The 72,089-nt window shown below is 33.5% G+C and overlaps 6 protein-coding genes across 7 annotated transcripts in view; 3 read left to right on the forward strand and 3 right to left on the reverse strand.

Annotated features, from left to right (window-relative positions):
- Positions 1-3,969, reverse strand: part of LOC122603281 (disease resistance protein Roq1-like) — a 4,335-nt gene extending 366 nt beyond the window's left edge. The window contains exons 1-5 of one of the 2 annotated variants that reach the window (XM_043775951.1): positions 3,854-3,969; positions 2,664-3,172; positions 1,929-1,988; positions 1,079-1,473; positions 656-952 (exon numbers count right to left, since the gene is read on the reverse strand). In XM_043775951.1, the coding sequence (XP_043631886.1) occupies positions 656-952; positions 1,079-1,189 (408 nt within the window). In that variant the 5' untranslated portion in view covers positions 1,190-1,473; positions 1,929-1,988; positions 2,664-3,172; positions 3,854-3,969. Of the gene's footprint in view, positions 1-655; positions 953-1,078; positions 2,644-2,663; positions 3,173-3,853 lie in introns of those variants that run through there. The other variant, XM_043775950.1, reaches the window with a different exon arrangement.
- A 655-nt stretch (positions 3,970-4,624) lies between these two features.
- Positions 4,625-14,548, reverse strand: LOC122603280 (disease resistance protein Roq1-like). The gene is made up of 6 exons (XM_043775949.1): positions 14,401-14,548; positions 13,302-13,848; positions 7,669-8,773; positions 7,251-7,541; positions 5,497-6,354; positions 4,625-5,376 (listed from the first exon to the last, which is right to left on the reverse strand). The coding sequence occupies exons 1-6, from the start codon at positions 14,453-14,455 to the stop codon at positions 4,837-4,839; spliced, it is 3,396 nt and encodes a 1,131-aa protein (XP_043631884.1). The 5' UTR covers positions 14,456-14,548; the 3' UTR covers positions 4,625-4,836.
- A 4,601-nt stretch (positions 14,549-19,149) lies between these two features.
- LOC122605584 (disease resistance protein Roq1-like) lies at positions 19,150-27,693 on the reverse strand. Its single transcript, XM_043778545.1, has 6 exons — positions 27,626-27,693; positions 26,576-27,113; positions 25,216-26,317; positions 24,794-25,090; positions 19,916-20,773; positions 19,150-19,815 (listed from the first exon to the last, which is right to left on the reverse strand). Exons 2-6 carry the CDS (start codon positions 27,061-27,063, stop codon positions 19,273-19,275), a joined length of 3,288 nt encoding a protein of 1,095 aa, XP_043634480.1. The 5' UTR covers positions 27,064-27,113; positions 27,626-27,693; the 3' UTR covers positions 19,150-19,272.
- Positions 27,694-34,253: 6,560 nt separating this feature from the next.
- On the forward strand, positions 34,254-35,809 carry LOC122605718 (UDP-glycosyltransferase 91D2). The gene has a single exon (XM_043778677.1). It carries the CDS (start codon positions 34,309-34,311, stop codon positions 35,749-35,751), a length of 1,443 nt encoding a protein of 480 aa, XP_043634612.1. The 5' UTR covers positions 34,254-34,308; the 3' UTR covers positions 35,752-35,809.
- Positions 35,810-50,074: 14,265 nt separating this feature from the next.
- LOC122605108 (receptor-like cytosolic serine/threonine-protein kinase RBK1) lies at positions 50,075-55,556 on the forward strand. Its single transcript, XM_043777988.1, has 7 exons — positions 50,075-50,378; positions 50,474-50,974; positions 53,998-54,255; positions 54,347-54,501; positions 54,606-54,821; positions 54,909-55,058; positions 55,135-55,556. The coding sequence occupies exons 1-7, from the start codon at positions 50,372-50,374 to the stop codon at positions 55,291-55,293; spliced, it is 1,446 nt and encodes a 481-aa protein (XP_043633923.1). The 5' UTR covers positions 50,075-50,371; the 3' UTR covers positions 55,294-55,556.
- An 8,775-nt stretch (positions 55,557-64,331) lies between these two features.
- Positions 64,332-70,470, forward strand: LOC122603847 (disease resistance protein Roq1-like). The gene is made up of 5 exons (XM_043776674.1): positions 64,332-64,828; positions 66,774-67,872; positions 68,008-68,298; positions 68,644-69,495; positions 69,621-70,470. The coding sequence occupies exons 1-5, from the start codon at positions 64,347-64,349 to the stop codon at positions 70,050-70,052; spliced, it is 3,156 nt and encodes a 1,051-aa protein (XP_043632609.1). The 5' UTR covers positions 64,332-64,346; the 3' UTR covers positions 70,053-70,470.
- Positions 70,471-72,089: the final 1,619 nt, after the last annotated feature.

Genomic DNA, 72,089 nt, shown 5'->3' on the forward strand with positions numbered 1-72,089 from the left:
ATGATCCCATACCATTTTTACCATATACTAGTATGGCCCATGCTTTTAAGTTGCTTGCTGGTGATTTTTACAAATACCTTAAACATCATCTTCCGAGTTCACCTAATATTAACTGATCGAGATAAGAGAGCACGCATGAATATCCATCTACCTCATGCATTTGTTAGAAAACCATATTAATTACATCCAAATTGAGATGGATTTCAATTCACCATCTTTTTTTTTTCACCCAGTCCTCATTAATAAAAAATCGACCTAGATAGGGGTGTCATTTTGTAAGAGTTTTAAATTGTTCAGGACTTCAGGCTGAGATGAATTTTGAATATTAAACTAAAGACCGAACCTGCAAATAAAGAATTTGAATTAAATTCTTCACTCCGAGTTTTGCAGTTTAAAAGAAGTTGACAGTTTTAAAAAATAACAATTATTACACTTTGAGTTATCAAATGACATCTTTTACCCCTTGACTGAAATTAATGTTTTTCATGAACATGGTAACTATTAGTTTACTTTTGGGTCAATATACGAAATTGATCAAATATTCCACCCATATTCAGAAGTGTACAATAACATTGAGATAATACAAAATGGTATAGTGGACAATAAATATAGGACATAGGGAATACATGTTAATGAATTGAACTATTAAAGTTACCTTGTAAGCCATCCAAAGTTCTTTTTGTAAGCTTCCATGCAATTTTATAGCAACTAGCTTCACCGGTTGAAAACTGTCTGGGAAGGGACTTGCAGGATAATTCCTCCAATATATATATTTTAACTCATTTGAAAGAAAACTAAGCCCTCCATCATACTCGTCAGGAAATATATTCACTCTAACCCTAAGCCATCTTAAGTGTTTCATGTTTGAAACAATCATACACAAGCGTGATCCATCACCGAGTGGATTAGCCCAATTATCAATATATTCTATTGCTTCAATCTTGTTATTTTCCTGTAATAATGGAGGAAACAATGTGTAAGTTTAGTTAGAGTATATCTATAATTTTCACATTTGTGTGTTATTCAGTACTTGCCTCGTAATATATAGTTCAAAAAGCTAGTGAGCTTAGTACTTTACCGCTATTGCACCACGAGTACACATGTTATGGATTTCATCACGTTTCCAAACTCTGCTTTTTTTTTTTCCAGGATTGTCGTGATTTTCACCTCTGACAATGAAGAGTTCCATTTCCAAACATGCTTGACTCCTCTCGAATATTCTCCACAATGCAGCTACACTCAAACTGATTAGAGATTTCCATATAAACGGAAGTTGCAAGAGCAGTCTTGCCACCGCCACCAACCCCCCATATTCCAACCATGTGTACGTCACCTGACCCCATTTCTAATTGTGCTATCATTTCTTGCAATCGTATCCTCATTCCAACAAGGCCATCATCAAGATAAGAAACAGAGGGAAACAATCTATCAAAATTTGCATCGACAATTTCTTTTATGACTTTTGTTTCATGCCTGCACATTGGATATACATGTGCATAATTAGCATATACTCACATTCACAAAGTACTAAGTAATAACTTGGGGTAAATTATAGAGATGGTACCTGTGTTTTGTTCGAAATGACCGGTTTCATCCTAAATTTTAAAAATTATGTCAGCCATACCTAGTGTTTACATTTTCCCTCTTGGACCATACCCATACAACCCACGTATGGTCCGTAAGAAAAAAGGTAACTTACAAAAATTACTCCTGTGGGTATGGTCCGAGTGGAAAGTTGTAAACCCTGGGTATGACTAGCGAAATTTTTAATATTTAGGATGAAACCAGTCATTTTGAACAAAAACGCACATACCAGCAGGTACAGATTGGGAAGATGATGATGAAGATGCCATTGAAATGTTTGGAATCATTAAACTCCTTTGCTTTTTTTATCTAAGTGGCTGAAATAATGTGGAATGTAAAGAAACCTGTGACTTATGCTTTCCAGCTAACTGCATCTAATAATTGAGAACAATTTTAATCTTTATCTACAATCATAAATATTAGGATAATAATAAGTTAAAACACCAAGAAACAAAAGGTAAAACAACATAATGAAGAATTATATTTTATTTCATAAGAAAACAAAAGGACAAATGATTTATTTCGGACGGCTACAAAAGACAAATGATTAAGCTCTAAGTTCTCTATGGAATCTCCAGATATCTTGGTGTCTTCCAAGGTGACATAAGGCCGTCCAAAAACAAGTAACATCTCCTCAAATCAATTCCACTTAATGTACTTTGTTCATCACTACTACAACCTATATCTTTTTTGACATGCTTAATCTCAATTCAAACGACTACAGTTTATATCTTTTAAATCCACTTTTTAAAGTCATCTATTCTATCAAAATAAAATTAACACTGGTAAATCTTTTCAAAAATCTCATTTTTGCTTTTTCGATTTTAACACCATCTTCTTCAGTTACTCTTAAATTCCTACAATAAATCTTTTCAATAGAATTCTTTCAAATCAGATCACTAGTCTTTTAACATACAAGTCAATAATAACATTGTTACAGCCTATTTAAGTCAATAATAACATCTTTACCGCCTATTTAAGTTAATAACATCTTATTTTAATATTCAAATCACTAAACACATTACTTTCTTTCATAAGGTTTAAATTAACGTCAATAATAATAAAGAAAAGAAAATTACCTGTTAGAAACATTTTTGGGTTCCCGCATCCAGAAAAGACTTGCATCAATAGCAGCTCCTTTTCTGAAATCCCCCTTTTGTTTTCTTACATCAGATGGATCCATGTCATAGAATACGGGCATAACAATTAGCCCAGTCTCATTCTTGCACTTCATGATGTACTCAAAAAGTATCCGCATAGTTTTGGGAGAATACTATGGGAGCTATATGTGATTGCTTGATAGCCTTAAGGAGGGACAGACTGATTGATGCACCCCGATGAAGTGTTTCATCATCTATATAAGTGTGGATGAGGCGTTGTTGGAGGGCAGAGTAGAGATGATCTACAAAGGTCTTGCGGGTATCTTCTCTCCTGAAACTTAGAAATACATCATAAAATGCGGGTGCAGATTGAGAAGATGACGATGAAGTTGCCATTAAAAAGGTTTGGAATTGGTAAAGTCCTTTGCTTTCTTAACCGATTGACTGAAATGGAGCTGAAGTTGAACGTAAAGAAGCCTGTGATCTATCTGCAAGCATATATAAACTATTCGGATAAAAGACCAAAAAGCAAAAGGTAAAACGACAACATAATGAAGAATTATATTCTGTTTATACTATATTTTAGCTTAAAATTTCAGCTACCACTTCCCTACCACCACTACGGACTTATTTTGTTACTCTATCAAAACGGAGCTATGATTTCTCTTTCAACCGTTTTGAACTGACACTTTTGTTTTTCTGCACAGAGGATGTCCAAAAACGAGTTTTTACAAATATTTCCTCAAATTAATTCCACTTAATGTTATTCACTACAATTAACAGCCCCTACATCTTAACCTCTATATAAACAACTTTAAATCCAGCTTGAAACTATTTTATCATAATACACTTAACACTATTTTGATCAAATTGACAAAGATCTCTCTTTTGCCTTTTCACCAACTAACAACCCCCAAATTCCCACAACTTAAAAATCTTTCAATGGAATTCTTTCAATTCAAATCACTAATTTTTTAACATATAAGTAAATAATCACATCGTTACAGCCTGTTTAAATCAATAATAACATCGTTACAGGCTATTTAAGTTAATAACATCATCTTTTAATATCAAAAAACAATAAACCCCATTTTCCTTTTTTTTTCATAAGTTTTTAATTAACGTCAATACTAATACTAAAAAACAAAAAGAAAAAAGAAGAAGATTACCTTAAATGTAATTATAGGATATTAAACACTTCAATTTTTGCTTAAATTCGATGTTGGCTTGATTTCCTTCTCCTTCCTTCCTTCCTTTAACACCACACATACACCCACTACACACTTTCTTCTGTTCTTTTTAAAGAATCACCTTTTTATTTCTGTATTAAAATCTGAATTTTATTAAAAAGTTGGAATATGTACACATAACCCCCTCATGTTTCATTCATTCAAATATAACCACAAAACTTCTAGCCTTGATGATATATGATTTTGATTCATTTAGGTTACCTCAAATTCCTCATGGCCTTGGCATCTCACGAGCTCTTTTCTACATAATAGGAGGTGGTAAATGGTTCGGGAGATAGAAAAACGGTGGATGATTTCCTGACACCGCCTTCTCGTACGAATAACTTGTGCTACCACAAACATGAAGCTAAGTGGACGATGAACAGTAGTTTGTAAGATATCGTTATGAGTGTGTTGGGTCATTACGACCCGAAACAGCTACCATAGCGCAAAAAGTAACAATAAGCAGCAAATTTATTCGGGATTCTCACACATTGACCTGGCGGATAAACAAACAGCACAAGAATGACCAATGTCGCATAAGCTATTATTAAAAACCTATATCAATTATCATCGTGTCATAACTGTCATAGCGGCATTATGTCGCCATTCCAACCCAAAATTCTACATATTGTTGCTGCCCTTAACGACCCAACAAGCAATACATGTTGAACTATAGTATTATAGAAACGGGCCACGCAAAGTGGTGTCTAAACAACCAAACAGAAACTTAGATGAAACATAACATCGTGATTTGCAGTTTCCTATACACAACTACTAATAATGTTTACATACACAAATATATATGCGGTGACATTCAAATCTAAACAAGTACAAGTGTGTAACAAAGCAATCCCTTTGGACAACAAAAGCTAGCATCAGTGATGAGAATAATCAAATATCTGTTTCCAGAAACCTGTAAGTTAATAATATTGGCAAAGAGAAAAAGTTAAAGCATACGCCGAGTCATGTCGAATGCGGAAGCTAGGTTCGTAATCACAAAGTTCATCAGAAGAATCTGTTTGACGACCATCTCTGGAAACCAGCCTAACTCCAACCCCACTACATGGAAATCTATCTTCATCAATGGAGAAGGAAAGGGTGTTGCATGGCAATGGCATTCGATCCCACCAAAAAGTGTTTCTCAATGAACCAAATGAAATATACCCCACCCATGTACTAGTACTAGTATCTCCAATACCCTCCTCCCAAACCACATCATTTTGTCGAGAATCCATACCCTCCTCAGTACTCATGGGTTGTTGCATACTTATCTTTACAGCTTCGTAGCGGGATTTCTTCTTGAAAACGGCACAAATTAAGAATCCACAGAAGTCGTCACACCAGTTATTTGGAAGTTGCAACGTGCATTTACTCCCTTTACAAAGACAGGGTATAAACCCCTTTGGAATCTCACGGCCTCCCAGTTCAAGAAGCATAGAATGATCTTCAATAGCATTTCTCTAATCAATAAAAAACCGGCCAGTTAATACTAATTAACTTATCTGTAAGTATATATAGAGATCAATTAATTGATTGATAGCATAAAGGGAAAAAAAATATCAGAAAAAGGCCAGGTCTACCTGAAGCATGCATTCTAGTAATCTGTCACCATCAATTACAATACTCCCGTCCAAAAGTGAGACTTGACATAACCTTTCACAATCTTTGTAACAATCTCCAAAAGTTGTAAGTAGTTTGCATTCATCGGCTAGGAGAATAGCTAAACTTGATGGGAGCTTGGGCAGTTCTACAAGGCTTTTGCAAAGCTCCAAGTTGAGGAGTTTAAGCCGAGTAAGTTGTGAGAGACTAAAATCTATCCGCGTAAATTCGTTATATCTTAGATGTAGCTCTAGTAAGTTGGATAACTCACCAATATCTGATGGAATTTCTCCATCTTTGATAACTGAACAGCTGAGATCCAACTTTCTTAAGCTACGTGGAAAGTGATGGAACATCAACGTACAATTTCTACGATATTGCCGACATTCCAAAGTGCTTAAATGTATCAAGGCATCCAAGTTGAATTCAATGTCCTTTAGTTCAAAAAATCCACTCACATTCAATGATTCAAGATTGGTACAACGGTTTTCAATTGATAAAGGTAGAACTTTTATCCCATTCCCATCCAAAGATAACTCTACTAAGCTTTCCATGTTTGCTTGGATCTTCGGGAACTCAGAAATCGCATCACAATACTCTATTTGAAGAGACTTGAGTTTTTCCATTTGGACAATAGTTGGAAACATTCGAAGCCTGTCACACGCTGATACTATAATGTATTCAAGACTTGCATGATTTCCCAGAGATGGGTGGATCTCTTCTAACTCGGGACAGGCACTAAGAATAAACTTTTGAAGACAAGGAAGTCCGCTGAAGTCTGGTGTGCTGACTAGGTTAACCATCTGAGTGAGTCTAAGCACTTTTAAATGAGGTAGATGCTACAAGTTAATGCATAGATAAATTACCATTAGTATTACACACAAAATATATATATATATATATTAAGTAAAGTAGTAAACACCCAATGCCGTCTTTCACGTGTTTTGGAATGCAACATCTCGACAGTGTATGGGGGAGGTTGAGATGTAGAGCCTTAGCTCTACCAAGGTAGAGAGAGGTTGCATTTGCATGGGTGAAGATCGATCCATTGACCTCTGTCTTTAAAGACAAGATCCAACCATACTACTTTAGTATTATATAAAAAAATGGCATAACTTAATACTTTGGTTTTAGGTTTTCTTTTAATATATAAATTTTTGATTTAATTGCACAAATCGTCCCCATGCTGGTTTACGCATTTTCGTGGTTTTTATCCCTTCAAGTTTTTTTAGCGGATTTCGTTCTTCAACTTTCCTTTTTTTTTGGTGGATTACATCATTTTGAGGGATGAAAAACACGAAAAGTGTGCAAACTTTTTTAGCATCTTACATCCCTCGAAATGATGTAATCCACAAAAAAAGTAAAGTTGAAGGACGAAATCCGCTAAAAATAACTTGAAGGGATGAAAACCACAAAAATGTGTAATCCACAAAAAGTGTGCAAACTTTGTTTGTTCCAGAAAAAATTGTCACACCAGAATTTTAAAAAAAAAACACTGTTTAAAGAAAAAGTAATATTATTTTGAAGAATCAGAATGACATCTATGTACCCTTTGACCGCACAGTTAATGTTTTCCCTGAATATTGTAACTATAAGGCTACTTTAGTGGTTTTATTATGTGAAATTAATCAAATATTTCTATCCGTATTTACAAGCGATCAATAAATTTGAGACAACACAAAATAGCATAGCAGACAATAAATATGGGATGAAATGAATTCAACTATTAAGTTACCTTGTGACCCATCCAAAGTTTTTTCTGATGGCTGCGCCTCAAGTGTAGAGCACCCAGCTTCACTGGTTGAAAACTATCCGGAAATGGACTTGTAGGATAGTTTGTCCACTGAATGTACTTTAATTCATTAGAAAGAAAAGTAGGCCCTCCATCATCATTGTGGCCATCTTCTATGTCCAGCCAAAGACACCTTAGTTGTTTCATGTTTGAAACAATCATACACAAGCGTGATGAATGAGCTTGGTCACGAGGATAATATCTATAATCCATCACTTTAATATTGTCATTTTCCTGTAATAATGGAGAAAACAATGTGCACGTTTAGTTAGAGCATATTTTTAGAATTACACGTATATATTATTCGGTGCATATATAATATATAGTTTAAATTAAAAAGCTAGTAAGCTTAGTACTTTACCATTATTGCACCACGAAAACACATGTTATTGATTTCTTCACGTTTCCAAACTCTGCTATGTTTTTCAGGATTGTCAGGATTTTCGCCTCTCACAATGAAGTGTCCCATTTCTTGAATAAGGTCGTGCATATCAAACTCACCATCCCTATTAATAGTTATGAGAGCTTTTTCTCTCAAAATCTTTATACCTATATGAGGGTAATACCCACAAGCTTCAAGCATCTCCATTGCATCATGCGGGGTAGAAAATCTTAAGAAACATGCAATGTCCAAGAATAACTCTTTCTCTAAAGTGTTAAGTCCATCATAGCTAATTTTGAGCGTCTCCACAATTTCCTTTTCGGGGATGTCTTTCAATCTATCCAAAGCGCTAATCCACTCCTCCTCGTTTTTGTCGTATAGAAAAGAACCTAAAACTTTAAGTGCTAATGGAAGCCCGGAAGCATATTCAACCACATGTGATGAAAACTTCTCAAAATCTTTTAATGGGTTATTTTCGTTATATGCATGTATCTTAAAAAGCTGACTAGCCTCATCTTTTGATAATAATCTCACAGGATAAACCTTTTTATTTTTAGCCTTGTGGGAATCTAGCAAATGCTGATCTCTAGTTGTGATTATTATTCGACTCCCACCTCCAAACCATTTATCTGATCCAGCTAACGCTTGTAACTGGTCAAGTTTATCAACATCATCAAGAAGTATTAATACTTTTCTACGACATAACATTGTTTTTATCTTGTTTTTTCCTTCTATTATACTGGGTACTTCCACATTTTTATTTAAAATAGATGATAAGATGTCTTCTTGTAATTTTTCAAAACCATATTTTCTTGACTTCTCTCGAATATTCTCCACAATGCAGCTACCCTCAAACTGACGAGAGATTTCCATATAAACGGAAGCAGCAAGAGTAGTCTTGCCACCGCCACCAACCCCCCATATTCCAACCATCAGTACATCATCTGAACCCATTTCTAAGTGTGCTATCATTTCTTGCAATCGAGTCCTCATTCCAACTAGGTCATCATCAATATCTGAAATAAAGTGATACAATCTATCGAAAATTGTGTCGACAATTTTTTTTATGACTTCTGATTCATGCCTGCAAATTGGATATATACATGTGCATAATTAGGCGGAATTAGGTTATACTCGCGTTCACAAAGTATGAATTAATATTAAACACCAGAAATTATTTATAGTGATCTGTTTAGACTTGTAAGTGAAATATAACGCTTACATATAACCAATATCATAAATAATCGTTAGAAACCGCTTATGAAATTCTACAACAAAAATCATTTTAGCTTGTAAATACGAATTGTAATAATATTCACGAGAAAAACCTAGGTAGGTTTGAATAAGAAATGTAAATGAAGATGAAATTGTCAGTAAAATACCAAACAAAAACTAGAATAATTTGGTTAAACGATACTGGCTCACGCGATCCAGTTATATTTAACAAGTGATGATTAAAAATATAACAAATATATCCAAAAAATAGGCACAATGATGAGGTTAACAAGCAAGAAGAGGTTTAAACGAGTCGAGCGGAGATGATACAAATGAGACCTTGAGTTTCCCCGAACTCAGCTCAGACCGAGTTAGCTTAGACTCGGCTCAGAGAATGATGATGTTTCCCTCGATGGCACACTTTGTGAAGATAATTGGCCTGCCCCTATGATTCAGATTACTTAAATGCGAGGACTAGAATGTGGGGGAAGTTTGAAGATCGCGAGTTCGTTCAATCTAAGTCAGCTTGGAAGAAGAGTCAGCTTGAGACACTCAGTCTTAGGCAGCTTAGAGCAGGGTCAGCCTGGAACTGAATCAACATGGGATTTTCAAACACATCTATTTTAATGCTTTTAATAATCAGGTCTAAGTCATTGATTAGCACGCGTGTGTGGATGTTCTAAATTGTTCTAAATAAGGATAGGAATTCAGTTATAGGTTTTTGTCTTGTTTTGGTGACACCTAATCGTGGGAGAGGATGAAGACAAGTGGGGACCAGAGAGAGAGAACAATCACTACCCTGCAGCTGCAGTTTCTGTTCTCTATTCCTATTGGCTGGTTTATAACAACCTTGTACTAATTGTCTAGAATAGAATATTTCCCGATTCCTTGTATTCGTCTATAAATAGGGGTTGCCATCATTTGTAAGAGGGAGGGTGTGTTTATGAAAAGTTTGTTAGAGCTAATTTCTATTCATTTGAAAATCTTCTTTACCTTTATAGATCTTTGATCTTGGTGGTTTGAAGTGTCCCTTTATCGGTAATCTTAGTGGCTTTGCCTTTATAGATTATTGTGGTGAGATCTTAAATCTTCATTACTTTTATCTATATTTGTGGTGGCTTGGCTTTTATCAAATATAGTGGTGGTTTTGGGGTGTTTCTAGTATTTGATTATGATGGTTTAGTCCTTTACGAGTCAAGTATTAGATTCTTATCTATCTTTGTTCCTTTAATATTTCTGTTCTTAATTTTAGTCCATTTCATTGCTTCATTGTTGTTGTACAAGAGTTCTATTGGAGTATTTTGTTATAAAATCCTGAAAATCTTCACAAAAATATTTAGTTACTTTTCGTTGTGCTTGTGTGTTGTAAGTTGACTCAATTTACCACTGAAACTTCACATCAGAAGCTCGCCTAAGCTCGACTCGAGCTTGTTTATTTTCAGAGAGCTCGCAGGTCATTTCAAGTCTTATGAGTAAGCCTGAGCACAGCTCGCAATAATTTTTGAGGTTCAACCACTACTCGTTTATAAAACGAATTTAATTTTCAAATATTTTAATTTGTTATATTGTTATTTTTTTATACAAGTTCTTTAAGATTATACATACAATAACTAATTTTAATAATGTTAGTTATAAATATAAATACATTAGACGCATCCCCGCGCGATGCAGCGGCGTCGGCGTGATGGTAGTGGCAGTGACGACGGTGATGGCAGCGCGGTAGGGGCGGTAGGTGGCAACGATGGCGGCAGAGAAGAGCGGCGACGGGTGGTGGCGGCGACGGATGGTGGTGTGTGTGGTTTGGTGGTGAAGGTGAAAGTACTTCATTTAAAATGGGGAATTTAGTTATTTTAAGGGTTAAGATATCTTTGTTGTAAATTATTGAATTATATGTATATTAAGTAAAGAGGTTTAAAATAATAAATAAATGAGCGATTAATTTAGTCGGGTGGTTTTTTTTAAGAAAAAAGGGAGGGGATGTTGCTCTTCTATTAAGGAGTATAGATATAATATTTACCAATTAACTTATATTAGATTATAGAGTTAATTTCATTACATACCCTAGGGGGTCAGAGGCGGTACCAAAGGGGGGAAGGAGTTTCAAAATTTAAATTTTGTGATGTATTTTTAGATTTTTCATGGATTTTTATAATTTTCGTATAGCTTTTTAAAAATTTGCTCACTTTTAGATTTATTTTTCATGGATTTTTTAATTTTGACCCCTCTGGAATTTTCTATAGTACCACCTCTCCTTGGGGTATCTCATATTTTCAAGTTTCACCTCTTTTTTTGTATCATTACATACCCTTATGACGAATTTTTGTATCATTACATGCCCCTGCCATTACCCTAATCAACGTTAGTGTGACTCAATTAACCCCTTCATGTGTATTGCACGTAAATGTAATGGTCATTTCAACTCTAAAACACGCTATATTTCTTCTAGCTTTTCTTTTCCAGATTAAATACATACATACATGAGTGATACATATTTATACTCATATATAAAGCATTTGCACTACCCTTGTCCATGAATCTTAAGACTTTTCATATTTAAGTTAAGTTAGAATATGGACCATCCATATCCAAAATTATCAATTAAAACCATTCATTCAAAAGATAATATGATCATTTATTCACTTTTAAAAAGCTGTAGCCTAAAAAAATGTCTCTCTCAAGCTTACATAAGCCTAACTGCCTAAGAACCCCTCTTCACATTTCTCTCACTCTCTCTCTTACTTTCCATTGTCTCTTAAACAAAAGCTGGAATTTGGAAACCATTTTCTCATATACTAATTGTCCTCTCCCTACAAAAGTGGATCTAGGAGGATTTTTAGGCTAATCTTTAGAAGGATTTAATCACGACATATCTACACCCGCCACTATGCACGGATACTATGCTAGTATATATATGTGTGTGTATATATATATATACTAAAAGGATACTCGCGTAATATATATATATATATAGTATATATATGTAGGTGCAAGTTATTTTGGGACCACTTATTTTAGGACCAATTCTAGGACATGTGTTTTTTGTAACTTACACACCACCATGATCATCTCCGACCACCACCATTATTTTTCGGCTACCGCGTCGCCAGAAAATCATGTGTAAGTTAACTTACACATGTACTTACACATGATTTTCCGGTGGGCCCGTCGCCGGAAAGTCTTAGTGTTTTTACAAAAAAGTCTTGTATATCTTAGTAGATAATGATGGTGGTGTGTCAGTTACAAAAAACACATGTCCTAATTGGTCCTAAAATAAAAGGTGGTCCTAAAATAACCCACCCCTATATATATATATATATTCTTACACAGACACATATTATCCAATTATGGTATCGGGGCTAGGGTTCCTTCTAATTACCCTTTTTCACATATTATCCAAAACATAAAAACTCCCTAATCCACAACAAACAAATTCAACCCCCTCCTATAGAATCTTTCTACTTTTGCACAGCATAAACTAACTATAATGATAAACACAAACAACAACAAACATATCTCTCATAACTGAAAACTATTTACATCCTCGGCTTCATTCGTTATCTTCATCTTATTGTTATATAAATATATGCTATGTACACACACATATATAAAAAGTTACTCTCTACGAACACGTCTGTTGTTCTCTCTTACACACACATTATAATATATATATATATATATGGGATTAGTCATTGGATGACCAACGTAATTTTCCTCTTGTACATGATCGCCCATTAAACTGGAATATTAATGTATAGGGAGGAACGACGAGTGACGTAAGTTATTGATGTAAAAAGTGATAGTGTGGTTATTTAAGGAGTTAAATGTTTTGAAATGTTTTAGTTTATCTCTATCTCTATCTTACTATCTCTATGTCTATCTGTACTACATTATAAAGCATTTACTCCCTCCATTTTTTCAACTTTAAGTAGTTGAAACCCCAAAATACCCCTGTCACTTATTCATAATACTCTTAAAAGAAATCTCAACCACTCATTTCTCTCTCTTTACTCATATCTCAACCACTCATTTTTCTCTCTCCTCCATAAATCATTTTATTCCTCTCTTTCATTCAAAATCTTTTATCTCAAAAATCGTACATCAATAAATTATAAAAATTATATTGGTGTTCTTAAAAATTCATGCTCCTTCATTAGATTGTCATTCGATATACTTTTGACAAAGACTTAAATCCGAGGGCGGAGCCCGTACAACTAAGGCATTTGGCTATACACTTTATGACCTATTACATCCTATATTCTATCACACTTTATGACCTATTACCTCCACCATCTCACCGCTGCAATGCGCGGGTACTTTCTCTCGTATAGCAATAGAGATAATGTTAATATGAACTTTACCATTGAAGAGATATATAAGAACTTATAAAAGAATATTACCCGTTAGCAACGTTTTTGGGTTGCCATCCGGAAAGGTTGCTTGCATCAACAAGTGCTTTTCTCCATGATTCAATTTTGGTGAAATTGTTTGCCACTTGCTTAGCAAATCCTTCTCCAAAATCCCCCTTTTGTTTTCTTACCTCAGATGGGTCCACGTCATAAAACACCGGCATAACGATTAGCCCAGTCTCATCTTTGCATTTCATGATATACTCGAGTTCATCCAAGCACCAAGAAGAATCCGCATAGTTTTTGGAGAATATAATGATGGCTATACGTGATTGTCTGATAGCCTTTAAGAGGGATGGACCGATGGATACACCCCGGGGAAGTGTTTCATCATCCTTATAAGTGTGGATTAGGTGGCGTTGGAGGGCAGAGTAGAGATGATCTACAAAGGTCTTGCGGGTATCTTCTCCTCTGAAACTTAGAAATACATCATAAGAAGCAGGAGAAGCAGATTCAAAAGATGATGATAAAGATGCTATCAAAGGGTTTGGAATCGGTAGAGTCCGATTGACTGGAATAGTTTTATACGTAAAGAAACCTGCGATTTATATACAAGCATATATAAATTATTATATTCGTAATTATTATTAAGATTATGATAAGTTAAAAGACCAAAAACAGAAAAGGTAAAAAAACAACAACATAATGAAGAATTATAGTCTGTTTATAAAAAACTGATAAACATACAAAAACAAAAGGATTAAGGATTAATTATGTAATTGATGATGTATCAACTGAAGCTTATGTCTTTTTGACAACCTACATATATCTCCTCGACATGCTTAATTAAGCTCAGTTCAAACAACTATATATCTTTTAAATCCAACTTTTTAAAGTCATCCATTTATCACAACAAACTTAACACTACTAATTTAATCAAGTTAACAAAAATCTCATCTTTGCCTTTTCAAAATTAACACCATCTTCCTCAAAATTCTCATAATAAAAACTTTACAAGCTATTTTAAGTTAATAACATCATTCTTTTAATATCAAATCACTAAACCCCATTTTTTTATTTTTTTTCATAAGTTATAAACCAACCTCAATAATAATATGAAGATATAGGTAAAGAAGAAAGAAGAGATTACCTTTATATATCAGAATCACCACACATATACACACTACAATTATCACTAAACCCATTTCCAGCCCTTTTATCACCTTCAATTTGCTTATTAAAATTCAACGTTGACTTGATTAATTTCCTTCTTATTCTCCTTGGGGTTTTTCTGAATTCTGACTTCTGTTCACCAACCACACATACACAATACAATTTTACAAGAAAGATTCCTCTTTTCATATTCTTTCTTTAAATCTGAATTATAAATCACGTTTGGAATATGTACACATAACCCCCTTCATGTTTCATTCATTCATATATATAACCAACAAAATTTCTAGCGTTTTAATCCCCTCATGTTCCATTATGTTTAACTAGTAAAATTTGACCACGCGTTGCGGGATTCAACTATTTCGTTAAAAATTCTGGTATAATTCGTTGAACTCTCAACCGTCTAATAATTAAAATGATTATGTCATTTATAAGTTTGTTTCAAATATATATTAATTTAAGGGCAAAACCATATTAGATTTACTTCTGCGCATTATTGGGTTTTAGTTATTGTGATTAGTCTTTGTTATTGATGATGTGTCACTACATATGTTAGTTAAAAATTTTAACATATAAAATATATATTTGCTTAAAGTCAAAACCACAAACAATTCTAAAAGTTTATATATATTATCAAAAATAAAGAATGAAAGAAAACAATTTAAATGAAAGTTTAGTTAATAACATTAAATATAAGTGTGAGAAAAACTAAATAGTGGTATATAATGGTTCAGAATAGAATCAATGACGGAACTTGAACTATTATATTAAAGGGGCTAAAATATAAAAAAAATTATTTGGAGGGGTTAAAGCTAAGTTTACATTACATTTTATAGTGTAAATTGTAAATTCATAAATTAATTTAAACATAATAAACTAAATTTTGGAGGGGCTACAACCCCCCTTGGTCTTAAGTAAGTTCTGTCCATGATAGGATGACGAAAAAGTTGTAATATATTAGTTTGGAAATCTAAAAGGAAAAAAGTGTGAAAAAAGCCAATTAGTAGCTCGTGTTTAAAATCTCGAACAAAATGCAATGTGGCAAAATTCGATTAGTAGTTTAGGATGTATGGTGGACGAATAGTAACTCGCCTCGTAAGTGATTCATATTCTATCAAGTACTATTCATGATTCCATTCTTATTAATATAAGAATATAATGGGCCACTATTGCCATTTTTTTCGGTTGATACTGAACTAGAAGATGGCAAGTCAGGTTAGCCCTTCGTACAGATGTCAATTTGTTGTTTCTTAAAAGGGTTTAGTATCCGTAAATGTAAATAATTATAGACTGAAGGTCTATAGTATGAAAAAACTTAAAGTTGTGTTCATTGTAAGTAATAAACTTTCGAATCATATGCATTGTATGTATTCGGTATATGTGGCAACAATATAAACGACCACTTATAAGTTTTCTATTAGTTAGGTACATACTCCACAAGATGTGAAAGTTTATAACATACAATGAACATAACTTTAGTTGTTTCCACAATATATACATTCATGATTCATTAGTAGTTATTTACATTCCACAGATATTAAACCTTTTTTTAAAATATCTGTACACATTTTTACTTTTTTTTACTGTACCAAGAGACTCATGTCTCTTCATAATCCCTTTGTAAAGTAAACTCCGGTTAGTTAATTGGTAGATCTTGTTTATAAATTTTATGACTCGGTTTTCCATTTCAAGGTTTCCAAAAGTTCCTTCTATAAGCGTGAGGCTTGGGTTTCGTCTACTACATTATCACATCACATCACATACAATCACTATCAAATAAACTAATCATAAAATAATTATAACATACCTATTTTCAATCTCTTACATAAGAAATAGTACAACAAAGAAGAGAAAACCCAGATATTAGTTTGGGCAAAGAATTATATCAAACGGGTAATTGTCCTTGAAAATCAAGCTGAATGAAAACCAAAATCACCCCACCGGCTAAGAGAAATCGTTAAAGCATATGCTGAGTCATGCAGAATCTTGAAGTTCAGTTTATAATATGGAAGTTTAAAGGAATCCGTTAATGTATCCTTCAGACCATCTCTGCTATTTCTGGAAACAAGCCTAACTCCAAGCCCACTACAAAACTTAGATCTATCTTCAACAACGGAGAACAAAAGGGTATTCAAATTATGATCCCAAATGAACCAAATGAAATATACCCCACCTTAGTACTATTCTCTCCCTGACCTTTCTCCCAAACCACATCATTCTGTCGAATTTCACTCTTGATTCTAGCTAAAAATTTCAGCTACCACTTCCCAACCACCACTACGGATCTGGGTTTTCTCTTCTTTGTTGTACTATTTCTTATGTAAGAGATTAAAAATAGGTATGTTATAATTATTTTATGATTAGTTTATTTGATAGTGATTGTATGTGATGTGATGTGATGATGTAGTAGACGAAACCCAAGCCTCACGCTTATAGAAGGAACTTTTGGAGACCTTGAAATGGAAAACCGAGTTATAAAATTTATAAACAAGATTACCCCACCTTAGTAATATTCTCTCCCTGACCTTTCTCCCAAACCACATCATTCTGTCGAATTTCACTCTTGATTCTAGCTAAAAATTTCAGCTACCACTTCCCAACCACCACTACGGACTTGATGTTATTACTCTTTTAAAACGGAGCTATGATTTCTCTTTCAACCGTTTTCAACTAACACTTTTTTTCTGCACAGACGATGTCCAAAAACGAGTTTTTAGAAATATCTCCTCAAATTAATTCCACTTAATGTTATTCATCACAATTAACAGCCCCTACATCTTAACCTCAGTATAAACTACTTAAAATCCATCTAAAATCTATTTCACCAAGTAACAACCCCCAAATTCCCACAATAAATCTTTCAATGGAATTCTTTCAATTCAAATCACTAAATTTAAACATACAAGTAAACAATAACATCGTTACAGCCTATTTAAATCAATAACAACATCGTTACAGGCTATTTAAGTGAATAACATCATCTTTTAATATCAAAAAACAATAAACCCCATTTTTCTTTTTTCGTAAGTTTTTGATTAACGTCCATATTAATACTAGAAAAAAATTAGAAGAAGATTGCCTTGTATATAATCAGAGCCGGCCCTGGGGTTGGGCCAAGTGAGCGATAGCCCATAGCATCACAATCAAAGGGGCAGAAATCTTGTAGATCGACGTTTCCTATATTAGGCTCAGTTGGGTTTTATTCTAAGCAAAATTATCTCCGTTCTTGAATACATCGAAAGTAGATCGGTGTTATAAATAATTACTGGCCTAATTCCAAAAAAAGTTAAGCTTAAAACATTAAGTTTAATTAGTTGCAGTTGTGAATGGAGAAGATGACTTTGAAACACCATTGTGCGTCAGTGCCCCTTTTTAACTTTCTTTACTCATTTTCTTTTATGTCCTTTGGAATGACTTAATGTTACGTTTAGACCCTTTACATATATATTTATCTTATTATATCTCAAGCTCAAATAAGACATACAAGTTAGTATTATCGAGAAGGTCAAAAGAAATTTGATACTTGAAAATTATATTTTGTTCCATTTGTTATTAAGCCGCTGACTATTTAAATGAAGCATTTTAATTTTTTTTTAATAAATTCATTGAAAAATAATTTTTTTTTACATTTTTACTCGATTTAACTTTCAACCATGTATTTAACTCTTCTTTTGTTTTTAAAATAATAATATATGTTATGCATAAAATAAAAAAGTAGCATTTTGTTACTTTATTATTTGGTTTTTATATTATAAAATTGCTTTAGAGCAAATTAAAAGTGTAAGGTAGACATCATTGATCATTTTAAATGACTCGTAATGCAAAACTACTTTTAATTCGGATTTTACATTTGCAACTTATAACTTTGTAAGATACGTATAAATGAGTCTCCTAACTTGGTAATGTTATAAATTAACCTTTTATATTGGTTGTTTGCCTACCAAAACTTTGGTAAGGGCAAATTTTAAGTGTATTGTCTTGAGCATCAGAAAACCCAGGTCCAATACTGTATATAATTATAGGATATTAAACACTTTAACACTTGGAGTTTTTTGCTTATATCAGATGTTGGCTTGATTTCCTTCTCCTCCTTCCTTCACCATACACACTACACACTTTCTTCTTTTCTTTCTTTTTCAGAGAATCCCCTTTTTTTTATTTCTATATGTTAAAATCTGAAATTTATTAAATTTGGAAATATGTACACATAAGCCCCTCATGTTTCATCCATTCCAATATAACCACAAAACTTTTAGAGTTACCGCAAACATGGCTTTATGGCTTTATGCTACCGCAAACATGAAGCTAAGTGGAACGTGAAGAGTAGTTTGGCTTGGAGTCGAATCTTTGGTGACAAGAAACTACACAAAAAGTATGTAGAAAACTTTATAAAGTATTTGGAAAAGCAAAGGTGTTATGCGGGTATTTATCATCGTGTGTGAATTGTAGATGTTTTATATATTTATTAAATACTGTATATAACATGGTTTAAGCTATATGAAATGCCGACATACTTTTTAGTTTGTATACAATTGTTTCATGTTATATACCCACCCAACTTTCATATCTTGTATGGTATTTATGACCGGAATTCAGCAAAAATCCGGTAATGCGTAACATTTCATCATCTGTTCTCGCAACTGTGTACAAACCAAAAAGTTTGATATCTTAGACCTTAAACAGTATAAAATATAATATATTTTCATTATCATATCACATATAATCATTTTCAAATGAACCAATTATAATATATTTACTTTCAATCTCTTACATGAGAAACAGAACAGAGAATCAAATCAAAGGAGATAATTATCCTTCAAAATCGAGTGGTAGGAGAACCCAAATGAGTTCATGGACCCCACTTGCCAAGAGAAATCTCTAAAGCATATGCCGAGTCATGTAGAATCATGAACTTAGGTTTATAATCTGAAAGTTCAGAAGAATTTGTTAATGTTTCTCTTAGACGACCATCTCTGATATTCCTGGAAACGAGCCTAACGCCAAACCCGCTACAAAATTTGTACCTATCTTCATCAATGGAAAAGGAAAGGGTGTTGTATGTATGATCCCACCAAGAAGTGTGTTTCAAAGAACTAAATGTAATATACCCCACCCATGTAAAAGTATCTTGCATACCTTCCTCCCAAACCCCATCGTTTTCTCGAGAATCCATACCCTCGCTCATTGGTTGTCTCATACTTATCTTTACAGGTTCGTGGCGGTATCCACGTGTGAAAACAGCACATATTAGGAATCCGCAAAAGTCGTCAGACCAGTTATTTGGAAGTTGCAATGTACATCTAATTCCATAACAAAGACGGGGTATAAACCCCTTTGGAATCTCAACGCCTCGCAGTTCAAGAAGCATAGAGTGATCTTCAATAGCATTTTCCTAATTAATGAAAAACATTTTTACTAATTTATAACATTATCATAAGAATTTTCTATATATAGAGAGATCAATAAAAGTAAAAAATCAGAAAGAGATCTACCTGAAGCATGAATTCTAGTAGTCTGTCACCATCATTTACAACACTCCCGTACATTAGTGAGACTAGACGTAACCTTTTACATTCTTTGTAGCAATCTCCAAAAGTTGTAACCGATTTGCAATAGCCTGCTCGGAGAATAGCTAAACTCGATGGGAGCTTGGGCAATTCTACAAGCCGTGTGCATTCCATCAAGTTGAGGAGTTTGAGCTGAGTAAGTCGTGAGAGGCTGAAATCTATCCGTGTAAATTCATTCCTGCTTAGATAAAGCTCTTGTAAGTTGGATAACTCACCAATATCTGATGGAATTTCTCCATCTCTGAAATCTAAATCACTGAGATCCAACTTTCTTAAGCTACGTGGAAAGTGATGGAACATCAACATACTAATCCTACAAAAATGACGACATTTGAACACACTTAGATGTTTTAAGGCATCCAAGTTGAATTCAATGCTCTTTAGTTCAGAACAACCACACACTTTCAATGAAATAAGGTTGGTACAACATTCTCCAATTGATGAAGGTAGAACTTCAATCCCAATCCCTTCCAAAGACAACTTCACTAAGCTTTCCATGTTTGCTTGGATCTTTGGGAACTCAGAAATCGCAGGACACTCCTTTATTTTGAGAGTTTTGAGTTTTCCCATTTGGACAATTGTTGGAAACAGACGAAGCCTGTTACACTGTGATACTTGTATGTATTCAATACTTGTATGATTTCCAAGTGATGGGTGGATCTCTTCTAACTTGAAACTGTCATGAAGAATAAATGTTTGAAGACAAGGTAGTCCCTTGAAGTCTGGTGTGCTGAGCAGGTTTTTCATCATACGGAGTACAAGCACTTTCAAATGAGGTAAATGCTACAAATTAATACACATATAAATTACAGTTAGTATTATACAAAAATGGCATAAATGAATACTTTACATCTCCTAGACATACTTGCGGTAAAGAATCACAAAAGAAGCAGACTGAGGCTCAATCATTGAGCATAGGAAGCCAGAACACCATGAAAAGACACATTAAGATGATAAGATCCCAAACCATTTTTACCTTTTCCTAGATTCTTACTATTAGTATGGCCCATATTTTTAAGTTGCTTGCTGGTGATTTGTACAAATATCGTATAATGGAGAAGAGTATGACTGTCATGGAGGCATGGACAGGTATCAGCATGTGGCATCTCCACCCCTTGCTTTTAGGAACTTTTGCCATGGGGAATTGGCAAAAGAAATAGGCATAGTGATGCCGATGTAACAAAAATGGGCATAGGCATGTGGCATCATTTATCAGAGGGTCCACCATGTTTTGGAAAGGGAATTAATTACATCAAGGTGACACACGGCAACTATTACTATTGGGCAGCCTATGCCTGAGAAAGATCTGGTTATGCTAGTCGTTGCACGTCCTTGTGAGGAATACAATGGAGTCAAACAAGGCTTCCTTGGTAGACAATTCACGGCTGTTTTCACTGAACATCCTAGTCCCCTTGCCGACCATGACTTTGTAATTCATAAACCAGACAATGACATCCCACCCGTTCAGGCTTTCACGGCTGCCACAAGAGACAGCTCGTCTTATGTTCCATATGAATTTATGACATGGTCCAAGCTATTCACCGACTAATGGCCAAGCTTGGCTATCAATTGTAACTCATGAGATTCATGGGCAGCACCCCAGCCTTCTGAACGCGTCTGGGCAGTCCCACTACAGCCGTGGCGGCTCTTGTTCCCGTGGGCGGTCGTGGACACATCAAACTACAACCGCAATCAAGGGGGATCTAACCGCATTCAAAGTCTGTTTAGTTGGGTTTCTAACCAAAACACCGTGATGGAACTTGTAACAGGTGCAGGGTTGCACACATGACATATCAAAAATATGGACTCGTGTACCTTCTGGACACAACTGTCTGCTAATTATGTGGACCTTTGCTCGCAGAAGTCGTCTACCTCTTGGCTTTCAGACACGGGTTCCAATAGCCATGTTGCACCGAATGTGTCAGGCTTTGGTTTCGACTCTACCGAGCCTTATAATGGTAATGATAATTTACATGTTGGTAGTGGTAAGGCCCTCCCCATTTTACATATTAGTTCCTCACAAATTTACTCCTCTAACAAAACTTTTTACCTAAACAACATTCTTAATGTACACATCTTCTCTTTGTACAAAAATTTTGTCAAGTAATCATGTTTATTTTGAATTTCATGCAACTTATATTTCCTGTAAAGCACAAGTCTACACACATTACCCTACTCACGAGTCCAAATAACGGTGGACTTTACTCAAAATGACTTCCAATGAATCATTCAATTTCCATAGGTTTTTTTTTCCATAACTCGTGTTACAACCACCATTTCACATCAACGATTGGGACATTCACATTCCTAACTATTCAAGATTGTGCTTTCTGTTGGGGAAAATACAGAAAACGAACAATACTTGGATGTTCTAAAAGGCGTGTATAACACTTTCAGATCAAATCTATTTGGTGGTTCACCCCAAATGAATTGATCGGATACAATTCAGAGGATTAAAGAACGAAAGTGTGTGTTTTTGTGAGAGTTTCGAACCAAGAGAGAAACCAATATCCAGGGAATATGCATATATCGACATAGGGCTTGGAAACTACCTTTAGGCAGTTTTCAACTTACAATTGCCAAATTTAGTCCTTCAGGAATTAAAAATTATAAATCCGGAAGTGAACTTTGTAATACAGCTCGACCCAGCGAGCCCCTTGGACCCCGCTACCAGGGGCAGCGCCCCTGAACCCCGTTATTAGGCTTCTCCCCTAAAATCATAATAAATTCAAATAAGCTTGCACCCCGCACCATCAGACTTACAAGATATTTATTATGATTTATATTGGTCATTAATTAATCCAATTACACCAAAATATCCAACACTTTTTAAATATGAGTTACCTATAGAACTTTGATTCGCATTGTAATATCAATTCGGTTGGAAAATCTTCCAAACTTAATTCAATGTTTTCTGATTATATAAGGACTCGTGTTTTGGACGTAATTTTGTGATGTTTGAGGGGCCCCTCCTGTGACCTTGTTTGATGGTCATAACCATTTCCTATTGCTTGTTGACCGTCTTTCAAAATTTATATGGTGGTTTCCGTTAAAACGATAATCTGAAGTATTTGCAAAACTTTGGAAACCTTTTATCCTCTTTTACCTCCATTGGCATTATTCTTTGTCTCTATTTCCCTCACACTAGTGAACAAAACGGTGTAATGGAGAGACATCACCCTTACGTTGTTAAATCAGGTTTAACAATAATATCACAATCTATTTTTCCCCATTGGTTTGGCATTATGCCTTTAAAATTATAGTCAACCTAATCAATCGAATGCCCTCTCGTGCCAATTCCACCATTTCTCATTTCAAACACTTATTAAAACACAAATCTGATTTCTCTTTTTCTTTCGGTTCTCAATGCTTTCCTCATCCCCGTCCTTATAATCCACATAAAATGCTTATTCAATATACATTGTGTATATTCCTCGGGTACATCACCTCTCATCATCGATATCCGTGTTTTGACGACGCATTATGTTGCGCGTCATGTACGGCTTGAGGAAACCACTTTTCCCTTTTCTAATCCACTTGCCGACAAGTCAACTCAACCATCTCCTAACCCTTATATTTCCTCTTACCCCAAAGATTCCATTGTTCTTCACAATAAAGTGCAATCTTCAACTACCACAATATCCCAACCAACCCGTAGCCTCTCCCGTCAGTCTAATACAAATCCTACATCTGCTCCCACCTTTGACCAATGCAAATAGTCCACCGTCGACCGCACCACACCTCAAACTATCACTTATCCACCCCTTCAATAAATCAAACCAGCCGACATCCCATCTTCATACGCCTCCTCCACAATCATCTCCCTCATGAAAAATGGAATATTAAAGATTCCATTTCCTTTGAAAGCAAATATAGCCTCAACCAATCCATCCACCCATTACCAATGAAGCTTAAGGCCCACATTGAAACACTTAAATGATGCTTGTTTAGATCATGTAGGAATTAAATGGAGGTATTTACTATTTAGCCGGCATGAACAACCTTACAAGGAGGTCGTTATAGGTATCTAATGTGGTAACGGGCAGGGTTCCTCCTTAACCTTTTAATATTTAGTAGCCTAACTGGATTCAATTACGAAAAGATTTTGCAATATGCATGGAAGTGTAGTAAAATAGTATATAATTATAAAAAATAACTTGATATCTAATCAAATATTCATATTCTCTCTAAAACTTCATTGGATACTTATATAATCAGCTCACTTGATCTCTAAACTGCTAAGGAAACAACTTTTTGGTTCAGAATTGCCAAACTTAGATATTAAATATATAACAAGATGCGTAACTCGCTTGTTGTCTTACATAGTCTAGCTAAATGTTTCTAAATGGTGTAGATTGACGGGGACACCCTTGACCCCAATTAACCTTTTTGACATCGGTCATTGTGAACGTATGTAACTCCCTCGACACGGTGGGGCACCCTGGAAGCAAGTCTTGAACCCAAGACCTCTTATTCCCAAAAGTCCCTCAAGTGGGCTCAAGTATTTTGCGGATGTGGTTACCACATAAGCTATGCTCAATTGTTATATAGTTGAATTGTTAAACTACACCAATGTTAGATCTAACAAGTTGGGGGTTCTATTTATACATCTAAGATATAGTGTTACAGCTGCCAAAATGAGACAAGGCTTAATGATCCAAATATGTACTCCCTTCGCCTTAAACTATATGTATCTCCATCCATATGTAGACGTAAAGAATAACTTTCAGACAACACAAAATGGTATATTGGACAATTATTAAGGAAGGGAGTATATGTTAAAGAAGTGAACTATTAAGTTACCTTGTAACCCATCCAAAGTTCTTTTTGCAAACTGCAATCCAATTTTATAACAACCAGCTTCACCGGTTGAAAACTGTCCGGAAATGGACTTGTAGGATAGTTCCACCAATGAATATACTTTAAATCATTTGAAAGAAAACTAGGCCCTCCATCAAACTTGTCATCCATTATATTCACCTTAAGCCACCTTAGTCGTTTCATGTTTGAAACAATCATACACAAGCATGATGAATGATCATGGTCATGATCATAGTCATGATCACAAATATATTCTATTGCTTCAATTTTGTCATTTTCCTGTAATAATAAAGGGAAAAAATGTGCGCGCTTAGTTAGAATATATCTTTAAAAAATTACATGTTTGCAGTATTCAGTGCACATATAATATATAGTTTAAAAGACTAGTAAGCTTAGTACTATACCATTATTGTGCCACGAGAACACATGTTACTGATTTCTTCATGTTTCCAAACTCTGCTATGTTTTTCAGGATTGTCAGGATTTTCACTTCTGACAATGAAGTGTCCCATTTCTTGAATTAGATCGTGCATATCAAGCATACCATTCCTACCAATAGTTACGAGAGCTTTTTCTCTTAAAATCTTTATACCTATACAAGGGTGATACCCAAATGCTTCAAGCATCTCCATTGCATATTTGGTGGTATAAAACCTGAAAAAACATGCAATGTCCAAGAATAACTCTTTTTCCACAATGTCAAGTCCATCATAGCTAATTTTGAGCGTCTCCACAATTTCCTTTTGGGGAATGTCTTTCAATCTATCCAATGCGCTCATCCACTCCGTCTCATCTTTGTCACATAGAAAACTACCTAAAACTCTAACGGCTAATGGAAGCCCGGAAGCATAGGAAACCACACGCAATGAGAGCTTCTCATAACCTTTTACTAGGTTATTTTCATTATATGCATGTATTTTGAAAAGCTGACTAGCCTCATCATCTGATAATAATCTCACAGGACAAACCTGGTTAACCTTGTGGGCTCTTAGCAAATGCTCATCTCTAGTTGTGATTATTATTCGACTCCCACCTCCAAACCATTTATGTGATCCAGCTAATGTTTGTAATTGCTCGAGTTTATCAACATCATCAAGGAATATCAACACTTTTCTACGACATAACATAGTTTTTATCTTGTTTTTTCCTTCTATAATACTGGATACTACCACCTTTATATTTAAAATAGATGATAAAATGTCTTCTTGCAATTTTTTTAAACCATTTTTTATTGAATCCTCTCGAATATTTTCCACAATGCAGCTACCCTCAAACTTATGAGAGATTTCCGTATAAACAGAATTTGCAAGAGTAGTCTTGCCACTGCCACCAACCCCCCATATTCCAACCATCTGTACATCACCTAAACCCATCTCTAATTGTGCTATTATTTCTTGCAATCTAGTCCTCATTCCAACAAGCTGCCCATCATCAATATTTGGATTAGAGGGAAACAGTCTATCAAAAATCTTATCTGCGATTTCTTTTATGACTTTTGATTCATGCCTGCACATTGGATATACATATGCATAATTAGCGTCTACTCACATTCACAAAGTATAATCCCTACATATGGCGGAGATCTGTACACAATTCTTAGACTTGTTAATAAAATATAATCCCTACATATAATAATTGTCATAAATTCTCGCTAGAAACATTATTGGCTAATGGAATTCTACAAACTAATTCATATTGAAAACATATATGGCTGTCTAGCTAAACACCTCAAACATATATAAGAAACTTATAGAAGAAAGTTACCCGTTAGCAACGTTTTTGGGTTCCCATCCAGAAAGGTTACATGCATCAACAAGTGCTTTTCTCCATGATTCAATTTTACTGATGTTGTTTGCCTTTTGCTTAGCAAATCCATTTCCAAAATCTCCCTTTTGATTTTCTACTTCAGATGGGTCCACGTCATAGAATACGGGCATAACAATGAGCCCGGTCTCATGTATGCATTTCATGATATACTCAAGTTCATCCAAGCACCAAGAAGAATCCGCATAGTTTTTGGAGAATATTATAACAGCTATACGTGATTGTTTGATAGCCTTTAAGAGGGATGGACCGATGGATACACCCCGGGGAAGTGTTTCATCATCTTTATATGTGTGGATTAGTCGTTGTACAAGGGCGGAATAGAGATGATCTACAAAGGTCTTGCGGGTATCTTCTCCTCTAAAGCTTAGAAATACATCATAAGAAGCGGGCGCCAAAGATTGAGAATATGACAATGCAGATGCCATTGAAAGGTTTGGAATTTGTAGAGTTCTTTTCTTTTTTCTCTAACTCGTGACTGAAATAGTATATATTGAACGTTAAAAACCCTGTGATTTATCTACAAACATATATAAATTAAGATTGTTAAGATTATATATCTATGAAGACTAACATGCAAAGTCAATGTCACTCTTTCTTCTTGATTCTAGCTAAAAATTTCGGCCATAAAAATCGGAGCTATTATATGTGTTTTACGATCGACCGTTCTAAAATGGCAGTTTTTCTGCACTAAGGCTATCCAAAAAACGTGTGTTAACAAACATCTCCTCAAATCAACTCCGTACATTATTCAATATTCACAACCTACATCTTTTTGACATGCTTAAGCTCAATTCAAATAACTTTTAAGTCATCCATTTTATCATAAAAATCTTAACTCTATTTTTAATAACTCAAACAAAAATGTAACATATATTTCATGAACTCAACATCGTCTTTTAATATCAAAATCACTAACCACTTGCCCTTTTCTATAAGCTTTACGAGTAATAATAATATAATATATAATACTAAAGAAAAGGAGATTACCTTCTATCAATGTTGGGATGATTTCCTTCTCCTCCTCTTGAAGTCTTTCACCACCACACATAATTAACACACTACAATAGTACAATTATAAGATAGATTCTCCTGTTCATTTAAGAATAGAATATGTACACATAACCCCCTTCATGTTTCATGCATTCAAATATAACCACAAAACTTCTACAGTTTCAACTCACCTTTAGAATATATTGGATTAAGGACCTATGATGCACCGAAACTCCAAACAAGTCGGCGTACCCGTTTCGGAAACTCCAAGGGAACGGAAACTCGTACGAAACATTTCCTTGAAGTTTCCATGTATACCGAAACGTTTTCGTGAAGCTTCCATACCATATCTAATTAATATTAGGGTTTCAATGAGTCTTTTCTATTACAAAAATGAATGCCATCTTGCTACTATGCATACCCTCAAACACAAACCAACTACATTATACCATTGTGATCACCACTAGGCTTTTTCTATTCAAAAATTGATTAGTAAAAATTTAATCCGTGATCATTGGTCACCATCAAACATATATTATAAAATTATACATATATAATTATACATAATTTCTCAAGTCTCAAGGCTCTCTCTATATAAAATCAAAATATTTATATTTATTTAGTGGCGTATCTTTGCCGTACCCATATCCTAATTTTTTTAGTTTTGTCGTTCCCCACTTTCATATCGTTCCCGCGTCCTTTTACCGTATCCGTTTCGGTGCTACACAGTTAAGGACTAATTGAGGGCTTTTTTGAAGTCTTTTAACATAAACCATATCTCTTTTTTCTTTTCAAGGCTTAAAGACCATTCAAAATAAACTACAATGGTGGGAATTATGAAACGACTACCAAGATTATTCATGCTTACTTTCCCACGCAATCACAAACTCTCGTTCCTTTTAATGCTAACTCAAAACGTAAATGTAAGTTCAAAACTAAAAATACTCAACTTTAAAACATTAATCCTAGTTAAGATTCAAAATAATCCATTTTCTTTCATTTATTTTCATTGGAAAAGGATTCAACATTCATCCAAAACATTTTTTGATGCAGTTAGAAACACAATCAAATGGCTCATGAATACTTGATTAATCAAAGACAAAAACCATAAAGGATTTTTCGTTATAAAACTTCAATTTTCTTATAAACTAAAATATTCAACTGCATATTACAATAATTAAAATCCCTATTTTATACTAATCCTAACCTCATTCTAATAGAAAACAAATCAATCTATAATTATCTAATAAAATTAAAAGATACTTATAAGATATAAAAAATAAACAAATAAAAAGATTATATATTAAACCGCATTTTTAGTTGGGTCGGGTCATGGACTCATGGCTCCTACATCAGTTTTATTCCATTTATTTCTGTTCCAAAGGATTCAAGATACTCTTATTGCAAACTTATTAAGTTTTAATGTTTAGTAATACAACCATTCAAAATAATTTAAGTTATTGTAATCTAAAGAATACAAAACATTTAAGTTAATTATTTGCAATTCAAATTTTGTTTTATATACATGCGCACACTTAAACAATAGATATGGATCACTAACAGACCATTGATGACCCAATCTAGATCCACATATGTGAGAAATGGAAAATGATAAATTCACCACAGGAAAGGGTAAATATACAACAATATATAAACTTCACGGCATACTGTACAAATATGTTATGCTCAGTTGTGATAGATTTTATTATTCCGTGATACAAGTAACACTCCCTCACCCAATAATATATTTTCTTATATACATTAATTTACTAACTAGCATTGTATGACAAAACATGAGTTTGTCAAGTAATTTTTTATTATGCCAAATTTTCTCTTTTTTTGGAATCGTTGATACATATGTTATGTTACGATGGCTTCGGATGAGAGAGGGTGGTCGTAGATCATAGTTCTGTAGCGAAGCTAGGCTGTTGAGTTTGTCTTTTGTTAGTGGGGATCTACTCCGATGCTTACTGGAGATAGACTCCTATGCTAAGTTAAGTGTCTTTGTTTGGTTTTATTTGTTATGTTGTGTTTAGTTGGTACCGTCGGTATTGCTTCTTTCTTTCAAGTTTTCCTAGGCCTACATCCCTTGGTCCACGAATTAGCAAAGCGGGCCGATGAGATGAATTGGTTCCGGGGTATGCCTGCCAAGTCTTTTCTATCATCCTGATTTTCAACTCACACCTTTAACCAGATTATTATGTAACATCAACGTTATTTTTTCCAACCAGATTCTCTAATTTTGACAATATGGTTTATAAATCTATGAAACATCAACCTTTTACACCCATTGTGGCATTGTCCATTGACGAATATGCCCAACCCATTGAGGAAGGATTGAAGTTGTGGTTATAATTGAATGGTTGAAACATGTGGTGGGGGGGGGGGGGGGGGGGTTGGTTTATTTGTATATATTCCGAACTTAATAAAAAAGGGATTCTTTAAAAAGAAGAAGAAAGTTATGTGTATGTTTATGTGCGTGTGTGGTGGTGAAAGGAGAAGGAAATCAATGAATCAAAGCCAGCATTGAACAAAGAATCAAAAATTGAAGTGATAAAAGGGTTGAAACAAATAGGTGTTTAGTATCCTTCCTATATTTATATTTATATATATCTATATATAAGGTCATTTCCTTTCTTTATTATTATTAATAAATAATAAAACTTATAAACATGAAGGAAAATGGGGTTTAGTGATTTTGATTTTTGGTATTAAAAGATGATGATATTAACTTATGTTGTAACGATGTTAAGTTCATGAAAGATGGGGATTTTGAAAAGACAATAATAAGAATTTTGTTTATTTTTTATTTACTTTGTGTTAGTGATGGTGTTAATTAACTAGCTAGTTACTCTTAAACATATTACAGTAATACGTTTCTAAACTAATCTAGAATTAATTGGTATTGTCTAAGTCTTAATTAATAGTTAATGATCTAGTGTCTTAGAAACTAGTAGAAGTCACCGCCTCACTGGTTGCTTATTTGGGCTTCGGTAGCCCACAGACTTTGAAGCCTACAATCAATGTAAACAATAAATGAAACATCAGAAATTTCATTACTTACATATCTATCTATATTGCGTTTCTTGCTTTGCAACCTTATATAAATCCAAACAAAAGACTATCCGAACCGCAAATATAATATAATTTCATTTTGGAATTATGCTCTAGAGATTGTTGCATGCATTCTCAATATGGTTCCAACCAAGAAGGTTGACAAGACACCGCATAAATGTAGTGTTAAGTGCATCTTTGTAGGATACCCAAAGAAAACGATGAGTTACTACTTCTACTTTCCTACCGAAAACACTGTCAAAGTATTTTTTGATTTGCTGAGTTCCTTGAAACGAAACTCATATTTCAAGAAGACAGTGGGATGATTGTTGAACTTAATGAAACTCAAGAAGATGTGTCAACTTCTGTAAGTACTAGCAATCTTCAACTTGGGGGGGGGGGGGGGGGGATGTTCAAAGAGATGAATCTCTAGGTGAACTACAAGTTGAAGATAAAGCGATTCAAATTCGTAGGTCCTCAAGGACAATACGTGTTCGTGAAAGGTTAAATCTTATGATTAAATCTGAAGAACACGTATTAGGAGATTTGAATGAACCTCCTAATTTCAAAGCTGCATTATCAAATCTGGATTCTGACAAATGGCTTGAAGCTGCGAATGTAGAAATGAAATTCATGAAAGATAATCAAGTCGGAAGCTTGGTTGATCTTCCACCAAACGGTAGAACCGTTGGGTGTAAGTGGATCTTCAAGAAGAAGACCGACATTGATGGAAATATACACACCTATAAAGCTCGTCTTGAGGCGAAAAGTTATACTCAACTTTTTGGAGTTAATTATGAGGAAACATTTTCTCCCGTTGTGAACATTAGAGCTATTAGGATCATCTTAGCCATAGCGGCGTCTATGACTATGAGATATGGCAAATGGGTGTCAAAACCGCTTTCTTAAATGGTTTTATAGACAATGAAGTCTATATGGTACAACCGGAAGGTTTTGTCTATCCTAAATATCCCAACAAAGTGTGCAAACTTCAAAGGTCCATTTATGGATTGAAGCAAACATCAAGGAGTTGGAATAAAAAGGTTTGATGAGGAAATCAAGATGTTTGGTTTTGCTCAAAATCTTAATGAGCCATGTGTATATTGCAAAACTAGTGGGAGTAATGTTACTTGGTTTAAAGTAGCATTCATTATTGGAATCATGATCTATAGAGATAGAAGTAAACGGTTGATTGGATTAAGTTAAAATGCTTAAGATCTTGAGGAGATTCAAGATGGAAAATTCTAAGCGCGGGAATTTGACTATGCAATAAGGACTTAATTTATCTAGCAAGAACAGTGCTTCTACACCTGAAAAGGTGGAGCGTATGCAAAGAGTTCCTTATGCTTCGGCTGTGGGATCTATCATGTATGCGGTAAGATGCACTAGACCTGATGTTGTGTTCGCTCAAAATTTAGTTAGCCGATATCAGCAAAATCCCGGAGTAGATCAGTGAATTGTTGTAAAAAATATTTTTAAATACATGCGGGCTACTGAAGAACTATTCTTGGTGTATGGTTGAAATCCCGATCAAAATTCAAATGGTAATAGAATTTGTGATGTTGGGTTTAATGACTGATGAAGATGTTTCAAGAATATCAGTCGGGATACGTCTTCATTTTAAAATAAAGACACGATGGAATGGTTTAAGCTAAAAGCAAACCACAGTTGCTATGTATGTGACAGAGTCTGAGTATATTGTCGTCTTAGAGAATACGACATGAAGGTTGTCTGGATTAGAAAGTGTATTTTTGGATTTTTAACATGATAATCCTCAAATAACACACCTATGGATTTATATTGTGATAATTCGAGAGCAATTATCATTGCCAATGAACCTGGGGTTCAGAAAGGTGTCAGACATTACCTAAGAAGATATCACTACGTTCGTAAGCAAAACGAATCGCGTGAAATCAAATTACTCAAAGTTCACACAGATTATAACTTAGCGGATCCTTTTAATTACAAAGGTATTGTCAAAAGGAAAGGTCAATAAGTATGTCGTGGGCATAGGTTATTGCTAGTTATATCATGTAAATCTGTTGTTGGTATTTGGATAATGGGATGTTAAACAATTATTACTTTAATAAATGAATTTTTATATGCGGTACAAGTAATTTCATTTTATAATAATTGTGTCCTATATTTGCATGTTTAGATCCATGAATATTAGTTGAATATTCTAAACGTCCATTGTCGATTAATTATATGGGAATATAATTAAAGTAAGATAATTGTGAGAGATTAGTGAAAATATTTAAGAAAATATTTTGAAGATGGTGGATCGTACCAAACTCACATGATATTCAAAAGGTGAATATTGGACTTACCCCACATAGCGAATTATCATTTTATGGATCGACGTCATAAATGAAATTCGTGAAATGGTTACTTTATTTATCCTTTGACTTGAGATACAAGTGAGATATGCATGTGTGGATTGCATTTCTTAATATAGTTCCTAACTGTCCTGAACAAGATAGTAATAAAGGGGTTGAGAGCCTTTTAGAGGTCTTGATTAACTTGATCACCAAGTAAATAAACCCTAAATAATTGTTTTATTTTAAGAGTTTATTCATTTATTCACATAAGTAATTCTCTCCTTTTTCCTCCATTCTTTCTTTGATTCGGTCGAACATAGCAAAACCAATACTAACAAATAGATTTTGTTTTATCCATACACCACTGACATAATTATTGTTGAGCATTAATTGTGGTTAACTTTGTTGACGGTAACAAAGGAATCTTGGTTTTGGTTTCGACTACATTGAAGGTCATAAGGGCTTATGAGTTCGTGATCGAGATACTAACATACGGTATCGGGGTGTTTAATGTGCGATCGTAGAGGGGTTTTTCTTTAAACCCTACAATAATAATAATCTATTTATTAATAATATTATTGGAAGCTTTGCGCAAAGGTACACGTTTCAATTCTCTCTTTGTTAATTACTTTGATTGCATATTTGTTTTGATTATTCCGTTGCGCTTACTCGTGTTCTGGTTGCATCTTATTCTTGTAGATAAAGAGTAAAGTTCCATTGTATGCCTTTCAATTATTAGATGCAATGTGCTGGAATGCATAAATTAAAGGTTTTTTTACATTCATCACTATATCAGTCAGTCAGTTAAACAATTAAGTAAAGGACTTTACTGATTCTAAACATTCCAATGGCATCTTTATCGTCATGAAGTTTCGTATGTAAGCAGCTTAGCTTTAAAAACTTATATAAAGTTCGATTTTTACTGATTTGTAAAAATCTTATGTTTATTTTTTATTTACTTTGTGTTAGTGATGGTGTTAACTAGCTAGTTACCGTTAAACATAATACCGTAACACGTTTCTAAACTAATCTAGAATTAATTGGTATTATCTAAATCATACTTAATTAATAGTTAATGATCTAGTGTCTTAGGAACTAGTAGAAAGTCACCGCCTCACTGGTTGCTTATTTGGGCTTCGGTAGCCCACAGACTTTGAAGCCTACAATCAATGTAAACAATAAATGAAGCATCAGAAATTTCAGTATTTATATATCTATCTATATTGCGTTTCTTGCTTTGCAACCTTATAAAAGTCCAAACAAAAGACTATCCGAACCGCAAATATCATATAATTTCCAGCAGTTATGTCACCAAGTACCACCGATGACAATAAGCAACTCCATGTTGCGATGTTCCCATGGCTTGCTTTTGGTCATATCATTCCATTTTTTCAACTTTCTAAAGCTATAGCTCAAAAGGGTCACAAAGTTTCCTTTCTTTCGACTACAAGAAATATCGAACGTCTCCCTACACTCCCTTCTGATCTCGAACCGCTTATAAATTTAGTTCGACTCACGCTTCCACATGTTCAAGAGCTGCCGCATAATGCAGAAGCCACTATGGATGTCCGTACGGATGATATTCATTACCTCAAGACGGCCTTTGATGGTCTTCAACCGCAAATCACTCAGTTTCTTGAGAAAGAGTCTCCTGATTGGATTATATATGATTTTGCTCCTTATTGGTTGCCTGATATCGCAGCTGGCCTTGGCATCTCACGGGCTTTCTTCTCTATAGTAAACGCTTGGTTCATGGCATTTCTTGGACCATTGCCCAAGGACGTGATAAATCGTTCGGATGATCAAAAAAGTGTTGAAGATTTCTTGACGCCACCTTCGTGGATACCCTTTCCTAACAACTTATGTTACCGAAAACATGAATCTAAGTGGATGGTGGGCAGTGGACTGATTAATGCTTCTGGGGTTACAGATATATATCGTTCGCAAATGGTTATAAAGGGTTCTGAGTGTGTGTTTATTAGATATTGTTATGAATTCGAACCCCAATGGCTAACCCTTTCAGAAGAGCTAACCCACACACCCATGGTTCCCGTGGGGTTAATGCCACCAGAGACGGCAACCAACGTTGGAGAAGAGAAAAGTGACACATGGATGACCGTCAAGACGTGGCTTGATGGTCAACCGAAAGGTCAAGTAGTATATGTGGCGTTAGGGAGTGAAGTTATGGTGGGTAAAAGAGAGATAGGTGAGTTAGCTTTGGGTCTAGAGCTTTCTGGGTTGCCATTTTTTTGGGCTCTTAGAAAACCTGCTGGTTCCACTGAGTCTGACTCATTAGAACTTCCAGACGGGTTCTTTGCAAGAACCCGTGATCGTGGGATGGTAATGATGAGTTGGGTACCTCAGCTACAAATACTTAGCCATGAGTCGGTTGGTGGGTTCCTGACTCATTGTGGTTGGGGGTCAATTGTGGAAGGGCTAATGTTTGGACACCCTTTGATAATGTTACCATTTTTGGTGGACCAAGGTCTAAATGCTCGAGTGTTGGTGGAGAAAAAAGTCGGAATTGAGGTGCCACGAAATGATGAAGATGGCTCGTTCACTAGGGATTCGGTGGCTAGATCACTCACATCTGTTATTGTTGATGATGAAGGGAAGATCTACAAGGCAAATGCTATGGCTTGGAGTCGAATATTTGGTGACAAGAAACTACACGAAAAGTATGTAGACAACTTTATAAAGTATTTGGAAAGTCAAAGGTGTGTTGCGGGTACTGACCACCGAGTGTGAATTTATGTATTTTGGTATTGTGTTATCAACCATGTAATAATGTATTATGTTTTGCATAGTGTAGCAGTGTGAGTAATGAGATATACCTTCTAATATTTCATTTGTGTGATATGTGGATTCATGTAATTGTGAATAATATTTCATTGTGGTTTAGAAGATACTTTGCTACTTTATAACTAACGAGAGAAATCTATTTGCGCGTTGCGACGGTGATGGAGGTGATGGCGAGGTGGTTATGTAATGGCGGTGGCGGTGATTGGGTGATCTACCTGACGGGCTACGCCCTTAACCGTAAGGGCTCCACTTTCGAATTTAAAAATTCGTCGAAAGTATATCGAATAACATATTTAATGAAAGAGCATGCAATTTTAAGAATACCCATATAATTTTTATAATTTATCGATGTACGGTTTTTGAAATAAAAAATTTTGAATGAATTGAGAAATAAATGATTTATGGATGAGAGAAAAAATAATAATTGGTTGAGATTTGAGAAGATAGAAAGGGTAATATAGTTATTTTAGGTAAATATAGAATTGATAGGGGGTATTTAGGAATAATAAATGTTGAAACTTAAAATTTAGACAAGGGGTTTTTTGCTTTATAAAATACGAGAGTAAGTACCTGCGCGTTGTGGCGGTGAGATGGTGGGGTGATAGGTCATAAAGTGTGATAAGTCATAGAGTGTGATAACCAAATGCCTTAATCGTACGGGTATCGCCCTCGGATTTAAAAGTTCGTCGAAACTCGAAAGTATATCGAATGACATTTCTAATGAAAGAGCATGAAATTTTAAGAACACCCATATAATATTTATAATTTATCGATGTACGGTTTTTTGAGATAAAAGATTTTGAATGAATCTGATGAATAAATGATTTATGGGAGAAAAAAAATAATTAGTTGAGATTTAAAGAGAGAAAAATGATATTATTTTAGTTAAATATATAATATACTGAAACTTAAAATTTAGATAAGGTAAATTTGTTTTATATTATAGTACCATCAGATTATATGGCATAATTTGTTTAGGAAAAGAGAGATAGAGTAATCAAAGAAAATGTATGGAGTATGGACAATCGTCTATTGTAATTGGACAGCCACAAAGGAATGGAGGATTGGGCTTAATGTAGAAAGGCCCACTTCCACATACGGATGGACTCATGGACCTATGGAGGGATGGATTGTCCTTTTATGCAAAACATTAATTTGATATTCGTACTAGACTCACCGAATTGAATTGAAAGGATAGCTCGATCAGATCTCTACTCAATAAAATTCAAGTGAGCTCGATTTTAGGTCAACATCTTGATAAGCTTTCAGTTTGCTAACTCAAACTGGACTTGGTTACGGTTCGAATAAGCCTCGAGTCCAGGTCAAAAAGCTCAATGATATGCATAAGTTTTCTTTTTTTAAATGCCTCGTTATGACTCTAAAACCTACATTATTTTTAAAATTCAAGACACTAACATGTTGATATCAGGTCAAGTTAAGGTTGGTATTTTCTACCAATCAACCAAAACCTGACATGATTATCAACCCGAGCATGATATCAAAATCGAGTTACAAAGCTCAACCCAAACTCGTAACCTAGACCCAACCCGAATCTGAGTCGCACATGTCAAACGCAGTGGCAAGTTGGTTTCAGGTCAACATGCCAATTGTGTTGATTGGTTACCAGATTATTTTGAGTTAATATTGTTAACCCTAGCTTAGATAAACGTTTTTACTAAAGTACTTCAGGATTTCAGTCAAGTAAAATTTAAATGGAAGACAGTGAGTTAACTTAACTTAAAGATTTTGTCATTCAAAAAATAGTTATATAATTAAATCAACTATTGTTTCAAAATTTATGATTATACCGCTAAAATAAAAAAAAAACTTAATGAATAAAATATTTATTATGTCAAATGGTTAAATTACCCATGAAGAAATACTTAAAACTTTTGATTTAACTAATATTTGCATTTTTGAAGTGCGCTAGATGTACTCACTATTGTTGGATTAGCTTATTTAATAGAAAGCCTTGTATCCAAAACTAGGGAGGTTGATTAAGCTTTTGCTGTAAAGAGAAAATTATCGAGAGACTCACGTAAATCTTTTAAATTAGGATAAGGCGTTTTGGGATTGATTATGTAGAATATATTTTGTATTGAAAACTGTGTTTTGAAAAAATATGTCTTAATATGTTTTTTTTTAAATACATTTTATCTTTATGAAAACGTTAATAATTGTTTTTTTTATCAAACACATTTTTCATTAACTGCATTATCCAAACATAATAATCAAATAATTTTTATAAAACTCAATCTCAAACACCTTATTAGACTTTCTAAAAGGAAAACAAATTTTGGACATAAATCCCCATTAAGGTAGTTAATTAGTCGATCCAATTATATATTGTTACAACAACAAATTAGTTGAACTCAAAGGCCAAGATGTCCATGAACCACCATAACCTATTTGTTTAGGGAATTAATTGTTCATGTATTCTAAAAACCTAAAAAATAAACTTTTTTATTTACATAAGTGACTTTGTGTAAATATATTAAGTTATCATGCACAGGCAAAGTCACGCCACAAAGTGTAACATGTTTTCCCTAACTGACTACCAATATAATTAAAAATGATATAAAAATGATTTTAATTAGGACTGGTTAGAAAGATTGTATTTTCCCTTACATATACTTTTTTTTCACTTTTCACACTATATTCCATAACCATTCTTTTTAATATACTTTATTCATGATCTTCCCCAAATATCAAATCAATGATTCAATACTTCAATATTCAATTTCCCTTGCATATTTAAGCACACCCCCCATATAATTTTTTTACCGAACAGTTTACCCAATATAAGTAAAAACCACAATTTTAATTAATTACTACAAATATCAATTCTCACGTCACAGTCATACTCTCAGCACAGTATTTCGCTCACTAAGTTGGCCCCCAACCTTAGAAATTTTGGATCACCAAATCCAATTATTCGCAATTGAAAAGATAGTGATGTCATGGAAATTTAACAAACTAAGGATATGAATGAATGATCTTAATATCGTTAAAAAGGTTGCACTAACTCTCTTGTCCATTAAAAAAATTTGAGGGTCTCCCACATGACTTAATTAATAAATATTACATTATGCATCCTTTAACTAAGGCTAAATTACAATAATAGTCTATCAACTATCAATGTCTACAAGTTAAGGTACCTTAAAAAAAAACTAGTTTTGAATCCAGTCTCTGTAGTCGAGATTTAAAAAAATAAGGTGCATTGATCGTTTTAATTGTGATGTGAAACCTTCTCATTCGTTGATAAAAGTATTTAGATTATGTATACTCTAACACAATTAAAGAAAAAATGTAAGTTATTAAGATAACATACATGAAACTAATAATTGACGGGCAAGAAAAAGAACCTCTTAAAGTGCTTAATTGTAGACGAGATAACTATGGCTTTGTAACTAACTACATGTGTTTACTAATAATATTGCAATGATCGGTAAATTCACATATATCGGTCGATCATAGTGTACAAACAAGAAAGTTGTTCGTAATGTCTTAACAATAAAGATTGATAGATAAAACGGGAATAACGATAAGTATCAATTTGTTGTAAACATGTGTAAAGAGAGTAATTAGCGATTATGTAACCGTTAATATAAAACTTATCAATATAGAGTAGGGATGTGCACGGGTCGAAAACCGGCCCGACCCGTCAAGATCCGGCTCGACCCACGACTCGCGAGAGCATGAAAACGTGACCCGTGAAGGTTCGGGTCGGATCGGGTTCAGGCGGGTCACGGGTTTCCTTTACGATTTTTCGGTTTTTGCCTTCAGACCGGCCCGGCCCGGTCTGACCCATCCAACCCGTGACCCTCGAAGGCACCAAAAACGTGACCCGTGACCCGGTGCGTTAGAGTTTCGGGCGGGTCGGGCACGGGTCAGCGGGTCTTTTACTCATCCCTCTATAAAGCAAATAACTAAATTCATCAATCTAGAAAAGATAAGCATATACAGTAGTTATAGATTAGACTTCTAACTTAAAGAGCATTTAGCGTAACAGTATAACAGATTTATAATTAATTTAACATGGACCACTTTTAAAAGAAAAAATCCAAATAGGGTCAGCTAGGAAACATTTGAAAGTATAAGGACCACATCATAATATTATTTATTAACATGGTCCAAGGTATAACTGCACATTATAGTCAATTGAGCATTGACTCTAGCTTCTAAAGGGAACGAGAAGCGATTCTGTTAAACTTACTTCTCTAACTGAAGTGACATGATCAAAACTGGTGGTGTGGTTGGTGGTTCATGTTTTAATTTTTTTTTTATATATATATAATTTTGTTAAATATAATTCTTTATGTTTTTGGCATCAAGAAAATTGGTTCAAGTATATGCACGAGTAGCAGGTTTAGTTCACCCACTTGTATTACCATGTTTCTATGCATATTGACTTTCTTGGTATGTACAATATTAGTTATGTAGATAAATAATTTCAACATATATAATAGTAACAAAATAGTGTGTTTATAACAGACGACTTTCATCTTCATATTATAATTGACCTAACGATTCACATAATGGGAAGAGGCATCAACCTTTAATTTTGCCTAAGATAAAAATATACAAGGCACTATATGTATATGTAAACCTTTATGGTGTAAACTAATCAATACCATGTAATGTTTGTAAATATAGTAAGAATAATGATAAGTTATAGTTAGGGGTTTTGCTAAACATTAAAGTATATTAAATTGTTGTACATAAACTTTAAGAGTGAAATTTTTATTTCTTAAACATTTAATAGTGAACATTTAATATAAAAATATACAATTTATTAAGAACGTTTTTATCTCATGAATTCATGATTGAACAATGATACACATACATTTTGTACGTTGATTAACAATTTACTAGTTGATCTACCTAGCTACTCTAATTTCATATCTTTTATTATTAACATTTTTAAAGTTTATTTCATAGTAACTAATTCATCTATAGTCTATTATAAAATAAATTATCCATATTTTGTTTTCAACTTTTTATTTTTGATATACCTAAAATATTCTTAATTATCAATCTACACACACAAAATCTATTCAAAATATCTTTAAAAATATTTTTCGACCATATTTATCCAGACTACTCTCCTTTGTTAAATAATTTAAATATTTTCACCTAATATCTCTGTAATACTCTTAATAAAATTTTACAAAAGCTACATCCCTTAACTATAAAATAACTACATTACCATTTATATTAACTACTTTTAGATTAATAATCACATCGTAACCACCACCACCACCATCTGTTATCGCCGCCTTGCGTGAGTACTCATCTCGTTCCCACATATAATAATATAATAAAGAAGTGAAATTAAAGAAAATAAAATTGTGTTGACCACTAGTTAATATTCGCATATCTATATCTAATATCTAATACTATCTTATAAATTATTTTGTCTTTTTTCAAATCTTGATTAAGTAATTGAACTATCTAAAGTATCTTTCTTCTTTATTCACTAATATATACATCTCTACCTAATATACCTACAATACCCTTAAATCTCAACCATTCATTTTTCTCTCTCTCCTCAAATCTCAACTACTCATTTTTTTTCTCTCGCCCCCAAAATCATTTTATTCTTCTAATTCATTCAAAATCTTATATCTCAAAAACCGTATATCGATAAATTATAAAGGTTGTGTGAGTGTTCTTAAATTTCATGCTCTTTCATTAGAGATGTCATTCGATATACTTTCGACGATGTCAAAAACCGTACGGCTAAGGCAAATTGGCTATCATACTCTATAACTTGACCTATCACCTCCACCATCTGACCATCGCAATACGCGGACACTATTTCTCGATACTTTATAAAACAAACTACTCATCATCTTTTAAGTAATTAAGATTTTGAAATAACCATATTACTCTTCTTCTTTATTCACTAATTTAAATATATTCATCTATTTACCTGCAATACTCTTGATGAAATAAATTACAACATAGATCATCCATACCTTAAAAAATCATATTAGCCCCTCTTACATCAATTATTTTACATTCACCGCCGGGGCGCCGCCGCCGTCACCACCGCACATCGTCACCATCATGGCGTCGTTGCCACATCTTCGTCGCTACCACCATCACCGTCATATCGTGCGGATATCTGTCTACTATAGAGTAAAAATAGCGTGAGAGTACTACCGTCCAATCTAGCTTTATTCCGATACTAACAAAAAGGGTATTGAAAACCCGTATAGATTCCGGTCCCATTTGGATTATTATTATTTTTTTAAAAAAAAGGATATGTCATTCACTATAATCCACCATCCCGCAATTATGGAATAGGGCAATAATTACAAGGATTAAGTTACATTAAAACAAATCCAATCCTTCCAACTAATTGAATCCTTAGTTACTCTATTAGAATACCACAAGAAACCTAACGATTTAACCTCTTGCAACACCCTATCGACATTGTTCTCTTCTTGATTGAAGACCTTCTCGTTTCTTGCCTTCCAAAGACACCAACTAGTAACGAAGACAATACCTTTGAAGAGTTTATGACCTTTCTTTCCCAGATTGACTTTCTCACATTCTTCAATGAGATCTTTAACCGAAGTGAAAGCAAAAGAGGGAGCTTTACACCAAGAGAATATACGAACACATACATCCTTTGAAAATTTGCACTTACAAATAAGATGGTCAGTGGTCTCAACCCAATTGTTACAGAAGACACACATGGAGGAATCGAAATGACAATTGCGAGATAGGAGCGCTTGATAAGTAGGTAAACGATCTAGAGCCGTCCGCCACATAAAGATGTTGCACTTCTTAGGAATTCCTTTAGCCCATCTAAACACAAACCTCCCAGTAACATCCCTACCAGTCCTAATGAATTCCTTGACACTTTTGATCGTAAAGATTTTATTTCTATCGTCCATCCATTCCCATTTATCATAAGAGTCGTTCACCCTACAATCTTCAATTAAATTACGCAAACTAAGCCATTCCTTAGTCATTTCACTGTCAAAAGGTGTGACATACCAATCGGAGCTTCCAAAGAATCTTTTAAACTCCCCGCAAAATCTGTCACTTATTACACATTTCTTTTGTTTCTCCAATTTGAACAAGGATGGAAACAGATTTTAAATAAAAAACATGTATTAATTTAAATAAAAAACATGTATATTAATTTAAATAAAAAAGAAAAAGACAAAATTACGGCTCTTAGCGTACATATTGACATTTTCTTCGAGACATAAACAAATAAATATTAAGTCGAACTGAACTGGAGCATCTATCTTTGACCATCAAAAGATGTTTCAAAATAAGTAAATTTAATTATATTAGTCTTTTGACCGCTGGAAAAGCAAATGTCACTCAAATGAGACAATACTTGGAATACATTTATCTTTGAAATTAAAATTAAAGGAATAAAGTATCTTTCAGTAAACAAATTTATATATACGAGACACGGTGCCCGCGCGATGCAGCGATGATGGTGGTAACGACAAAGGTGTGGCTGCGGCAATTGTGGCGATGATGTGCGGCGGTAAGGGTTAATATGGTTATTTAAGGATTGGAAAATTTATGTTGTAGTTTATTTTATTAAAGGTATTATAGGTATATAAGTAAAGATGTTTAAATTAGTGAATAAATAAGAAGGGTAATATGGTCATTTTAGGTTCTTAATTATTTAAAGGGGAAGGGCAGTTTGCTTTATATAGTAGTTTAGATAAGGAACAAAATAATAGTATAAGTTATAGTGGCAGTTTTTTATAGTCAAACTCGGTTATGATTGTCATTTTGAGCTTGATAATTCAACATTTTGATATATAATTCATTGTAACCATTCAGTTATATCAACAAGTTTTTGTAAATTATTATTTTTAAAAATAACCTCCCCTCTTCACATAGGTTAAAAGTTCCTTTTGGGTTAATATATGCACATATTATTTTTCTTGTGTTAAGTTTGTATTTAAAGGATAAATATTAGCTGATGGAACATTGTATGTTCAATTCCAAGCAATCGTACTTAGATGTAATCCAAATTTGTATTATATAGTTATATTGCGCTACTATTTGATGTATGTATTATTGTAAATGAATAAAAAGTATTATGAGTTTATCACTACTTCAAAAATAGAGAGAGTGATTTTCCGAATATTGGATTTCCTTTAGATCTAATAAGAGTTGAGTATATAAAAACGCATGCCGCTGAGCTCAAATTCGTCGTTCAAGGTAACCATGTGTTGTAATGGATTGGTATACGGTAGAGCTTGAAACTGAAAGGTTTTGGGTTCAAATTCTGGTGTGAGCAAAATGCTTACAGAAATGGAGACAAAAGTTTTCCCAGCATGAGTTTCCTATAAAATTAAAGTTGGGTATATAAAAATGCATGCTGTTGAGCCCAAATTTATCGTGAAAAAAAAAATTATAATAATAATACCAACAAGAGTAATTTTTTATTTTATTTCCAAATATGATACATAACATATATAAACAAACCACCAATAATAAGATTTAATGGTAAAAAGTCCCGAATCATTATAAAAGATAAAAAGTTTGTAACATCCATAGATAAATATATTGAAAGATCAATAAATTACTTCGAAAATAATTATGAAAATACCCTTAATTTCACCATATACATCTAAATAAATAAATAAAAAAGATTATCATCTTTAAACATGAAAAGAAAAAGCTCAATATTAATCTGCTTACCACATATATATACAAGTATATAACAACTTAGATCATTGTGAATATCCTAATTCCATTTGATTTTTTTTTATGAAAATGGCACTAGACGATGACAAAAACGGGAGACTAAATCTTTAGGCCCATCACATCAACAAAAATGGGGGGAATGGCGATTGACATCGTTACTAAACCAAACATACAGCCAAATACCCAAACCGCCCTTCATTTATAGTTTTGTTCGTTGATATCGTTTTAACCTCGACCCCGAACGGAAATCACGCCAGCCATCACGCACGTGCAGAATAGTTGACTCTTTTAAATGAACAAAACTACTATAGTGTTAAAAATAATTGTCTTTTTTAACCATAAATATACTATTAAACTACTCAATTTTTAAAAACTGAACCGTAGTTTCTATCCAAAAATAAAAATAAAAATTTATCAACCTAGTTAATCCCACAATAACTATAATTGTTAGCTGATAAAGTGTTATATGTTTCTACATTACTAATAACTTAAGTTTGTCATATGGTATTATTGCCTATGAATATAAGAAGGTGTTTGGTACAATGAAATGGAAAGGATGAAAAGAGAATGAAAAAAACTTATCATGTTTGGTTGCAATAGAGAATGAAAAAGGAAATCGAGAAATGGGAATCGATTACATTCCCTTCATTCTCTTTAAATCGTAGAGAATGGATGGGAATAGGAAAAAAAAAAAATTTTCCTTGCTTTAATGATGTTATATGTGTTAAATTTAATATTTATATAAATTTTTGTATTTTTTATATATTCATTCTCTGCTTGTACCAAACGACGGAATATATTCTCTTTCCAAATACTCATTCTCTTTCCCACTATATTCATTATCTATTATATTTCTATTCTCTTTGATTCACTCCTACCAAACACCCCAAGTAACTACGGTAAAATATCTATGTTATGTAAAGATCTCGTAAAATATCTATGTGATGTAATGAACTTTTAAATCCTGGTTATTGGATGTACTCGGGATATGTGACGATCATATAAGCTGCCATGCATAAGTTTTTTATTGGTAAGGTACATCCAATAATCGGATTTAAAAGTTCATTACATGACATAAACATTTTACGAGATCTTTACATAAGATAGATATTTTGCCATAGTTTTGATCATAGTTAATTACATAATAATCCCTTTTATTTTATATGGAGAAACAAACCTTTTAAGACGTTGTCATCATCAAAACCCATACAATATGGGCGTATCAAAAATGGATGTGTTAGTCGTTTCTTCGTTTGACTTATTGCTTAAAGAAAATATCTATGTAAGTCATTAAGTTTCGAGCACTAATATAGATGTTTTGCATATTAACAATTAAGTGTTGTTTTAAATAAATAATGATAAACTCTTTATAAGAGTACACTGGAAAGATACCGTGTGATATGAAGGTGATGACAGTGACGAGTGGTGGTGGCGTGTGGCGGTAGCGATGGTGGTGGAGGTGACAGTGGTGATTGCGATGTAATGGCAGAGACGGTGGCAATAACGAATGTTGGCGTGCGGCGGTAGGGTTGACAGTGGCGGTGGCGACGGGGTTGGTGGCGTCGATTGGTGGTGATGGTAGCGGCAACAAGTAGTGCAAGTTACTGATTTAATATGGTTTTGATACATTGTTGAATCTTGAATTTAAAATTTAACAAAGTGATATTTGCTTTATAATATAATATAGATATAAATAGATAATTAGATTAAGGTTTGAATAGATTTTGTGTGGGTTGAAATTGTTAGAGGTATTTTAGGTATCTACCAATATATATATAACAAGGTGATAAATTCATTCATAAACAAACAAGAACCCTTGGATGAATTCCATATTTGATTTAGAACCATTAGATCAAATTAATTATTTTATCTTTCTTAAATGACAATATTAATACTTATACTTTTTATGATTATACAAAAAATACTCCTTTAAATTTAATTTTACACTTTTTGGTTTTCCATCACAAATTTACACTTTTTACCCAATAATTTTAATTATTATATATTCAATATATTAATATATTAATACCCGAATAATACGCGGGAAACATATATAATAAATGACATGTTAAAATTTGAAAATATTATAAGTTGACAAATATTTAACCAGGTAAGAATTAAACAACTAGAAAACATGAAGTTATCTTAATCTTCGATTAAATTTCGGTTAACAGTTATCAGACAGTTCGTTTTTAGGCATAAAGTTCGCTTTTGTAACAAACCTTAGTAATTGTTTCTCATATATATTTGTGCGTTATTTAACCACAGTTTTGAAAATTGGATACAACATGTAGTAGAGGTCTCGCTAAATAAGGTTTTCGTTTCTTTGAATATCTTTCATTCATCCGGATAATTTAGTTATACACTAAAATTACTTAGCAAATTAATTATCAATTTATATATCGCATGTTGTGTTAATCAAACTTAAAATTATTCATAATATCATTGCAATTTTCATAAAACTATTTTCCTGATACATATAATTGTGATAGCTTACTATAGAATCCATATTTTTTTTATAGTTTTTTTTATTAAGAAGGTCGGTTTGACTCTGGTCCACCTTTTAAAACATTGATTTAATAAAAATGTTATATGATAAAAACCTTATACAAAAATCCTTATAACCAAACTTTATTCGTTATATGATAAAAATCCTACACAAAATATAACTTAATAGAAATGTATTACATTAAAAAAAAATTATTTTTTATTAAAATAACATTAAAAATTAATTTTAAGATAAAAAAATGATGTAAAATACAAAATATTAGTTCTCATAATTATATCATTAAAAACATTAATTATTAATGTCTACAACTTATATAAGGAAGTAATAATAACTTAAATTTAATAAAATAAAATTAAATCAAAGGGTTAAATAAGGTATACATCATCATCATCATCATTTGATCTAATAGATGTAAATAAAAATTTAAAATTCATATAATGGTCCATACTTCTTCAAAAATGAATTAAGGTTTCTCTTTAATATATTTTTAAAGATAATAATAAAATAATACTCTTTATCTTATATTTTATCCAATAGAATAATAGTTAGTATTATATATATATATATATATATATATATATATATATATATATAACAAAGCATATTTTAATTGAAATATCTAAGATATGTTTCATTTAAAATATACAAATTAATTTTCTACTAATAAAAATAGTAAGCTATATTTCAAACCATAATAAAGTAAAATTGAATATTAATAATGTCGTAACATCTGATATCTAACTAAACAAATGGTAATAATATATGGACAATTATATGTTCCTCATTCCTTGAGGCACACTTGATTGCTAACCCCTTAAGATGTTATTAAAGAAGGAGTGAAAATAAGAAAACATTCTGGAATGATCATTGACTTAATGGTGACAACCTTGCAACTCAATTTAGAAGGTTGTATGTCTTGACACTATCGAAAGAATGCGTCATGTGTCACATTTTTCATGACATGACATGAAAATCCGAATGACATCGAGATATTTGTGATGACATGGATAAGCAATAACTTTTGACATTGAATAATTTATTGAATCAGTAAGACTTAATGAACAATACAATAAATGTTTGTGAAATTTTCAAAATCAAAAAATCAAATGTTAATAAAGTGAAATTAAATATTTTAATTCGTTAATTATTACTTTAAAAAAATTATATTTTTGATGTATGTAAGTATAAAACTATATTTACTAGCGTATTACGCGAGACAATAATCTAGTATTCAATAGATGAATGAGAATAATGTTGAATTTATGGGGGTAATTTAGGTATTTCAAAAACATAATTATATAAGGTGGGTGGTTGAGTTTGTTTTATAAGGTATTATAAATGTATATTTTAAATTCAATTTATTTTGGTTTAAAAATTAACAATCGATTAAAATTAATCAAAATTTGAGGTTTCAAACAAAACAAAAATTTCGATGCTGGAAGGGTTTTTGCCTAAAGGAGTTTTGTTAAGGAGAAAGGGTAGACCAAGTGAGGTGAAATGACAGACGAATAATCCAAAATTTTGATGCACGTACACTACTACAAATTATATTGTATTTGTTCACACTTTTAGGTGAGTGTGAACAAATTAAAAATTTTGTCATGTTTTTTAGTGTGTAGAAATATATTGAATTAAAAGTGTGTGGAAATTTCCTTACACTAAAAAGTGTGTAAAAATAAAAACTTAAAGTGTGAACTTTTATTTCTACACACTTTTTAGTGTGTAGAAATTTTCATACATTTTTAATTCAATATATTCTTACACACCAAAAAGCGTGACAAAATTTTTAATTTGTTCACACTCACCTAAAATTGTGAACAAATGTAATATTGTTTGTAGTGATACTTATGTTATTATGCTTTTATGATGTTGTTTAATATGTTAAAATGAATATTATATGTTATGTTTTGTTGGATATGTTGAAAGGTGTGCTATGTTGTATGTACTATTATTCTAATCTATTTTTAATGTAGTCATGCGATGCTCGACTATCAGGTATGGTTACTTACCTCTCACACTTTGTTATTCTTTTTGGGTTTGGCCGGAGGTTCTTATGAAAACAGTCTTTTTACCGTTGGGTAGAGACAAAGCTGTCTATACTTTACTTCTTCCATAGTCCATACGCCGCTTTGACAAAGATTGGGTATTGTTGTTTTTGTTATTTTTGTTGTAAACTAAAGGAAAAGATTTAAAATCAAATTAAGTTCAATAATTTTATTTAAGTTTTATTTGATTTTCTAGTTTTCTCGACTTGAATACATATACATAATGCATGTGTAGCCATGTTTGTAACTGTAAGTTTTATTGTGTTAGATTATTTTATTATCTATAATCCCTTATAAAATATATTTAAGTCTCTTATTTTAAGAAATTTCAACAATTTTTTATATCTAAAATACTCTTATTTCTTAATCATAATTCCCCAATACACCTAATCTCTACTTTTGTATTATCTAATAAATAAAAAAACAACTATTCCTTTAAAAGTTACATGGGAACTTATCTAAAATACCATTAATGAATAAATTACTCTGTCAGTCCTTTATCTTTTAAAATATCTTCATTCAATTACATCAATTATCTACACCACTTGAAGCCGCCTCCACCACCAATAGTCGTTCTCACCACCACATCGTCTTCGCCACAACCACCGTCGCATTTTGTGGACACCGTGCTTGTATAAATAATAATTAGAAAGTCTAACACACATTATTTTAACCGAGTTTGTGTTAGATAGTTTCTTGTAGAATTTGGACTTTTCGATTAGAAACTAACACTCGAAAATTTGGAAAGGAAACCAAATCCATCATAGATGAATATTAGTATACCAAATTTGATACATCTTGTAAGGGAACAAAATTTCTTATCGCTAGACACTAGACAGAGTTACAAGTATATACATAAAAATAACACATTCCCATTCCAATACTCCATATACTAAAACCATAAATTTGGTGAAAATTTGGCCCCGGGAAATAGAAACAAAAAAGCAATAAAAATCCTTCCTTTTATATTGTTTTTTAATAAGAGTAGGTTGTATAAATATTAGACATCATATATTCATTCATCCCCAAATATCTCCCTTCCATTCAAAGCATAATTCCCTCTCAAGATATCCCCTCCCTCCTCACGCACAAATTCCCCTTCTTACACATCACCCCCCCACCCGGCCACCGTCTCCTCCGCCGGAGACTGGCCGCCACGGAGGTCAATCAAAACCATGGACCACCATCTTATTAACTAAACACATTTCATTCCTCATTTTATATATACATATATATATTTCCTTCTAACAACCTTATAAATTTCATTTCATTTCATCCTAGGAACAAAACAACCTTATTTTTCACAAAAGTCCCAATGAAAGGTAATAATAACACAATTATCATTTTATTTTCAAATTCTCAACATTTTTACATTTTTTTGTTTAATAATTTTCAATTTTGACATGATAATTTACAGATAATTATTACAAAGATATCGAAATAGAAGAAGAAGAAGCCAATGAAAACCACCACCAAGAAGACGACGACCAATCGTCGTCTCCACGTGGGGTTTTAGAAATAACAGAAACCCGAACATCGGGTTCGGATTCAGACAACCAAAGCAGTAGTCTGAGCAGTAGTCGAGGTTCGTCTTTTAATGAAAAAACATTGGCAACATCGGAAACAGAACAACAACAAAAACAAAAACAAAACAATAAGTCCGAAGAGGAGACCCCACAATCATTGAAATGGAGGAATTTGGTTTATAATTTGAAATGGAAATCGTTGAAGAGGTTTTCGGGGTATGAATTGTCAAGAAAAAGTTTGTTGAAACGGTTAGGGAAGTTTAATGGAAATGAAGAAGAGGAAGATGAGGTTGATGGTTGTGGTGTTGGTGGTGGTTTGGCGGTTGCGAAACCGTCGTGGCGTAATTTTTCTTTGGAGGAACTTGCGGTTGCCACCGATGGGTTTAATCCAGGTAATTAAACACATATTCTTTACGTATTCGATTTTTGTTTGTTTTCTCATTATTACTCTGTTTTTATTTTTATTTATTTGTGAAGCTTTAGTAAAAAGAAATAAAATGAAATAGGACTTTGGTGACCAAAATGTGTATGCGGTACATTATTGTTTTACACTACTAACATTAAACATTATTATTTTACACTACTAACCTTAAACATTATTATAACAATGTAAAATATGTGTAAAATATGTTTGATGGTGTACGATTTAAAAAGATTTAAAAAAAATTGATAATTCATATCTTAATGGACATTATATACTATGTGTGAGTGACATAAAAAACTAACCAGACCCAAGGCAAATGCTACCACTAAATTTTATCCATATATATGTGCGAGTGAAAAAGAACTGACCAGACCGACCCAAAGCCAAATATTACAACTGAAAAATTAAAAAAAATTAACTAATTTTGTTCTTAAAACAAAAGATAAAAAAAAAAACTATTGAAAGAAATTCATGTGTTTTATGGGCACTTGCGTCCTTACCCGAAACAACCCCCACAAGGTGGTGAATCTGGCCAACCCAAGCATTATGTTGGTGATACCGGACACATTAAACATTTACACATGTTCTTGTTAATCTTTATGTTTGATGTACTAAAAATTTGTCTATTAATCAATGGATTGACTATAGGTTTTTGAAAGTAATATTTTTGTCCTAAAGATAAATGTGCACGATTTTTTTTTGTTCCAAAAGGTAAAAGATTCATGTTTATGAACCTCTAAATAGAAGTAATATTGTATATATGGTATGGAGATCGTGTGATGATTGCACGTGACTTATTTAGAAAGTTTTTAAAAAGTATTTAGTACGAAGATAAATTATTTCTATAAAATGCTAGACTTTCTTAATGTGTTTTTTGGGTAAATTTCTTTAAGTGGTAACGATTTTAGTAAATTGCGTAATTGGGCAGTTGATATGATATGATGGGTTCGTTAATATTTGTATATTTTTAAAATAATGCGACTGATATCGGTAGGCTTCAAGATAGTAAGTTGGAATGACGATAAGTCAAAAAATGGGATTTGTTAATGGTAGACCAAAGTGTTGTCTAAGTCCAAAATGTAGGGTCCATATGATAACTTAAATCTTTTATATTCTTTTCTTATTGTAGGGAGGTTTGCATCTATATTGGCTTAAAAAAGGTTTAACTATACTAGTGATTAATTTTATACGTTTAGGCCATTTTTTAAAGAAAATTAATTTACCTTTACTACTTATCAAAAAGATGAGATAGTTTAATAATTATTGGAAAATGTGAACCGGGGATATGTGAATCGAGCTTAAAGTTAATTGGCACACCTTTTTGGACAATTTTTTTCAAACCTTTTCCATCTCACTATTCACGAGGGTTGGATGCTTAACCTATTTCTACTTACAAACCATTTAAGTGAACTAAACACCACTAGTTTCATGAAATATAATAATTCATGCTTTTATCTTTTTGTTTGTTGGAAAATATTATATTTTTTGTGCTTTCAAAATACGAGTAATGATAAATCCTCCTAATATATCAACCTAATTATCATTCTAATCATATGATGAAGTCACATGAAAAAATCAAGGGGGTGATGTATGAAAGATAATGAGTGGATTACACATGTTAAAATGTTGTGGTATTAGGAGGATTATTAGGCTAAAGTTTTAGGAGAATCAATCATTTTCCTCAAAATAATTTACCACGAGTATCTTTTTCATTTGTTTTTTTATCACACATTTTGAAAAAAAGATGAATCGATAAATGTGTCTAGTTTAAGATTTTAAGAAGCAGTACATAGATCGGTAGATATGTCTATTTTAAGATTTTAAGAAGTAGAGCATAGAATTGGTTATTGATTATGTAACAATTGCATACTTTTAGAACTATGCATTTTTGTCTGGTAAATACTTATTTTGGTACATAGCAAGTAAATACTCGTCATTACATATTTTGTTTCCCTAAAATTATTACATAACACTTGTTTAGACCTAATAACAAGTTTTTATTATGTGTGATATAACTTTAAAGGGAAATGATAGGTGTTGCAACCGCAATTTGTAAGGGTATCATTTTCCCTAATTTTATTTTATTCTTATTATCATGTTTTCTTATTATATATGTCAATAATGTCAACAAGAAATGGTTTAACTTGTTCTTATTACTACTTACAAATATATATATAAAAATATTTGGGTTCTTTTGCTATAAACTATAAAGTAGGTCTAACAATAACAAAAACTGATCATTCATAACGTTTTAATGGTTCAACATGACAAACATAAGTGATTACGGGATCATAACGCAACTTTACTACTAAGAAATGATTATATCATGATCAAAGAATATATAATAGCTTTAAATCTAGTTTACCTATATTTAGTGATTTAGTGCAGTTGGATAGCTACCTTGTCTTGAGTGGTCATAGTCAAATTTAAAGCAAGTTGTTGACTTATATCCAGTCAGAGGAATCTATTTACTCACCTTATTTTTTTCTTCTTCTTTTTTTTTTTTTTTATCTTTTTCTTTTTTCTATAAAAAAACAATACTTGTTTTAGCTGTGTTTAATTGTACTCGTGTTTTTTGGGTGGGGATTTAAGTTCTCCAAATTAACCTGTTAAAGTTAGGAAATTCTTGACCCTTGAATCAAAATCAAGGGACACAATTCAAAGATTAACTTTGAATTTGGTCGAGATTGATTTAAATTAACCCCTCAGATTATTTCTAACTTGAGAAAATCTCCACCTTATTTTTTTTAAAGGTAAATACATAATACAATATATTTTTTAAAAATTTTAGCTTAAGAAAGATGATAACATGTGAATTCTATTATTTATATTTCTATTTCTTTTAAGAGATTTTATCATTTCTCGTTCTTTAATTGAAAAATGATTAATATCAATTTGGTACATTAAAGGCTGTTAGTTATTTCCTAATTACACTTTACATATTTTCTCTAGATGCATTCATTTATATTTTTGCTTCAAATGGTGGTGTAGATAACTTGGTTGGACGAGGTGGGCACGCGGAAGTGTACAAAGGATGCTTACCCGATGGCCAAGTTGTGGCTGTGAAACGAATAACAAAGAAAGAGAAAAAAGATGAGGATAGAGTCGGCGATTTCTTATCAGAGCTCGGGATCATAGCTCATATTAACCATCCAAATGCAGCTAGATTGATTGGCTTTAGCTCTGATACTGATTTGCATCTTGTCCTCCAATTCGCACCTCATGGCAGCCTTGCAACTTTACTACATAGTACTTTTTGCATCCCTCTTAATAGCTCTTACCATGCGTTATCTTTTTATTCGTTCTGTTCCATGAAATGTCTACATTGCAATTTATATAGATAGCGAAAAAAGACTAGAATGGGCATTAAGGTTTAAGGTGGCAATTGGCATAGCAGAAGGGCTGCAGTATCTTCATTGTGAATGTCATAGGCGTATAATCCACCGAGATATCACAGCTTCAAACATTTTGTTAATGGAAGACTATCAGCCTCAGGTTAATTGCATTTCCTCTTTAGACTTTAGCTACACATTATTAAATAATTTACACTTCTTCAATCCTTCATTGATTCCTTTATTTTGATCATATGGTCTTTACAGATTTCTGATTTTGGATTAGCAAAATGGCTCCCAGAGAAATGGGTTCATCATATTGTTTCCCCTATTGAAGGGACTTTCGGGTACATGGCACCTGAATATTTCATGCATGGGCTTGTTCATGAGAAAATCGATGTATTCTCTTTTGGAGTTCTTTTGCTTGAGCTTATAACTGGTCGCCGTGCTGTTGATTCTAGTCGACAAAGTCTTGTAATTTGGGTATGTTGACTTCTTTATAAAGAATCAATCTTATAAATACAAGAAAGAAAGAAGTGCACATAAATTGTTGTGCTTTTGCTTGTATAGGCTAAACCACTTCTGGAGCAAAGTAATATTAAAGAGCTCGTTGACCCTCGTTTACAAGACGATTACGATATTATTGAGCTCAATCGTGCAATGTCAGCTGCTTCTGTATGTATTCATCACTTGCCAAACTTGCGTCCAAACATGAAAAGGGTAACTTCTTATCAAACCCGTTTGATTTGTGGTGCAAATATCTTGAGATAATTGGCTAATAATACTCGTTATACAGGTTATACAAATACTTAAGGGTGATAGCCCGACAGTGGAACCTAAACAGAAAGCTAGTGGAGGGCGAGCAATGCTTGTAGACGCTTGTGACATAGACGATTACACGGCAACCAAATACCTAAAAGACCTCAATCGACATATGGAACTCGTCATGGAGTGATAACTAATCAACTCAGCAAGCAGTTTTTTTTGTTTTTGTTTTGTACCTGATGTTTTGGGTTGAGGTGTGTATGTATATTTTGTTGGGAGTGAGGGACAGAGGTGGGCCTAGAAAAAACCCCTTTTAGAAGTTTTAGGGCCAAATCTTGTTTTAGTTGTGGGTTTAGAACTTTAGATGGGGAATTAAGAAAGAAAATCTGTAATTGTTATACTCTCTAGTGTTTATGAGTGGTGAATGAATTTCCCCATGAATGCTTCTAAAAATGCTGAAAAAATATATATTTAACATGTACTGTAGTTTAATGTGGCGCGTGTGGGTGGTGGGTGGTGATTTTAAGGGCATGTTTGGTTTATAAGAATGGAAATGAAAGAATGGGGTTTTATCTATACCTTCTATACTATATTATAAAAAGAATAGTCTTTATGTTGAAAATTACATTGGGGGAAATGTTTAACAAACCCTTAATAATATATTACAGTATTAGTCCTTAATCTTTTAGAATATCTCGATTAATTATTTACATCAATTATTTATATCACTCGACGCCGCTTCTACCACCAATAGTCGTCCCCCACCAACATTGTTGCCGCCACAAACACAGCCGTATAGCGCGGGTACTGTACTAGTATTCATTAGAATTGATACCAACTCCTAATCAAAGTTATAATGATTCCCAACTATAGTAGTTTCCACTAGTAAATGGCAAGCACATTGGGCCAAGACAGTACGAAGTAATTTAAATCCAATCCAAACTGGGGTGACGCAATGGCAAGCATATCGGGCCAAAATAGTTGACCATGCCTATTACGGCTTGTGGACATCAAATTAGGCAAACTGGGGTGACGCAAATTTGGGCTGACGCGTCTCTTCGTGTGGAAGCTGGACAAGTGTTTATAGTCTTTTATTTTTACTAGCATGTTACCCGCGCAATGCGGCGGTTTTTGTGGCGGCGACGGTGTGGTGATGAGGGACGACTGTTGGTGGTAGTGGTGGCGTCGAGTGATATTAGATAATTGATATAAAGGGTTAATGTAGATATTTTAAAAGAAAAAAGGATTGATAGTGTTATATACTCATTAAGGGTACTTTAGTCATTTTCCTCCATGTAACTTTCAACATGAGGCTATTTTTTGTTATTATATAGTATATATAACTTTATTATTTTGGACAATTATGTTTCCTTGGTTGGTGTAAATGAGGTTAAACTATTAGAATTCAATTCGTAAAAATTTCGTTTCAAGCCCGGATGAGGTCGAGTCAAATTTGAGCTTAACTATTGAGTTGTTTACTAATTGAGCCAGAGATCGAACTTCAAACAACTCGATAAGCTAGCGATCCTTAACGAGCTTTTATATATAATATAATACTCATAATATAAATATATAATATCTATACTCGTTAATTAATATATTATACCAAGCTCGAGCCTAAATGAGCTTTTATCACGAGCTTCTTATAATCAATCTTAGTTTCGATAACTTACGGAGCTTGATAAACTTACCGAGCTCGAATTGAGATAATAAGGTTCGAACGAGTTCGAGCTCTTGAAATAGTTTGAACGAGCTCGATTACTGCCAACCTCGGGCTTGACTCGACTTGTTTACGCCGCTAACTTTTTAGTTTCAAATATTTGGATTTTACAAGAGCCTATCTTTTGCTTTTGGCCATTTGAAAATTGTAGCATAATGTTTATGAAGTTAAATTCAGTTGAGTTTTTTTTTTTTTCAACCCTTTGTAAATGAATAAACCCTTACGTAACTTTGTAGTGTTTTGGCATTTTCAAGTGAATATTATTATTATTGGGAATTTTGGGTGTTAAATTGTTAACGTCAATCACCAAGGTTAATCGTAAATAAATGGTTATATCCACGTTTTCATGTAACAAGATTTCAAGAGAAAGTGAACATGTCATGATTTTTGTCGGATTACTTCGACCGATATCATTTTGGTGAGAAGTCTGTCTTGCTGAGGGACACAGTTAAGTTGAGCCAAATACAATAATATTAAGTCATCATAAGGGTTCAATGGTGATGATATATGTTAGTATGAAATAGATCGATGATCTTATGGTGACATGATATACTTTTGTTGGGTGTAAGAAAGTCATGTACTCATGTATAGGGATGACAAATATATCAGTATCCGATGGGGAAATTCAAAACCCGATATTTTTAGGTCAGGTTTGGGTGCGGATACGTGGGTCTAGAGCCGGGTATGAGGATGTTTTATTAATTGTTTTTGCGGGTTCCAGTCTAGGGACGAATTTAGATAAAAACCCACATACCCGACCCGTATATCCGAAACTCGCCCCGAACACATATACTCGACCCATATATAAATATATATATATATATATCTACTACTTTTATACTCGTAAATATTATCACATTCTCTTTCCAAACACTTTTTAACTCTCATAAAAATGTCTTCATGCGAAATGATCTTTGTACCCTTAATGAATTAATTAATTTTCTTTTATTATTAATTTAAACATATCCACTTAAAATATTTATAATACCTTTAATGAAATAATTTACAACATAGACTCATCAACTCCTAAAATAACTACACTATCTCAATTAAATATTTAAATTAATTATTTTTATAATAAAAACCACACTGCCACCACCCGTCATGCCACCACCACTACCAACCACCGTCGCCACCACCACACCACCGCCACCAGCCCACCACCACACCGACGCTACCACCACCATCGCCGAATTGCGCGATAAATGCTATTACATTACACAAGAATAATACTTTTATGTCTTATTGGTCAGAAGGAAATGATGCTCCTACACATCATGAGAGTTGAATCTTATCTAATGACTATCCTAACTTATTTTGGGATGAATGATCGAATTGATTCAATGAAAAAGCGACCACATGCCTTTAGAGATTACTAGATTGTCGTATTGTTTGTTCGTTTTTACTTCATATCCCTAACATAGATCGAATGAAATTCATGCATTCGATTGTCTATCCATGTTGTTTCATGAACATCAAGGTTTTTTTCCTTGTTGTCAGGTTCATGTTTTATGGATCCACATATATTTTTTCACAAATTTGATAGCACTTCGGCTAACATAAGACTTGTGACTTTCGAGTCATAATGTTCATATATGCTAGCCAGTAGTCTATGATGGATCAAGAAGCATAAACAAGGACAACGTTACTTGAAGTTGAATTGAAGTAGAAACAACAAGCTAGGTAGCTTTTGTACACGGACACTTTAGTGGAGTTGTTGCCTCTTTAACGCTTTGGCATGATATTGCCAATCATACCATCTAAATAGGTTACGATCGGTAACATATTGTAATGAAATCTGCATGTGGTTTAAATTGTTATTTTGATGTATACTAACAGTTAAACACGTTCTAACTTCTAAGCATCAAGTTCTTTGAGTAAACTGTTTTATGGTCAACTAGACATATTAATGAGTTTGGATCCATTTTTCACTTCAAAAAAAACTTTTAGTATTGTTAGAAATGTACATATAATTCTTTCATATCATCAGGAACATTTTATCTCTATGTATATATATAATATAAATAAATATAAATATAATGTAATGGTCTATAATGTAACACGTAGAGAGAGGAAAGTGGATGGAAATCGTAAGGAAAAATCTGTTGTATTAGATATGGGGAGTGATATTCATACGACAGAATTTGATAAATTTATCACTTTTGTGCATTGCATTGTTGTACAGTGTGTTATGAAACATATACAGTATGGTAAGTATATCAAATGTTGTGGTACGATTATCACTTTCCATAGGATATTGACTTAAAGTGAGCAATGCAAAGTCTTTGAAAAGGTTGTCACGCGTTTTCCTTTAAATAATGGAAGACTTTTGATTAGGATGCTAGGAGAGTGTTAACTGTTAAGGATATGCCAATAGGCCATAGACAAATAATTCATTGGCTTTTTACATAAACCAAAAATTTTGCTCATTTTTATCTCATATTTTCTCCTGGCTATTAAGAACAAAAGGCGATTAATGGTACGTGATGTGGTAAAATAAGTTGAATGACCCAAAAGAAAAAAAGTGTAAAAAACAAAAAAATAACCAGACTAGTTAAAAACTTGAATGAAATGCAATGAAAACATCCGAGTAATGGTGTGAGTATGACGTGTATAAATAGTAACTGGCCACGTAAGTAAGTTACTATTCACGTGTCTTTCGTTTATAAAGTATATAATATAATTGGTCGGATGGTAAAGAGTAAATTGAAATGATTTAAGGAATAATTATTCTTCCTTTTTATTTTTACGGGGTGTTTTAATTAGGCTCGCTCAATGCGGCGGGTAATGGTGGTAGCGGCGGTGGAGACGACGACTGATGGTGGCTACGCTAACAGTAGTGGTAGCAGTAGCGGTGTATTATTAATATAAAAGTGATTGATATAAAATTTGTAATGCAATGTATGTTGTAATTAATTTCATATTTTCATTTAAAAGCATTTTACTTTATCAAAACCTTATTTGAAAGAAAGGGGAAGTAAATGCTTTATAATATAATATAATATAATATAACTGGATTATTTTCTCGCGTAATACGCGAGATAAACATATTAAGTTTTCATAACAACATAATTAATATTTATAGATAAGACATATTAAAATATGATTATATTATTGTTAAAAAACTTTATGCATCGAAGTTGTTTAGTAGGATTTATTGTCGAGTCCCACTCTATTTGATTAAATTTGTTGTGTAACACCCCAATAATTTAAGGTTTAGAAAATTAACCCTTTTTGTAGTTTTGACATTTAATTAGTTTCCTGGTATTTTGTTTTGAGTTAAGAGGCTAATTTAGTTGGAACTTTAGTGGCTAGCGGGTATTAAACCCACTAAAAATTTTGTATGGGACGTGGCTTTCAAGTGATGAGCCAGGCAAACACTTTTGTGACTCATATTTTCCCACTTCAAGTTCACTTCTTTCCCAATTATCCCATTTGTCTCAAAATTCTTCCATTGTCCATGCAATTGAATCTTCATTCATAAATTAAAGAATTTCAATCCTACAACTATATCAACAATCATCTCCTATTATGTTAGAATTGAAATTTGGGGCTTTCTTGGAGGTGGTGGTGACCGATTCTTTAAGGAAGAAAAAGGGGAAGAATTTCAATTTGAAAACCCTAATTCTTTGTTTCCCATTCTTGAGGTATAGATTTCATAACCCTAGTTTGATTTGTTATTAAAATTAGGGTTCTTAGCCTTAGAGTTGGGGTTTTTGCTATTGGGGTATTCAAGTAAAACTCTAACTCAATGTGTATGATATATGGATTATTGATTGAAAGAATTTGTAGTTAATGAGAATCCCCTTTGGTAAGAATCTCATGGTGTTTGGCTAGTGTTTATAAAATAAAGCTTTATTTTGAGAAATTGAAGATTTGTTGGAAAGTGTTTAGTAGCCAAACACCATAATCTTAGAGTTGTTGAATGTAAGTAGTTGAGTCATGGAACTCATAGATGATATGTGATTACTCTTGTATAGTTGTTGAAGATTAAATTGTTGATCTTGTAGCCTTGTTGTGTCAACTAGCCAAGTTTAAGGTGAGTGTATATGCATATAATCATGTTCTTGTTACTAGAGGTCATAGGTGGGTAAATTCCTATGACCCATTTGATAGTTGTTTTGTTAGAACTAGTAAGTGGGTAAATTCCTACTAGTCAAGTTGTTTGTAAGAGCTAGTAGGTGGGTAAATTCCTACTAGCCAAACTTTCCATGGCCATGTTGAAAATGAATATATGTTGTTTGAAATGTATGAAAAGGCTAGCTTGCTAGGCTTATTTGGTGCTTGATGCACATAGTTGAAATGACATGATTATGATTATATGTGTATGCATTCACTAAGCGTTGCTTATGTTTTAGTTGTTTAACTCTCTTATAGGAGTTGGTAGTAGCAAAGGTAAAGAAGTGATCGAGTGAAGTTAGAGAATTTGGAAGCTCTTGCCTTTTGGAAGGTTGGCACTTTGGATAATTTGGGTAGATGATCCCTTTGGTATCCATTGGCTTTTGATACATGTTCTTTGGTCAAATCATTTTGGTAGAACTTCTGAAAAGTTGTAGTTGCATTGGAAACTTTAGTAAGGGTAGAATTTGTAACTAACTTGACAATTACCCAAGTAGGGTTATCGACCCGCTTGTGGAATTTTGTAGTCAAAAGTCTTGTAAAAAGGAATGATTTCAATGTATGGGTGATTTATATGCTCTAAAGGTCATGTTTTGGTATTCGGAAATGTTGAAGTTGAAATGGTGTTTTGGTTTAACAAAATGAGTCAAGTGCATGGAAAACCTGATTTTGAACAAAAGTTTGCTGCAGGTAGCTCCACTGCGCCGCAGTGGGAGCCTGTCCTAACCCCATTGAGTCGCAGTGGGTGTAAAAAAAAAAAAAAAAATTATTCGATTTTGTTTAAAAAGGTTTGGGTTCTTACATGTTGATAACAAACATTGTAAAAGAATGTTTAAATTTTTAGTTGTAAGCTAAATTGGCTTATGCTCACTTAAGTTATATCAGCTTGAATATCTAAACTGACACAGTATTCACATGTACTAATGTAATAGGCTTAAAAAGTGATTTTTAAGTTGCATCATTGTACATTATAGCATTTGATTTAAGGCAAAGATGAAGAACAAAGATAAGATACAAAGTTGGGTATAAAAATCAGCTTGGACTTACAGTCAGCTAGGTTGAACAACCTCACACTTGCGATCTTACAAATGTTCTAAGCTGTCTTATCTACTTTTGGATAAACATGCAAGATAGAAGATACAGTTCTCAAGCGTTGATTGTTGTCCTATATGTTAGCTGTCTTTTTTCTGATTGGCAATGAAATCGTTGCTACTTATAGGGGACCAATAGCACAAAGTTCACTATCACAATAAAGAAGGAAAATATATTAAAAAAATTTTGGTCTAAATGTATAAAGTATAAAGGCTAACGTTGTAATTGACCAATAATAAAGTACATGATGTCATCATCATTTTGTTCAAGGTTTTAATTCAAAGCTAAATCTTTAATGGTCGTTACTTTTATATATTGGTAGATAGTATTTGTAATGAAAAGCTTATGACGAAATTTAAAACGTTGAAGTTTGTTAAGTGGTATTATAACAAATACATCTTCTTATATACAAAAAGACTAATAACTTATTAATCAATCACAATTATCGATTTATTCAAATTACTTTAGACTTTAATTTATGTTAGTATACAATATATATATACGTGACTAATAATTAAACTTATGTTAATTATATTATAGATTTAGTTAATATAATAAGTCATTTATAAATCTAATCTACATTATATAATGCATCATGACTAAGAAGGAAAGTTGATTTCGATGCCTTTGAGTTAAATGGTTAATGATGTTCAATTATTTATTTATTTATATATGGTATACATGATTCAAAAGGAATTTTAGCTATACGCATGTACATATATTATTAAAGGGGTGGTTTTTGTCTAATTATATAAAGTGAAAGTATTAATATTGTCATTCAATAAAGACGAAATAATTAAATTTGATCTAATGGTCTTAAATCAAAGATAGAATTCATCCAATGGTTGTTATTATTTTAAGAATGAATTTAGGACTTTGTTATATATATTGGTAGATATATAGATATAGATATAATATTAAGTCGTATATATATGTATTAATGTATGGGGTGAGTTATATTAGGGACTCCTTATTTTAGGGACCATTAGGGACTCGTGTTTTTTGTAACTTACACACCACCACCATCATCTACTACGATATACAAGACTTTTTTGTAAAAACACTAAGACTTTCCGGCGACGGGCCCACTACTTACACATGATTTTCCGGTGGGTCTGTCGCCGGAAAATCATGGTGGTGGTCGGAGATGATCATGATGGTATGTAAGTTACAATAAACACGAGTCTCTAATGGTCTCTAAAATAAGGAGTCCCTAATTTAACTTTTCCCGTATTCGAATAATTTATATATATGAGATTTAAATTGAATTTGGGTGTTCATATACGGAGTATATTAGTGTCGCGGTTGTTAAATAAACTTTCGGTTTGTATGTTACACAAATTAAGCTACCACCATGAAAGTCGGTTTATGTTGGAACAATTACATAACTAATTATCATTTTGTATTCATGTGTCTATCTGTATATTATACATATATCTCACATTATAAACAAAATATAATAGAAGAAGATGATTGAGAGAGCAAGATAGAACACATAGAAGTAATTGATAATGTATATATCTTAATAATCTACCTTCTTGTACAGTGAAATAGCCGTATATATACAGTGAGGAGTTTACACCATATCTTGGTAAATATGGCAATAAATCATAGACATTGTATAAAAGGGAAAGACGCGTACGTGATGGAGTGAATGATTTCAATCACTCCTAATTACTAGGTAAATACATGGTTGTATATATTTGTGTACATAACATAATGTAATATAAAGATAAATTTTTTTTAGAAAAAGAACCATTCTAATCTTATTCTGGCTTCAAAATTCAAATCGTAGTCTTACTGTCTTAGTATGTTTGTAGTGTTTTGCAAGTTGTGTTCAAGTGTATGCAACCAAAGTCTGATAAAGTTTAATGGAATGAAGTCATTCAAGGGGCTATTATTGACAAAAGTAAGAATATAGAAGTAGAGGGGACTAGATCGCTTATATCTTTCACAATTCGTGGCTCCCTTTCTCTCATGTATCTTTATTCTACTACATCTCTCTCATCTTGTTTTCCAGACCACCTTTATTTCTTAATTCTAGGTAATCAAGTTTATCTTGAAACACTACTTCGGTCGTCATGAGTCAGTTTAAGAAAGCTTCACCGATTCCAAACCCTTTGATAGCATCTTCATCGTCATCTTTCATAGTTTGAAATATTTGATGGTGAAAACAAAACCCAATTTCATCATAAAAAAATATCCATCTTTTGCAGAAGTAAGTCGCAACTACTGCCATGGGAAATTGTATTCCAGTCATCAGTTGGATAATAAATCAAAGGACGGCTTTACCGATGATTCCAAACCTTTCAATGGTATCTTCATCGTCGTCATCTTCTGAATCTGCTTCTTACGATGTATTTTTAAGTTTTAGAGGAGAGGATACCCGGAAGACCTTTGTAGATCATCTCTACTCCGCCCTCGTACAACGCCTAATCCACACTTATAAGGATGACGAAACACTTCCCCGGGGTGTATCCATCGGTCCATCCCTCTTTAATGCTATCAAAAAATCACATATAGCTCTCATAATTTTCTCCAAAAACTATGCGGATTCTTCATGGTGCTTGGATGAACTTGAGTTTATCATGAAATGCGAAAAGGAGACTGGGCTAATCGTTATGCCGGTATTCTATGACGTGGACCCATCTGATGTGGAAAATCAGAAGGGGGATTTTGGAAAAGGATTTGCTAAGCAAGGGGCAAACAACATCACCAGAATTGAATCATGGAGAAAAGCACTTGTTGATGCAAGTAACCTTTCTGGATGGGAACCCAAAAACGTTGCTAACGGGTAATTTCCTCTTATAATTTTAATCATAAGTTCGAGGTGTTTAGACTAGCATATATTAATGGTCAAATTCATATTAAAATTATTTAATTTCTATATTATTATTAGTATTTAATTTCATATGTAATGAGCTCTCCGATTTAGAGCGTTTCAAGACTTCTGCTATCATGAAATAAACTATTTACTGACAATTTCATCCTTATTTAAATTTTTTATTCAAACCTAGGCTTTTCTCTTGAATATATTTTTTTTTCAATTTGTATTTACATGTTAAAGTGAATTCTGTGGTAGAACTTCATAAGCTAATAATGTTTATAACAAGTATTTATGATATTTCAATTGGCTATACTTTATCTGCAAGTCTAAGATTTGTGTACAGATATAACAACAAGACCCAATTCCTAAGCGGGGTATGAGGTAGGTGAGCTGTAGACAGTCTTACCTCTACCCAAAGGTAGCAAGATTGCTTCTATAAGGACCTCCGACCACAATTAAGTAAAAATTGAAAAGTGTAAAGAGTTTAGTTACCATACCCGTCAGCCGAAGAAAAACATAAGAAGATTTACTTGTCTACTGAGTATCACCCGGCTACATAAAGAATAGGGAAGAGTACCAAACATGCGACCTAGCATACTATACCCTAGGTTCGACAATACATATACAATAGCAATCATATCGAACATATTAAACAACATACGAGTGTAAAAACATAATACACATAGGCTCCTGCTAGAATTCCAACATGTGATGTGAAAACAACCATGCAAACATACATATAAAAAGGAACTAACTAAGAATTTCCAGCGCTCGATGGGCCCATAATGAAAACGGGTGCTAAACAACCTATGAAACAAGGTAACTTAGGTTGTGTAGCTAAACTATTTCTAGTCCTCTCACATAACTCTCAAAACCACTAAAACTAATCCTAGTCCTCTAAAACTCCCTCATTGGTCATGTCTTCCGACGACAGACAAAAGATTTTGTTGTGAACATAAAGGATAGAGTAACCTCCCCCTAGGTTTAGGCCTACCTCTACTCAAGGCCAAACCACTACGGAGGTTACAAAGAACCAAAGTCTAAGTAAAAAGTCTACATAACCTATTGCCATATGCCTTTCACTCCTTGTCTACGTCCTCTGCTAGGAAACTCCTTTGAAGCGTTCATTATTCTGTCCTTTCACCTCCGTCGACTTACCTCTTCTCCTGTCGGGTCAAAGCCCTATGTAGTATCCATTCACCTTAGTTGGACCCACTTCTCGTGGCCAAACCATCACCAACATCCTTAGGCAAGGCAATATGGGAAAAGATGTCGATCTTAGTCACTCAAAAACCTACCCTAATCTAATCCTCTACTCTAATCCTAGTTCTCCAGGCCGTCCTATCCGACGTCATGGTCTCCGATAAGCCAAACTCTTTTAGGTCTTTCGCTAGTCGCTCCTCCCACCTCATCTTAGGCCTTCCCCTTCTTTGTATTCCGATAACATGAATAGATTCCGTTATCCTCGGTGTTGCTGTTTGATCTCTTATTCTAACATAAACCATCTCAAGCATCCTTCCTTTAGCTTGTTAATGATGGTCCTTACATCAACTTTGGCTCTAAAAACTCCCATGCGGATCCTGTCTAATAGGGTCTTTCCGCAAGTCCATCTTAGCATCCTCATCTTAGCCACCTCTACCCGGGACTCTTGGGCTTTCGTCATCGGCCAACATTCCGACCCGTATAACATATGCGGTCTAATAGCCACTATGTAAAACTTGTCTTTCAGTTTTAACGAAATCTTCTTGTCGCACATAACTTCAGTAGCCGCTCTTCATCCATCCCGCTTAGATCCGTCTTCATCTTTGTGTATAGATCTTTACCATAATTTATGTGATTTTACATTATTTAGTACTTTGAGTATGCTGGTATACGCTAATTATATATGCACATGTATGTGCCCAATGTGCAAGCATGAATCAAAAGTCATAAATGAGATTGTCCAGAAGGTTTTCGATAGATTGATTCCGGCTATTTCAGATATTGACGATGGTCTTGTTGGAATGAGGACTCGATTGCAAGAAATGATAGCACAATTAGAGTTGGGGTCAGGTGATGTACAAATGGTTGGAATATGGGGGGTTGGTGGCCTTGGCAAGACTACTCTTGCAACTTCAGTTTATATGGAAATCTCTCGCCAGTTCGAGGGTAGCTGCATTGTGGATAATATTCAAGAGGACTCAAGCAAATATGGTTTAAAAAAAATGCAAGAAGACATTTTATCATCTATTTTTAAGGTGAAGGTGGATGTCCCTAGTATTACAGAAGGAAACAACATGATGAAAACTAGGTTACGTCGTAAGAAAGTATTAATACTTCTTGATGATGTTGATAAACTTGACCAATTGGAAGCGTTAGCCGGATCAGATGAATGGTTTGGAGGTGGGAGTCGAATAATAATCACAACTAGAGATGAGCATTTGCTTAGAGCCCACAAGGTTAAAAAGGTTTATCGTGGTAAATTATTATTAGATGATGAAGCTAGTCAACTTTTTAATATACATGCATACAACAAAAATAACCCATTACAGGATTATAGGAAGCTTTCATTACGTGTGGTTAAATATGCTTCTGGGCTTCCATTAGCACTTAAAGTTTTAGGTCGTTTTCTATCCGACAAAGACGAGAAGGAGTGGATGAGCACGTTGGATAGATTGAAAGACATTCCTGAAAAGGAGATCGTGAAGACGCTCAGAATTAGCTATGATGGACTTGACACTGCAGAGAAAGAGTTATTCTTGGACATTGCATGTTTCTTCAGGGGTTGTGGCACAGGTTATGCAATGGAGATACTTGAAGCTTGTGGGTATCATCCTTGTATAGGTATAAAGATTTTAAGAGAAAAAGCTCTCATAACTATTAATACCGAAGGTAAGTTTGATATGCACGATTTGATTCAAGAAATGGGACACTTCATTGTCAGAGGTGAAAATCCCGACAGACCTGAAAAGCATAGCAGAGTTTGGAAACATGAGGATGTCATTAGCATGTGTTCTCGTGGTTCAATAATGGTAAAATACTTATCTTTTACTAGTTTTTAACACTATATACTCGTATCATATGTGCTCTCATTAGTACAAACACATGTAAAATTTGAAGATATATTTTTCAACTAACCGTGCACATTGTTTTCTCCATTATTACAGGAAAATGACAAAATTGAAGCGATACATTATCTAAAAGATCATGATCATGACTATGATCATTCATCACGCTTGTGTATGATTGTTTCAAAAATGAAACAACTAAGGTGCCTTAGGGTGAATATATTCGGTAAAAAGTATGATGAAGGGCCTAGTTTTCTTTCAAACGAGTTAAAGTATATTTATTGGAGGAACTATCCAGCAAGTCCATTCCCGAACAGTTTTCAACCCGTGAAGCTGGTTGTTCTGAAATTGGATATAAGCTTGCAAAAACAACTTTGGACTAGTGACCAGGTAATTTAATAGTTCGCTTCATTAGCATATACTCCCTTCGTCCATATTCATTGTCTAATATGCTATTTTCTGTTGTCTTAAAATTATTGTTTACTCTTAAATATGGATGGAGATATCTAATTAATTTCGTATATTATTACACCTGAAGTAAACTTATTTAGTTACAATATTCAAGGAAATTAAACATAAATTACTGTGAAAAAGGTAAAAGATGTCATTCTGATACCTTAAAGTGTAAAAATTACTAAAAACGGTTTGGGATCTTAATGTGTCTTTTCTTGGTGCACTTTTGCTTACTATATAAGCTTAATTAATGCCATTTTTTTTTGTATGAATGACTTATAGCATCTGCCTCATCTGAAAGTGCTTGAACTCAATGAGATGAAGAACCTAATCAGCACACCAGACTTCGGGGGACTTCCTTGTCTTCAAAAGATCACTCTCACATACTGTGGTAGTTTAGAAGAGATCCACCCATCACTTGAAAATCATACTACTCTTGAATACATAGAATTATTATTTTGTATCAAGCTTCGAAAGTTTCCGACAATTGTGAAAATGGAAAAACTCAAGACTCTTAGAGTATGGGGTTGTTTTGCGATTACTGAGTTCCCGAAAATCCAAGCAAACATGGAAAGCTTGGTAGACTTGTATTTGGGTTGGATTGGGATAAAAGTTCTACCCTCATCAATTGGAGAACGTTGTACCAACCTTACTTCGTTGACCTTGGGTAATCTTCTTTATCTAAAAAGCATACAACTGATCAGCTTGGATGCCTTAATACATTTAAGTAAGTTCGAATGCCAAGGAAATAGTATGTTGATGTTCCATCACTTTCCACGTAGCTTAAGAAAATTGAAGGTTGTTAAAGCTATTTTCAGAGATGGAAAATTTCCATCATATATTGGTGAGTTATCCAGTTTAGAAGAGCTGGATCTAAGCGAGAATCAATTTGAGCGGATAGATTTCAGCTTCTCACAACTTACTCATCTTAAACTCCTCATCTTGTCGGAATGCAAAAGCCTTGTAGAATTGCCCAAGCTCCCATCAAGTTTAGCTATTCTCAGAGCTGACCAGTGCGAATCACTTACAAGTGTAGGAGATTGTTACACAGATTGTAAAAGGTTATGTCAAGTCTCACTTATAAACGGGGATATTGTAACTGATGGCAACAGATTACTAGAAAATATGCTTCAGGTACATCTGTTTCTCATTATTTCCCTTTTTTAATATCAATCAATTAATTGATCTCTATATGGTGTATATATAGACAATATTATGATGAAGTTTTAAATTGGTAAAACTGTTTTTTGATAAATTAGGGAGATGCTATTGAAGATCAATCTCTGCTTCTTCAACTGGATGGCCTCGAGATTCCAAAGCGTTTTATACCCGGTCTTTGTTGTGGAAGTAGATATACATTGCATCTTCCAAACAACTGGCATGATGACTTCTGTGGATTCTTAATGTGTGCTGTTTTCACAACTGGTTACCGCAACGAAGCTGTAAAGATGAGTATGAAACAACCAATGAGTGAGGAGGGTATGGATTCTCGACAAAATGATGTGGTTTGGGAGGATAGTATGGGAGACATTAGTACATGGGTGGGGTATATTTCATTTGGTTTATTGAAGCACACTTCTTGGTGGGATCGTACATACAACACCCTTTCGTTCTCCATTGATGAAGATATAAGTTTTGTAGTGGGGTTGGAGTTAGGCTTGTTTCTGGGAATAGCCGAGATGGTCGTCTAGGAGAAACATTTACAGATTCTTCTGATCAACTTTCACATTATAAACCTGACTTCAAGATTGAATATGAATCGGCGTATGCTTTAAGGATTTCTCTTGGCGCGAGGGATTCATGAACTCATAATGCTCAAACAAATGTGTGGTTTTTCTCTTCTTTGTTCTATTTATATTGAATATATATATATATATATATATATATATATATATTATTTATATTTTATTTGAAAAACGATTGTATTTGAAATCTTTGTATAACACGTGTGTGAAACCTGTATCACCTATACGGTTTCACCAAACTATCAAAGGCCAACGGTATGAAACCTACATGGCTATCTTCTGTGCGTGTGTGATCTTATTATGATGGACATTTGTTTTAAGAAAAATAGCTTGAAAATGATGAAAGGTTTTTTTGTCCTTTAAAGATGAGTTTGATTTGTGAGTGTGGGCGCGTAGCGCCTATATTCAGGTGTAAGAATGGGAATGAAACAACGGTTCTGTTACCGCACCAACAATGCTAAGATTACAAAGGATTTTTATTAATGTACGAGCTTTCTAGATAAACATAGTAGAGATTGAAATGGTATCATAAAATGGCAAGGCTATAAAAAGCTTTTTGGTAAAGCAAGCCACATATATATTAGCACATACTAAAGCTGGTGGAGGGCGAGCAATGCTTGTAGACGCGTGTGACATAGACGATTGCACGGCGGCCAAATACCTAAAAGACCTCAATCGACACATGGAACTCGTCATGGAGTGATAACTGATCAACTCAGCAAGCAGTTTTTTTGTTTTTGTTTTGTACCTGATGTTTTGGGTTGAGGAGTGTATGTATATCTTGTTGGGAGTGAGAGACAGAGATGGGCCTAGAAGAAACCCCTTTTAGAAGTTTTAGGGCCAAATCTTGTTTTAGTTTGTGGGTTTAGAACTTTAGATGGGGAATTAAGAAAGAAAATCTATAATTGTTATACTCTCTAGTATTATGAGTGGTGAATGTCCCCATGAATGCTTCTAAAAAACCTGAAAATACATATTCTTAACTTGTTTTAGATGGGGAATTAAGCAATTCTGCAATTGTAACCCGCCCGAAACAGAGCCACTACCCCAAAAAGAATTATCCAAAACCGACATAAATGAAAACCAAGACCCAGAGTCTCAGACACATATTTTAAACTAAAACTGACAACTCAAGTCTCATAAATTTGTTGGAAGAAAGATATATATATTTTTTTTTTGAAGAAAGAGTTACTGCACCAACAACACCACAAAGGACTTTTAATAACGTACGAGCTTTCTTAATAAACATAGTTGAGTTTGAAATCGTATCATAAATGCCAAGGCTATAAAATGCTTTGGCAAAGAAAGCAGCATATTAGCACATCCACAGTAGAAAATATATAACTTTCTCAACAAATGATGTGATGATTTCGGGTTAATGCCATTTACGTATTGAAAGCAAACTGCTTTGATACATTCGAACCTCTGCTGTTCCTTCTTCATCTGGATCAGCTACTGGACCAATCAGCCTATTGAAACTGTCACTTTTCAGTCTGTAAGCATACATTAATCCTCGAGGAGAGGTCATTAATATGTCTCCGTTTTTGTTCCAACAACCTAAAACAATCCAGCCATAATAATCAGACATACTTCCATCAATAACACGGTGTATCATCCATTCTTGATGCTTCATCCACACCACTTTACTATCAGACCCTTTAATACCATACACGAATCCGAGTTCCCCATTAAGATCAACCAGCTTATCGACAGACCAAACCTTTTCTCTTTGTTTGGGAAGGTCAATCACCCCGAATTCCTCTGTCTTCATGTCAAGCCAAACTAACTGGTACACAACATAAAAGCTACTAGCGTAAGCAAACCAATACAAACGTCCATTAGCATAAACGGCTTCCCCAACAATGTGATAAACCGACAATGAGGGTATCTCTCGCCACGTGTCTGTGCCCAAAACATGCACCACAGCGCCTATGTCCACTCCTGTTAAGTAATGATTTTTAAGAAACACACAAACCATCTTGA

The sequence above is a fragment of the Erigeron canadensis genome, chromosome 6, assembly GCF_010389155.1.
Source record: "Erigeron canadensis isolate Cc75 chromosome 6, C_canadensis_v1, whole genome shotgun sequence".
Taxonomy (NCBI): Eukaryota; Viridiplantae; Streptophyta; class Magnoliopsida; order Asterales; family Asteraceae; genus Erigeron; species Erigeron canadensis.

Excerpts from the sequence above, each read along its gene's own strand:
- LOC122603280 (XM_043775949.1), bottom strand. The coding sequence starts at position 14,455 with ATGGGTTTAGTGATAATTGTAGTGTGTATATGTGTGGTGATTCTGATA. Across the intron at positions 13,849-14,400 it reads GGTGATTCTGATATATAAAG|GTTTCTTTACGTATAAAACT; the intron begins GTAATCTCTTCT and ends TATAAATCGCAG. Across the intron at positions 5,377-5,496 it reads TACTAGAATGCATGCTTCAG|AGAAATGCTATTGAAGATCA; the intron begins GTAGACCTGGCC and ends TTTATTGATTAG.
- LOC122605584 (XM_043778545.1), bottom strand. The coding sequence starts at position 27,063 with ATGGCATCTGCATTGTCATATTCTCAATCTTTGGCGCCCGCTTCTTAT. Across the intron at positions 20,774-24,793 it reads AACTTTGGATGGGTTACAAG|CATTTACCTCATTTGAAAGT; the intron begins GTAACTTAATAG and ends ATTAATTTGTAG. Across the intron at positions 19,816-19,915 it reads TACTAGAATTCATGCTTCAG|GAAAATGCTATTGAAGATCA; the intron begins GTAGATCTCTTT and ends TTCATTAATTAG.
- LOC122605718 (XM_043778677.1), top strand. The coding sequence starts at position 34,309 with ATGTCACCAAGTACCACCGATGACAATAAGCAACTCCATGTTGCGATG.
- LOC122605108 (XM_043777988.1), top strand. Across the intron at positions 54,256-54,346 it reads CCTTGCAACTTTACTACATA|ATAGCGAAAAAAGACTAGAA; the intron begins GTACTTTTTGCA and ends CAATTTATATAG. Across the intron at positions 55,059-55,134 it reads TGCGTCCAAACATGAAAAGG|GTTATACAAATACTTAAGGG; the intron begins GTAACTTCTTAT and ends CTCGTTATACAG.
- LOC122603847 (XM_043776674.1), top strand. The coding sequence starts at position 64,347 with ATGGTATCTTCATCGTCGTCATCTTCTGAATCTGCTTCTTACGATGTA. Across the intron at positions 67,873-68,007 it reads GTTCTCGTGGTTCAATAATG|GAAAATGACAAAATTGAAGC; the intron begins GTAAAATACTTA and ends CCATTATTACAG. Across the intron at positions 68,299-68,643 it reads AACTTTGGACTAGTGACCAG|CATCTGCCTCATCTGAAAGT; the intron begins GTAATTTAATAG and ends AATGACTTATAG.